We start from the raw sequence: 72,089 nt of genomic DNA on the forward strand, positions 1-72,089 counted from the left end.
CAACCATGACTAAATTTATTTATAGTCATAGCGCCACCTGCTGGTAACAGGAAGTGACATGGGTAACACTGTTAAGGACTCCTAGGAACATATTAAAAAGTGTAAACAAGTGTTAAATTGGCTGGCAACATACTATATATATAAAAATACATGCTAGCAACACTTAGCTAAGTGCTAAATCATGCTACTAATATAGTGTAAAAGGAAGTTGCTGTAACTAAGGCAAGCAATGTCCAATCTTCCGCAAACTTCACATATGAGATAGATGTTCTGTTCCGAACAAATACCCATGACCAAATTCAGTTATAGTCATAGCGCCACCTGCTGGTAACAGGAAGTGACAAGGTTAACACTGTTATGGACTCCTAGGTACAAATTAAAAACTGTCAACAAGTGTTAAATAGGCTGGCAACATGCTAGAAACATAATAAAACATGCTAGCAACATGTAGCTAAGTGTTAAAGCATGCTACTAAGGCAGTGAAAAAGGAAGTTGCTGTAATTAAGGCAAGTCCGACCTGCCCCAAGCTTCATACGTTTGACAACAGTCCTGTCCTATACACATCAACATGCCCGTATTTGGTTATAGTCATAGCGCCACCTGTTGGTAACAGGAAGTGTCATGTGTAACACTGATATGGACTCCTAGCTACATATTAAAAAGTGCCAGCAAGTGACAAATACGCTGGCAGCATGCTAGAAACATACTAAAACATGTTAGCAAATTTAATGAGTCCTCTCCTGAACACATCAACATGCCCATATTCAATGATAGTGCCACCTGCTGGCAACAGGAAGTGGCATGTTTTTAAACTTTTATGGACTCCAAGCAACATATTAAAAAGTGCCAACAAGTGATAAATACACTGGCAACATGCTAGAAACATACTGAAACATGTTGGCAACACTTAGCTAAATGCTAAAGCATCATATTACTGTAGTGAATTAGGAAGTTACTGTAATTCAGGCATACAGTGTCCAATTTGCCCCAAATTGAACAAGTTTGATAAGAGTCCTGTCCTGAACACATCAACACGTGCGTATTCGATTATAGTCATAGCACCACCTAATGGCAACAGGAAGTGGCATGTTTAACACTGTTATGGACTCCTTGCAAAATAATAAAAAGCATCAACAAGTGTTAAATAGGCTGGCAACATTCTAGAAGCATACTAAAGCATGCTAGCAACACTTAGCTAAGTGCTAAAGCATGATACTAAGGCAGTGAAAAGGAAGTTGCTGTAACTCAGACTAGCGTCCGATCTGCCCCAAACTTCACACGTTTGACAAGAGTCCTGTCCTAAATAAATCAACATGCCCATATTCGGTTATAGTCATAGCGCCACCTGCTGGCAACAGGAAGTGTCATGTTTAACACTTTTATGCACTATTTGCAACACAGTAAAATATGCCATTGTGTGCTAATCATGCTAGAATTATTTTCAACATTCTAGCAACACTTACTATGTGCTAAATGATGCTATTATTACTATGAAACAGGAAGTTGTTGTAACTCATGCATATAATTCCCAATCTGACCCAAACTTCACATATTTTATAAGAGTACTGGCCTGAACACAACTAAAGGCCAATATTCAATTATAAGTATAGCGCCGCCTGGTGGCAACCGGAAATTACTTATTTTATACTAACTTAAACATGAGATGTTTGATCTGCCCGAAACTTTGCATGTTTGGTAAGAGTCCTGGCCTGAAGACATTTACATGTCGATATTCAGTTATAATCATAGCGCCACCTGTTGGCAGCAGGAAATGTGGCACAAATATTTACTATTTTATAAGCATATGGCCCAACGTTCACTGTTACTCCTACGGGCACCGGGTGGTGGTGAGCCGGGGTGCGAGGGCCCTTTCATCGCTGCTTGCAGCTTTAATTCTTCTTCTTCTTCTTCTTCTTCTTCTTCTCCGAAATGAATCACATTTTTGAGGAACCAAACATGCTCCATAACTCACGAAACTTTGCACACGCATCAGGACTGGCGATAATTTACATCTGATATAGGTTTCAGAAGTGGGTGTGGCAAAATGGCTCAATAGCGCCACCTGTTATATTTCAACAGAGTGCGCCTCGAGCTACGTTTCACGTAAATGCATGAAAATCGGTACACATTTGTAGCACACCATTATCTACAAAAAAGTCTCTTGATACAAAATCCAAAACCCAACAGGAAGTAAGTTATTTTGAATTTCCTGTACGATTTTTGTGCAGTTTTTGCCATTTCCATGCCTCGTACTTTGACGAACTCCTCCTACAGTTTTAATCGGATTGTCTTCAAATTTAGTGAGGGTCATCATAAGACTTTTATAAAGTTAAATTGCGAAGCTTTTGAGTTTTCGTCAAGGGGTGTGTCCCTGGTGGCCTGAAAAATTTTATGTTTTGCCATGAAACAGGAAGTTGCTGTAACTCAGGCAAGCAATGTCCGATCTTCCCCAAACTTTACACGTGTGATAGGTGTTCTGTCCTGAACAAACACCCATGACCAAATTCAGTTATAGTCATAGCGCCACCTGCTGGTAACAGGAAGTTACATGGTTAACACTCTTATGGACTCCTAGGAACATATTAAAAAGTGTCAACGAGTGTTAAATAAGCTGGCATCATGATAGATACATACATACTAATACATGCTAGCAACACTTAGCTAAGTGTTAAAGCATGCTACTAATGCAGTGAAAAAGGAAGTTGCTGTCACTCAGGCAAGCAATATCCGATCTTCCCCAAACTTCACACGTGTGATAGGTGTTTTGTTCCAAACAAATACCCATGACCAAATTCAGTTATAGTCATAGCGCCACCTGCTGGTAACAGGAAGTGACAAGGTTAACACTGTTATGGACTCCTAGGAACAAATTAAAAAGTGTCAAAAAGTGTTAAATAGGTTGGCAACATGCTAGAAACATAATAAAACTTGCTAGCAATGCTTAGCTAAGTGCTAAAGCATGCAACTATTGCATTGAATAAGGAAGTTGCTGTAACTCAGGCTAGCAACGTCTGATCTGCCCCAAACTTCACAAGTTTGACAAGAGTCCTGTATTGAACACATCAACATGCCCGTTTTCAGTTATAGTCATAGTGCCACCTGTTGGTAACAGGAAGTGTCATGTGTAACACTGTTATGGACTCCTAGCAACATATTACAAAGTGCCATTAAGCGTTAAATATACTGGCAGCATGCTAGAAATATACTAAAACAAGTTAGCAACACTTGGCTAAATGCTAAAGCATCATATTACTGCAGTGAATCAGGAAGTTACTGTAATTCAGGCATACAGTGTCCGATCTGCCCCAAATTTAACAAGTTTGATAAGAGTCCTGTCCTGAACACATCAACATGCCCGTATCCGATTATAGTCATAGCGCCACTTAATGGCAACAGGAAGTGGCATGTTTAACACTGTTATGGACTCCTTGCAAAATAATAAAATCATCAACAAGTGTTAAATAGGCTGGCAACATTCTAGAAGCATACTAAAACATGCTAGCAACACTTAGCTACGTGCTAAAGCATGCTACTAATGCAGTGAAAAAGGAAGTTGCTGTAACTCAGGCAAGCAATGTCTGATCTGCCCCAAACTTCACACGTTTGACAAGGGTCCTGTCCTGAATACATTAACATGCCCATATTCGGTTATAGTCATAGTGCTACCTGCTGGCAACAGAAAGTGTCATGTTTAACACTTTTATGCACTATTTGCAACAAAGTTAAATATGCCATTGTGTGCTAATCATGCTAGAAATATTCTCAAACATGCTAGCAACACTTAGTATGTGCTAAAGGATGCTATTTATACTTTGAAAAAGAAAGTTGTTGTAACTCATGCATACAATTCCCAATCTGACGGAAACTTCACATGTTTTATAAGAGTCACAACACAACAAAATGCAAATATTCAATTATAAGTAAAGCGCCGCATGCTGGCAACAGGAAATTAATTATTTTATACTAACTTAATCATGAGATGTCTGATCTGCCCGAAACTTTGCATGTTTGGTAAGAGTCCTGGCCTAAAGACATTTACATGCCGATATTCCGTTATAATCATAGCGCCACCTGTTGACAGCAGGAAATGTGGCACAAATATTTACTATTTTATAAGCATATGGCCCAACGTTCACTGTTCCTCCTATGGGCACCGGGTAGTGGTGAGCCCGAGTGCGAGGGCCCTTTCATCACTGCTTGTGTAACGAACCTGGTTTGTAGTCTTCTGTTCGATCACCACCAGAGTTTGCCTGTGCTTTGCATTGACTCTTGCACCACACAGACTGTCACAGATCACACTGGACTACAGTTCCCACAATGCATCTCACTGATTACATGCACATCTGAGGCCAATAGTCAAGTCAAGTCAAGTCCCCTTTATTTAAATAGCGCTTTTAACAAAATAGATTGTGTCAAAGCAACTGAACAACATTCATTAGGAAAACAGTGTGTCAATAATGCAAAATGATAGTTAAAGGCAGTTCATCATTGAATTCAGTGATGTCATCTCTGTTCAATTAAATAGTGTCTGTGCATTTATTTGCAATCAAGTCAACGATATCACTGTACAACCCGAATTCCGGAAAAGTTGGGACGTTTTTTACATTTTAATAAAATGAAAACTAAAGGAATTTCAAATCACATGAGCCAATATTTTATTCACAATAGAACATAGATAACGTAGCAAATGTTTAAACTGAGAAATTTTACACTTTTATCCACTTAATTAGCTCATTTAAAATTTAATGCCTGCTACAGGTCTCAAAAAAGTTGGCACGGGGGCAACAAATGGCTAAAAAAGCAAGCAGTTTTGAAAAGATTCAGCTGGGAGAACATCTAGTGATTAATTAAGTTAATTGATATCAGGTCTGTAACATGATTAGCTATAAAAGCTTTGTCTTAGAGAAGCAGAGTCTCTCAGAAGTAAAGATGGGCAGAGGCTCTCCAATCTGTGAAAGACTGCGTAAAAAAATTGTGGAAAACTTTAAAAACAATGTTCCTCAACGTCAAATTGCAAAGGCTTTGCAAATCTCATCATCTACAGTGCATAACATCATCAAAAGATTCAGAGAAACTGGAGAAATCTCTGTGCGTAAGGGACAAGGCCGGAGACCTTTATTGGATGCCCGTGGTCTTCGGGCTCTCAGACGACACTGCATCACTCATCGGCATGATTGTGTCAATGACATTACTAAATGGGCCCAGGAATACTTTCAGAAACCACTGTCGGTAAACACAATCCGCCGTGCCATCAGCAGATGCCAACTAAAGCTCTATCATGCAAAAAGGAAGCCATATGTGAACATGGTCCAGAAGCGCCGTCATGTCCTGTGGGCCAAGGCTCATTTAAAATGGACTATTTCAAAGTGGAATAGTGTTTTATGGTCAGGCGAGTCCAAATTTGACATTCTTGTTGGAAATCACGGACGCCGTGTCCTCCGGGCTAAAGAGGAGGGAGACCTTCCAGCATGTTATCAGCGTTCAGTTCAAAAGCCAGCATCTCTGATGGTATGGGGGTGCATAAGTGCATACGGTATGGGCAGCTTGCATGTTTTGGAAGGCTCTGTGAATGCTGAAAGGTATATAAAGGTTTTAGAGCAACATATGCTTCCCTCCAAACAACGTCTATTTCAGGGAAGGCCTTGTTTATTTCAGCAGGACAATGCAAAACCACATACTGCAGCTATAACAACAGCATGGCTTCGTCGTAGAAGAGTCCGGGTGCTAACCTGGCCTGCCTGCAGTCCAGATCTTTCACCTATAGAGAACATTTGACGCATCATTAAACGAAAAAATACGTCAAAGACGACAACGAACTCTTCAGCAGCTGGAAATCTATATAAGGCAAGAATGGGACCAAATTCCAACAGCAAAACTCCAGCAACTCATAGCCTCAATGCCCAGACGTCTTCAAACTGTTTTGAAAAGAAAAGGAGATGCTACACCATGGTAAACATGCCCCGTCCCAACTATTTTGAGACCTGTAGCAGAAATCAAAATTGAAATGAGCTCATTTTGTGCATAAAATTGTAAACTTTCTCAGTTTAAACATTTGCTATGTTATCTATGTTCTATTGTGAATAAAATATTGGCTCATGTGATTTGAAAGTCTTTTAGTTTTCATTTTATTAAAATCTAAAAAACGTCCCAACTTTTCCGGAATTCGGGTTGTAGATGAAGTGACCCCAACTAAGCAAGCCAGAGGCGACAGCAGCAAGGAACCGAAACTCCATTGGTGACAGAATGGAGAAAAAAACCTTGGGAGAAACCAGGTTCAGTTGGGGGGCCAGTTCTCCTCTGACCAGACAAAACCAGCAGTTCAATTCCAGGCTGCAGCAAAGTCAGATTGTGCAGAAGAATCATCTGTTTCCTGTGGTCTTGTGCTGGTGGTCCTCTGAGACAAGGTCTTTACAGGGGATCTGTATCTGGGGCTCTAGTTGTCCTGGTCTCTGCTGTCTTTCAGGGCAGTAGAGGTCCTTTTTAGGTGCTGATCCACCATCTGGTCTGGATACGTACTGGATCCGGATGACTGCAGTGACCCTCTGATCTGGATACAGACTGGATCTGGTGGCTACGGTGACCTCGGAATAAGAGAGAAACAGACAAATATTAGCGTAGATGCCATTCTTCTAATGATGTAGCAAGTACATAGGGTGTTATGGGAAGTGTTTCCGGTTCCGGTTTACCTAATTAATGCAGCCTAAAAATCCTTTAACGGATTTCGATATTAAAAGCATATTAGTATGTTATGTGTAAGCGAGGTTAAAGAGATAGGTCTTTAATCTAGATTTAAACTGCAAGAGTGTGTCTGTCTCCCGAACAATGTTAGGTAGGTTATTCCAGAGTTTAGGCGCCAAATAGGAAAAGGATCTGCCGCCCGCAGTTGATTTTGAAATTGTAGGTATTATCAAATTGCCTGAGTTTGGAGAACGTAGCGGACGTTGAGAATTATAATGTAAAAGGAGCTCATTCAAATACTGAGGTGCTAAACCATTCAGGGCTTTATAAGTAACAAGCAATATTTTAAAATCTATACAATGTTTGATAGGGAGCCAGTGCAGTGTTGACAGGACCGGGCTAATATGGTCATACTTCCTGGTTCTCGTAAGAACTCTTGCTGCTGCATTTTGGACTAGCTGTAGTTTGTCTACTAAGCGTGCAGAACAACCACCCAATAAAGCATTACAATAATCTAACCTTGAGGTCATAAATGCATGGATTAACATTTCTGCATTTGACATTGAGAGCATAGGCCGTAATTTAGATATATTTTTGAGATGGAAAAATGCAGTTTTAAAAATGCTAGAAACATGGCTTTCTAAGGAAAGATTGCGATCAAGTAGCACACCTAGGTTCCTAACTGATGATGAAGAATTGACAGACATGTGGTCTAATAAAGCGCTGCATTTGGATCCGCACGTTTCCTGTTCTGTTGGCTTCGTAACAGCTTGCAGCTTTAATTAGGGGCCAAGCCCAGAGGGCTGTAGCCCCTATTGTATCTGTACGTTTTCTTTATTATTATTATTATTCCTCTTCTTCTTCTTCTCACTGGGCGTCTATGGCAGCTCTATGAAGGGAACATGGGAAAATGATGAAATTTGGCACACTTGTAGAGATGGTCATTATTAGTGATCTGACCAACTTTGGGGTCTCTAGGCCAAACTCTATAGCGCCACCAGCAGTTCAAAAATTCACCACCTGGACCACCCGTCCGCCATTTTGAATTTTGTCATAAATTGCTATATCTTTTGATCTACTGGACAAATCTTCACAAAAATCGGTAGGCATCATCAACACCATGCCCCGGAGGTACCCCGGAAGTTTGAAGACAGCGCCACCTAGTGTTCAAGAGATATAATGATTCTTGCAAAACCCCTTATAACTACTGTAAATATTGATATTTTTTTGTTTTTTTTATGTCATTTAATTCCGTGGGTTATGCCGAATCGTATGATGTCTCATTTTTAATTTTCCAACATGGCGTCTGTCCGCCATATTGAATTGAATGAAAAACTGTTTTTTCGCTACTCCTCCCTGAAATTTTGTTCAATTTTGTTCAAAATTTTATCACATGAACTTCAGATCAGGCCTGACAGAAATGACTGAACAGATTTTTGATATTGACTCTCGTTCCTGACATGTACAGCTCCGAAGTTGACCGTGCCTGTGCTAGTTGATTTGTGCTAGTTAGCTTAGCATGCTAATTAGCTAAAATGCTAACACGTTTCTATTCACTCTAATAGGTCTCTTGACCTATCTGGTCAAGTTTGAGCAACGTTAGCATTTTGAGCGTAGCATGCTAATCTGGTTAACTTGCTTCTTTGTGCTCATACTTACACTGAAGCTCTCCTCTGCGGTTTGTGATCGTACGTCCTCTGAGTGGCGCAATCTGCAAAACCATGTATCTAGAATCCCGAACCATTCTGGTCGTGGGTTCGCGTCCCATGTGGGAAGACTTTAAAGTTGTGTATAAAGTTGTCATTTAAATTCCCTCTGGCTCTGCACTGCTGTTGGTGCTTAAATGATCGCTGTGCTGCTGTGCTTGATGTACATTTACATGTATATTCAATTTCTGCTCTTTTTGTTCTTCTGGCTCCGCACTGCTGTTGGTGCTTAAATGCTGTAATTGATGTGCTTACAGAACCTGCTGTGCCTGATGTACATTACATTTCTGATGTTTTGCTCTTCTGGCTCCGCACTGCGCTACAGCTTGCTTGCTCTGCCTTGCAGGGCTTGGCCCCGTATTGCTGCTTGCAGCTATATTTATTATTATTATTATACTTCTTCCCGGTGGAAGTCTATGGCAGCCCTATGAACCGTACATAGGAAAATTATTAAATTTGGCACACTTGTAGTGATTGCCATGAATAGTAAATGTAGCAATTTTTGAGTCTCTAGGACCAACTCTATAGCGCCACCAGCAGTTCAAAAATTCAACATTGAAATTGTTATAACTTTTGAACCCTTTGATCTAGAAAAATTAAACTTAGTACACCTGATTCATCTCATCATGCTGATCAGAACCAATATCTTACATTAAGACTCCGCCCATTACAGTAGTGGCCATTTTGAAAAGTACAGTATGCAGTTTTTTCGCTACTCCTCCTTCAAAATTGGTCTAATTTTGTCCAAACATGTGTCAATGTCAATGTCACCTTTATTTATATAGCACTTTAAACAAAATACATTGCGTCAGAGCAACTGAACAACATTCATTAGGAAAACAGTGTCAATAATGCAAAAATGATAGTTAAAGGCAGTTCATCATTGGATTCAGTTATGTCATCTCTGTTCAGTTAAATAGTGTCTGTGCATTTATTTGCAATCAAGTCAACGATATCGCTGTAGATGAAGTGTCCCCAACTAAGCAAGCCAGAGGCGACAGCGGCAAGGAACCGAAACTCCATCGGTGACAGAATGGAGAAAAAAACCTTGTGAGAAACCAGGCTCAGTTGGGGGGCCAGTTCTCCTCTGACCAGACGAAACCAGTAGTTCAATTCCAGGCTGCAGCAAAGTCAGATTGTGCAGAAGAATCATCTGTTTCCTGTGGTCTTGTCCTGGTGCTCCTCTGAGACAAGGTCTTTACAGGGGATCTGTATCTGGGGCTCTAGTTGTCCTGGTCTCCGCTGTCTTTCAGGGATGTAGAGGTCCTTTCTAGGTGCTGATCCAGCATCTGGTCTGGATACGTACTGGATCCGGGTGACTGCAGTGACCCTCTGATCTGGACACAGACTGGATCTGGTGGCCACGGTGACCTCGGAACAAGAGAGAGCTCAAATGTGCTCAAATGATCTTCGGACTGAGCCGCATAAAAGTACTATCCCCGATTCTTTTGCTATACTGGAAAAAAAAAAGTTATGATGTCGCAAACTTAACGAGGTCGACCCAAAATTGGTTTAGAAGCTATAGCTCGGCCAAACTTTGATCAATCGAAACGAAACTTGGTACACTTCATCGGAAGCATGATCTGAGGTTCCCTGCCAAAGTTGGGAACAGCGCCACCTATGGGTCATGAGATAAGGAAAATGCATATTTTGGCCAATAACTTGTGAACGGTTTGTCCGAAAATTATAAACTTGGTGTCTATCGATTCCTTGGGTCATGAGGTCATTTTGCCATGATGGGATGTACCACGTGTCTGCCATTTTGAAATTTGTCATAATTTGCAATATCTTTTAAACTATTTGAAATTTCTTTACCAAATTTGGTATGGATCGTCATTAGCATGGCCCGAAGGTATCTGAGAAATTTGATCACAGTGCCACCTAGTGTTCCAGAGATATCATTGTTTTTTGAAAAAACGCTTATTACTTTTGCTAACATTGCTTAAAATTTGATTTCTTTATGTCAATAAATTCCTTGGCTTATGCCATTTCAACGATATCGCATATGTTATTTTTCAACAATGTGACTGGCCGCCATATTGGAGCGAATGTAAAACAGTTTTGTCGCTACTCCTCCTTCAAAATTGGTCTACTTTTGTCCAAACATGTACTCAAATGATCTTCGGACTGAGCCGCATAAAAGTACTGTCCCCGATTTTTTGCTATACTGGAAAAAAAAAAGTTATGATGTCGCAAAATTAATGAGGTCGACCCTAAATTGGTTCAGAGGCTGTAACTTGTGAACAGTTTATCATAAAATTGGTGTCTATCGATTCCTTGCGTCATGTCGAATCCGAGGATATCTCTTTTGCCAGGATTGGATATACCACGTCATAAGCTACATTAGCATTAAGCTAGCTTAACATGCTAATCTGGTTAACTTGCTTTTGTGTGCTCATACTTACACTGAAGCTCTCCTCTGCAGTTTGTGATTGTACGTCCTCTGAGTGGCGCAATCTGCAAAACCATGTATCTAGAATCCCGAACCATTCTGGTCGTGGGTTCGAGTCCCATGTGGGAAGACTTTAAAATGCATTGGTAACACTTTATAATAACTGCACTCATTAGTAAATAGTCAGTTCATGCTTTATAAAGTCTTGTCCCAACATTAATTGTCATTAGTAAGCTGCTTACAAATACAGCTATAAATAACTTTTTCTAAGTTTATAAACACATGTATTACAAAGGAGAGTAAAGGGTCAGTTATCTTCCTAAGAAAAATAAAAATAAACAAACACAACACAGATTGAAACAGAACTCAGAAATATTTATTTCAATATGCAATTAAAGGAAACCGTACACTTGAATTATATATATATATATATATATATATATATATATATATATATATATATATATATATATATATATATATATATATATATATTTGTTATGCATCTACATCCATCTGCATGGAATCTGTGTTTGGAAAGCCAGTACACACACACACACACACACACACACACACACACATATACATATAGATATCTCAGATCATTATTTAGTTTTGTGCAAACTTCATATAGCCAAAATTGTAAATTCTACTTCTTGTTACAAGTATGGAAAAACAATCACCTCAACCACAAAAGACTGCTTTTTAAGTTATCTTCCTAATGTATTTAAATTCCTTAGCATATCCAAAACCTCAGAACAACTTGATGATGTAACAGAAACTATGGACTCTCTCTTTTCTAGCACTTTAATTACAGTTGCTCCTCTACGCTTAAGGAAGGTTAAGGAAAACAGTTTGACACCATGGAATAATGAGCATACTCGCACCCTAAAGAGAGCAGCTCGAAAAATGGAGCGCAGCGGGAGGAAAAAAAAACTAGAGGTATTTCGTATTGCTTGGCAGGAAAGTAACCTATCCTACAGAAAAGCATTAAAAACTGCTAGATCCGATTACTTTTCCTCTCTTTTAGAAGAAAATAAACATAACCCCAGGTATTTATTCAATACAGTGGCTAAATTCAATACAGTGGCCTCAACACTCAAAACTCTGCTTGTAATAACCTAGAACACTGTCTAAGACTTGATGGCTTCTCTGTCAATTCTTCGTCATCAGTTAGGAACCTAGGTGTGCTATTTGATCGCAATCTTTCCTTAGAAAGCCACGTTTCTAGCATTTATAAAACTGCATTTTTCCATCTCAAAAATATATCTAAATTACTGCCTATGCTCTCAATGTCAAATGCAGAAATGTTAATCCATGCATTTATGACCTCAAGGTTAGATTATTGTAATGCTTTATTGGGTGGTTGTTCTGCATGCTTAGTAAACAAATTACAGCTAGTCCAAAATGTAAGCAGCAAGAGTTCTTACTATAACCAGGAAGTATGACGATATTAGCCCGGTCCTATCAACACTGCACTGGCTCCCTATCAAACATCGTATAGATTTTAAAATATTGCTTATTACTTATAAAGCCCTGAATGGTTTAGCACCTCAGTATTTGAAGAATTGACAGAGCCATCAAGTCTTAGACAGTGTTCTAGGTTATTACAAGCAGAGTTTTTAGGTCCTATAATTGACACCTCTGTTTTTTCAGAATTTAGCAGTAAGAAATTACTCATCATCCAGTTTTTCTCTAAGAAGGAATATAATTGTGAGGATACCACATTTTCCAGTATCTTGGACAGAAAAGGGAGATTGGTCTATAATTAACTAGTTCTTTGGGGTTAAGTTGTGTTTTTTTATGAGAGGCTTAATAACAGCCAGTTTGAAGGTTTTGGGGACATATCTTAATGACAATGAGGAATTTATAATAGTCAGAAGAGGAGATGTTATAGGGTATAACATACATGTTGTTGGTTTAGATGATTTAACAAGTTTATACAATTATTCCTCTCCTATAGTAGAGAATGAGTGGAACTGTTCCTCAGGGGGTCTATAGTGCACTGTCTGATGCGATACTGTAGCTGATGGCTGAATGGTTGCAATTTTATCTCTAATAGTATCGATTTTAGAAGTAAAGTAGTTCATAAAGTCATTACTGCTGTGGTGTTGGGAAATGTCAACACTTGTTGAGGCTTTATTTTTCGTTAATTTAGCCACTGTATTGAATAAATACCTGGGGTTATGTTTGTTTTCTTTTAAAAGAGAAGAAAAGTAATCGGATCTAGCCGTTTTTAATGCTTTTCTGTAGGATAAGTTACTTTCCTGCCTAGCAATATGAAATACCTCTAGTTTTGTTTTCCCCCAGCTGTGCTCCATTTTTCGGGCTGCTCTCTTTAGGGTGCGAGTATGCTCACTATACCATGGTGTCAAACTGTTTTCCTTAACCTGTTAGCCAGCACCCCCCATTATGGGACTCACAGCTGAAAGTGCTCTAACTAACTTATAATTGTAATAGTTTCCTACTTCAGTGTGTTACAAACATAATTGTGGTGTCTTTAGAAAGAAGAGTTATACTTGAAGCCTGTCCTCTGAGAAATCCTGAAAACGTTGTTATAAATTGAAGCAACACCTCCACCTTTGCCTTTTAGACGCGGCTCATGTTTATAACAGTAATCTTGGGGGGTGGACTCATTTAAAATAATGTAATCATCAGGTTTTAGCCAGGTTTCTGTCAAACAGAGTAAATCTATATTATGATCAGTTATCATATTATTTACAAAAAGTGTTTTCGTAGAAAGGGATCTGATATTCAATAAGCCAAGCTTTATCATTTGTTTATCCATATTGCATCTGTTTTTTATTTGTTGAACCTCAATTAAATTGTTAATCTTAACTTGGTTTGGACGTTTTTTGTATTTTCTAGTTCGGGGAACAGACACAGTCTCTATAGTGTGATATCTAGTTGAAAGAGTCTCTATGTGCTGAGAATTAGCTGATGTGAGGCAGCTAGCAGACGGTCGGTTTAGCCAGTCTGTCTGCTTCCTGACCTGTGCCCCAGTTAGTCAAGTATAAACACTAAGACTATTTGCCATATTTCTATAGAGAAGAGTGGCGCCACCCCAGGAGGGATGAAGACCATCTCTTTTCAACAGGTCAGGTCTGCCCCAAAATCTTGTCCAATTGTCTATGAAACCCATGTTATTCTGTGGGCACCACTTAGACATCCAGCCATTGAGTGATGACAATCTGCTATGCATCTCATTTGACTATGGTGGCTGGTGTCTCTATTTTCTACTGCTTCACGTCCTTCATCAGAGGGCGTGTGTTAATAAAGAGCACACTGTGGCCACATGCGCAGACTCGAGCGAAGATGATTATTTTATGAAAAACAATAATTAACCAGCAAATTATTATGAAACCAATGCACTGCATTTTCAAGCACTTTATCTAAATCCAAGCATTTAAAAAACAAATAAAAAATCTTGAAAACACTGCATTAAATTTCAAGCATTTTCAAGGGTTTCAAACACCCGTACGACCCTGTACGATGGTCAACACAACAAGTATAAAGCCTTGACCATTTGGGAAGGTGCACGCACAGTCATCGGAGGCTGGCAAGTGGAGCCAGGTGAAAACATAAATCCCGCTTATGCAACGGCAGGTCTAGCATGATATGATACTGGACACTAAATAAGCCTCAAGCAGTTCCAATACCCTGATAGCTTTAAGCAAAGACCTTCTGAAGTGCATAGAGTGGGGCGGCATCCCCTTACGGAAGATAGAAGTAGTGACAGGTGCTCTTTTATAACAGCTAAAAAGAGCAGCATGCCTCTTTAGCAAAAGCATTAGCTCTTTTCCAGATAACATACGCATAGATACGAACAAAATTTACGATCCGTACATTTAAGTATCAAGCACTTTATCGATACACCAGTTAGCTTGAGCAACAGCATATCACTGATTAAACACAGTGTCTTGGAAATAGTCGGATAAGTTTAATGAAAGCATTCCCAATAGATGAGCCTGAATTAGCAGCCCCTTCCATTTCGACAACGTTGACGACAGATTAACAAGGCTCGTTGGTATATATACCTGGTAGTGTTACCTGTGTGGTAATACGATAGCATGCCTAGCAAACATAACTGAACAATTAGCCTTAGACAATGAGTAATGTCTGAAGCAGGTTCACCAACATAGAAACTTTTGTTTAGCTTCGTGAAGACATCCTGAGATGAAATAAAGGTGAAATGGCCAGTTGTTTGTGGATGCTTTGATTCTTTTTGAATATCTTGCTTTTTCCAGCGGGAAAGCAGCTCTTGTGTAAAGTAGTTGGGTCAGTCGTATTAGTACAACTTTGGCGATGAATCGCGGACAAAGTGTCTATATCAATTGAGATGAGTCGTGCTTTCTCAGATCACTTCCAGTCCATCGATTCACAAACAACGCGGCCAATTCACTTAAATTCACAACTTGAAATCTTGTGATATACTCAGTGGTAATCCTGTCAAAAAGTCTTGATTTAATGCTTCCTATGGAGATGGATTCGCCATCTGATTTGTTCCTGAGGGAGCGATACAGTAGCTCTTGCGAGCAGTTTGAGCATTGTGAGCCATTTGAGCAGACTTGCCGAGCAGTAGTGCCACGTATATATGTCCCTTGTCTAATAGGAGAATGGTAGTGATTGGAGCTATTTGACAGCTGACCCGCATCAGCTGGTCTCAGCCTATGCCTCCGTGGCTGAACTAACGCTGTGCTCGATTTGTCCACATATTTTATCTTCATTACAAATCTTGTTTGGTTTTATTTTGTATAATTGCATATGCAAAATGTGAAACTGCAATCTTATTTGCAGTCTGTAGCATTTTATAATTAAAGGCAAAGCCTTCCTTATTTGGTATCAGCCCATATATGGTATCATTTGAAAGCTTTGAGTGTCTTCTTTACAAAGAATGTTAACCATTACTTTTGGTTTTATGATATATAGAGCAGTAAAATGAAGCTTAGAAATGTATTCATCCCACAAAAAAAGTTCAGCCTAATAATTGTAAATATTTTTTACGAAGAATGTGTATATTTTATATTTTTTACAAAACAGTCAAGTCATGTATCACAAGAAAGCTCTCATTCTCAGGAATTTGACTCTTTAGTCATTTTGACTAATGATCTTCAATAGAATCGCAATGTGAAATTTGATACCTCTGAGGAAACATTTAAATGCATCACATTCCTATTTGTACAATTACTTCAGTCAGCCACAAAATGCCTAAAACTCTATATTATCTTTTAGATTAGGATATTTTCTTTATTTTATTTCTTTATTTTAGATTAGGATATTTTCTTTATTTATTTATTCTCATGTTAATGTTTGCTTGCATTGGTGAGAAATCCACTGTTTTGTCACAGTAGTGCACCTGAGGGAAAAATATGCTCTTTGTCAAACATGCGCTCTAGCAGCTACGTACAATTGTATCAGGAGCTTTTCCCCCCAGACCTGTTGCTTTCTGCGTTTCCACAGCGGTCAAAAGTACAGTGAAGAATTAGACAAATACAGGTGCATCTCAATAAATTAGAAAGTTGTGGAAAAGTTCATTTATTTCAGTAATTCAACTCAAATTTGGCAATTTTCGTATTAAATCAATTCAATGCACACAGACTGAATACGCTTAAGTCTTTGGTTCTTTTAATTGTGATGATTCTGGCTTAGATTTACCAAAAACCCACCAATTCAAAGCAAATGAGCAAATTAGAATATGGTGACATGCCAATCAGCTAATCAACTCGAAACACCTTCAAAGGTTTCCTGAGCCTTCAAAACAGTCCCTCAGTTTGGTTCACTAGGCTAAACAATCATGGGGAAGACTGCTGATCTGACAGTTTTCCAGAAGACAATCATTGACACCCTTCAAAAGGAGTGAAAGCCACAAACATTCAAAAGAAGCTGGCTGTTCACAGAGTGCTGTATCCAAGCATGTTAACAGAAAGTTGAGTGGAAGGAAAAAGTGTGGAAGAAAAAGATGCACAACCAACCGAGAGAATCACGGTCTTATGAGGATTGTCAGAGTGAAAAGAATTTGAGTGAACTTCCCAAGGAATGGACTGAGGCTGGGTTCAAGGCATCGAGAGCCACCACACAGAGACGTGTCAAGAAATTTGAATAATAACTGCATCTGTCTCTATTGTAGAATTGTGAAGATTTATTTTTAATAACCTAAAAGAAATGTGCTCTATTACTATTCATATTCAAGTGTTTGGGAAGAAAATTATTAATTAATACAGGGAGGCACCCTCGTGATTACTTGAATTTCTTCCTGATAATTAAATAGCTTAAAATGGGGGTGCCTCACATAAATGAAAAATACAGTATATCAACAGAAAGAATGAAATGTCTACTTTTAAAAGAACCAATTTAAAAGGAAGGCAAATACTCCCTGATTATGCAATCTGTAAAGATTGCATTTCTCTCGAAAGGTGTGTGCGTTCCATGCGGAGTGAGTTAGCACCATAAATGTCAAATTGCAGCTGAAAAGAAGTCAAGTCAAGTCACCTTTATTTATATAGTGCTTTAAACAAAATACATTGTTTCAATATGCTCTGGATTCTGCATTCTCTAATATGCTCTGGTCCCCTCCCTGCTTACCATGGTGACGAGATGCATAGCAGATTGTCATCACTCAATGGCTGGATGTCTAAGTGGTGCCCACAGAATAACATAGGTTTCATAGACAATTGGACAAGCTTTTGGGGCAGACCTGACCTGTTGAAAAGAGATGGTCTTCATCCCTCCTGTGGTGGCGCCACTCTTCTCTCTAGAAATATGGCAAATAGTCTTAGTGTTTATACTTGACTAACTGGGGCCCAGGTCAGGAAGCAGACAGACTGGCTTAACCGACCGTCTGCTAGCTGCCTCACGTCACAGAGGTCAGCTAATTCTCAGCACATAGAGACTCTTTCACCTAGATATCACACTATAGAGACTGTGTCTGTTCCCCGAACTAGAAAATACAAAAAATGTCCATACCAAGTTAAGATTAACAATTTAATTGAGGTTCAACAAATAAAAAACATATGCAATATGGATTAACAAATGATAAAGCTTGGCTTACTGAATATCAGATCCCTTTCTACGAAAACACTTTTTGTAAATAATATGATCACTGATTAAAATATAGATGTGCTCTGTTTGACAGAAACCTGGCTAAAACCTGATGATTACATTATTTTAAATGAGTCCACCCCCCAAGATTACTGTTATAAACATGAGCCGCGTCTAAAAGGCAAAGGGGGAGGTGTTGCATCAATTTATAACAATGTTTTCAGGATTTCTCAGAGGGCAGGCTTCAAGTATAACTCGTTTGAAGTAATGGTGCTTCATATAACATTATCCAGAGAAACAAATGTTAATGATAAATCCCCTGTTATGTTTGTACTGGCTACTGTATACAGGCCACCAGGGCACCATACAGACTTTATTAAAGAGTTTGGTGATTTTACATCCGAGTTAGTTCTGGCTGCAGATAAAGTTTTAATAGGTGGTGAATTTAACATCCATGTTGATAATGAAAAAGATGCACTGGGATCAGCATTTATAGACATTCTGAACTCTATTGGGGTTAGACAACACATTTCAGGACCTACTCATTGTCGAAATCATACTCTAGATTTAATACTGTCACATGGAATTGATGTTGATAGTGTTGAAATTATGCAGCCAAGTGATGATATCTCAGATCATTATTTAGTTTTGTGCAAACTTCATTTAGGCAAAATTGTAAATTCTACTTCTTGTTACAAGTATGGAAGAACCATCACTTCTACCACAAAAGACTGCTTTTTAAGTTATCTTCCTGATGTATCCAAATTCCTTAGCATATCCAAAACCTCAGAACAACTTGATCATGTAACAGAAACCATGGACTCTCTCTTTTCTACCACTTTAAATACAGTTGCTTCTTTACGCTTAAGGAAGGTTAAGGAAAACAGTTTGACACCATGGTATAATGAGCATACTTGCACCCTAAAGAGAGCAGCCCGAAAAATGGAGCGCAGCTGGAGGAAAACAAAACTAGAGGTATTTCGTATTGCTTGGCGGGAAAGTAATCTATCCTACAGAAAAGCATTAAAAACTGCTAGATCCGATTACTTTTCTTCTCTTTTAGAAGAAAACAAACATAACCCCAGGTATTTATTCAATACAGTGGCTAAATTAACGAAAAATAAAGCCTCAACAAGTGTTGACACTTCCCAACACCACAGCAGTAATGACTTTGTGAACTACTTTACTTCTAAAATCAATACTATTAGAGATAAAATTGCAACCATTCAGCCGTCAGCTACTGTATCACATCAGGCAGTGGACTATAGACCCCCTGAGGAACAGTTCCACTCATTCTCTACTATAGGAGAGGAAGAATTGTATAAACTTGTTAAATCAACTAAACCAACAATATGTATGTTAGACCCTATACCATCTAAGCTCCTAAAAGAGGTGCTTCCAGAAGTCATAGATCTTCTTCTGACTATTATTAATTCCTCATTGTCATTAGGATATGTCCCCAAAACCTTAAAACTGGCTGTTATGAAGCCTCTCATCAAAAAAACACAACTTGACACCAAAGAACTAGTTAATTATAGACCAATCTCGAATCTCCCTTTTCTGTCCAAGATACTAGAAAAGGTGGTCTCCTCACAATTATATTCCTTCTTAGAGAAAAATGGTATATGTAAGGATTTCCATTCAGGATTTAGACCGTATCATAGTACTGAGACTGCTCTCCTTAGAGTTACAAATGATCTGCTCTTATCATCTGATCGTGGGTGTATCTCTCTGTTAGTTTTATTGGATCTTAGTGCTGCGTTTGACACAATTGACCACAACATTCTTTTGCATAGACTTGAACACTTTGTTGGCATTAATGGAAGTGCATTAGCATGGTTTAAATCGTACTTATATGACCGCCATCAGTTCGTAGCAGTGAATGAAGATGTATCATATTGATCACAAGTGCAGTATTGAGTACCACAAGGCTCAGTACTAGGGCTGCTACTCTTCACGCTTTATATGTGACCCTTGGGAGATATCATCAGGAAACATGGTGTTAGATTACACTGTTATGCTGATGATACTCAGCTCTATATACTCCGCGGCCCGGTGAAACACACCAATTTGAAAAACTAATGGAATGCATAGTCGATATAAAAAAATTGAAGACGAGTAATTTCTTACTGCTAAATTCTGAAAAAACAGAGGTGTTAATTATAGGACCTAAAAACTCTGCTTGTAATAATCTAGAACACTGTCTAAGACTTGATGGTTGCTCTGTCAATTCTTCGTCATCAGTTAGGAACCTAGGTGTGCTATTTGATTGCAATCTTTCCTTAGAAAGCCACGTTTCTAGCAATTTTTAAAACTGCATTTTTCCATCTCAAAAATATATCTAAATTACGGCCTATGCTCTCAATGTCAAATGCAGAAATGTTAATCCTTGCATTTATGACCTCAAGGTTAGATTATTGTAATGCTTCATTGGGTGATTGTTCTGCACGCTTAGTAAACAAACTACAGCTAGTCCAAAATGCAGCAGCAAGAGTTCTTACTAGAACCAGGAAGTATGACCATATTAGCCCGGTCCTGTCAACACTGCACTGGCTCCCTATCAAACATTGTATAGATTTTAAAATATTGCTTATTACTTATAAAGCCCTGAATGGTTTAGCACCTCAGTATTTGAATGAGCTCCTTTTACATTATAATCCTCTACTTCCGCTACGTCCTCAAAACTCAGGCAATTTGATAATACCTAGAATATCAAAATCAACTGCGGGCGGCAGATCCTTTTCCTATTTGGCACCTAAACTCAGGAATAACCTACCTAACATTGTTCGGGAGGCAGACACACTTTTGCAGTTTAAATCTAGATTAAATAGTTTCTAATAGTGTCTGTGCATTTATTTGCAATCAAGTCAACGATATCACTGTAGATGAAGTGACCCCAACTAAGCAAGCCAGAGGCGACAGCGGCAAGGAACCTAAACTCCATCGGTGACAGAATGGGGAGAAAAACCTTGGGAGAAACCAGGCTCAGTTGGGGGGCCAGTTCTCCTCTGACCAAATGAAACCAGCAGTACAATTCCAGGCTGCAGCAAAGTCAGATTGTGCAGAAGAATCATCTGTTTTCTGTGGTTTTGTCCAGGTGGTCATCTGAGACAAGGTCTTTACAGGGGATCTGTATCTGGGGCTCTAGTTGTCCTGGTCTCCGTTGTATTTCAGGGATGTAGAGGTTCTTTCTAGGTGCTGATCCACCATCTGGTCTGGATACGTACTGGATTCGGGTGACTGCAGTGACCCTCTGATCTGGATACAGACTGCATCTTGTGGCTACAGTGACCTCAGAATAAGATAAAAACAGACTAATATTAGCATAGATGCAATTGTTCTAATGATGTAGCAAGTGCATCTGTGTTATGGGAAGTGTTCCCGGTTCCGGTATACCTAACTAATGCAGCCTAAAAATCCTTTAATGGATTTGGATATTAAAAGCATATTAGAATGTTATGTGTAAGCCAGGTTAAAGAGATGGGTCTGTTTCTGCCTCCCGAACAATGTTAGGTAGGATATTCCAGAGTTTAGGCGCCAAATATGAAAAGGATCTGCCGCCCGCAGATGATTTTGATATTCTAGGTATTATCAAATTGCCTGAGCTTTGAGAACGTATCGAACGAAGAGGATTATAATGTAAAAGGACCTCACTCAAATACTGAGGTGCTAAACCAATCAGGGCTTTATAAGTAATAAGCAATATTTTAAAATCTATACAATGTTTGATAGGGAGCCAGTGTAGTGTTGACAGGACCGGCTAATATGGTCATACTTCCTGGTTCTAGTAAGAACTGTTGTTGCTGCATTTTGGACTAGCTGTAGTTTGTTTACTAACCGTGCAGAGCAACCACCCAATAAAGCATTACAATAATGTAACCTTGAGGTCATAAATGCATGGATTAACATTTCTGCATTTGACATTGAGAGCATAGGCCGTAATTTAGATATATTTTTGAGATGGAAAAATGCAGTTTTACAAATGATAGAAACGTGGCTTTCCTCTTCATTCACTGCTACGAATTGATGGCGGTCATATAAGTATGATTTAAACCATGCTAATGCACTTCCATTAATGCGAACAAAGTGTTTAAGTCTATGCAAAAGAATGTTGTGGTCAATTGTGTCAAACGCAGCACTAAGATCCAATAGATCTAATAGAGAGATACAACCATGATCAGATGATAAGAGCAGGTCATTTGTAACTCTAAGCAGAGTAGTCTCAGTACTATGATACGGTCTAAATCCTGACTGGAAATCCTCACTTATACCATTTTTCTCTAAGAAGGTATATAATTGTGAGGATACTACCTTTTCTAGTATCTTGGACAGAAAAGGGAGATTCGAGATTGGTCTATAATTAACTAGTTATTTGGGGTCAAGTTGTTTTTTGATGAGAGGCTTAATAACAGCCAGTTTGAAGGTTTTGGGGACATATCCTAATGACAATGAGGAATTAATTATAGTCAGAAGAGGATCTATGACTTCTGGAAGCACCTCTTTTAGGAGCTTAGATGGTATAGGGTCTAACATACATGTTGTTGGTTTAGATGATTTAACAAGTTTATACAATTCTTCCTCTCCTATAGTAGAGAATGAGTGGATCTGTTCCTCAGGGGATCTATAGTCTGATGCGATACTGTAGCTGACGGCTGAATGGTTACAATTTTATCTCTAATAGTATTGATTTTAGAAGTAAAGTAGTTTATAAAGTCATTACTGCTGTGATGTTGGGAAATGTCAACACTTGTTGAGGCTTTATTTTTTGTTAATTTATGAAATACCTCTAGTTTTGTTTTCCTCCAGCTGCACTCCATTTTTTTTCGTGCTGCTCTCTTTAGGGTGCGAGTATGCTCATTATACCATGGTGTCATACTGGTTTCCCTAACCTTCCTTAAGCGTAAAGGAGCAACTGTATTTAAAATGCTAGAAAAGAGAGAGTCCATAGTTTCTGTTACATCATCAAGTTGTTCTGAGGTTTTGGATATGCTAAAGAATTCGGATACATCAGGAAGATAACTTTTAGTCTTTTGTGGTAGAAATTATGGCTCTACCATACTTGTAACAAGAAGTAGAATTTAAAATTTTGGCTATATGAAGTTTGCACTTCATATTTATCCAAAAAGTGGATAAACTAGTGAACTGCAGAATACACACACCTGTATTAATCATTATATTATATTATATTATATTTAAAAAAACACACACAATCTAGGATTTCTGAAATCACTGACTAACTTCCGCCACTGGACTATGTATTAAGGTAATAAACCAAGCTTCCCTTTTCCATTGCGTGTTTGCGCATGCAAGACAGATGCGCTCTTCATTCATCTCACTTCACAATGATGAAAATAACAGTGTCATCAAACAGATAATTATTGTGGTTATTCTAGTGTTCTAATTCAGATTTCACATATATATATATATATATATATATATATATATATATATATATATATATTTTTTTTTTTTTTTAATTAAAAAAAATTCATATGAACTGGACTGCCAGTTAGCACGCTGCTTTTTGATGCTGCTGTTGAAGAATAATTATTAGACTTACAGCACTGAAGTTATTAGCACCGTTTATTTGTCAACCTCACAAGAAGATAATTAATGGAACAAAAACAACTTATAACTTATAATTAATGGAACTTATAAAATAAAGATAACAAACAAGGTGTGCTGTCTGCAGCCTTGGTATGCGGTGATCTTCATTTAGAAGCACATCATTAAAATGAACTGTAACTGGAGAGACATGAGAGATATAGATATAGAAAGCTCGACATGTCTACTTTTAAACTAAACAAGTGCTACCGAAAACAAATATTCTGTGCTAAAGTAATCCATATGAAAACCATGTGATGTCTGTCTTTCACGTCTCCCTTCATTATTTCTAATGCGACCACGCCCATGTGCTGAACACGCTATTGAGATTGTAATGTTTCACTTAATGCTCTCGGCTTGTAAATGCCCACACAGAAAACAAAGCAGTGAGACTGTTGTTCAAGTTTTTTATTTTTTATTTTACTGTTTGCTTCGCAATGAGAGGAATAAGACATACACAGAGAAAAGGAATGAAGTGGATTGAGCAGAGATCATAAACATGAGTAAGTCTCTTTTTATTTATTTATATACTTGTATTAGGTTTCACATAATGTGTAAACATTTTACTAGTTAGACTTTTTCCAAACAATAATTCCTGACTAAATGTATAATCACGTTAAACATTATGAAGTGTCAATAACAATATACACTATACCATTCAAAAGCTTGATGTAAAAATATTAATGTAACAAATAAATGTAAATGTAACAAATATAACAAACAATGCTGTTCTTTCAATTTATCAAAAAAAACCTGAAAAAAATATTCTCAGCTCTTTTCCACATTAATAATAATAATAATAATAATAATATATTTTTTGTAGAACTGGAGCAATGATGCTAAAAATTCAGCTTTGATTGTTCCTAATAAACTGTTTAACTGGGGATAAGGAGCCCTTACTGGGCTGAACTGGGGGTCAGGATCCCTCCCAGGGCTTGACGGTGGATCAGGAGCCCTCTCTTGGCTTAACCGTGAAACTGGAGCACCTTCTGGGCTTAACCGGGAAACTGGAGCCCTTCCTGGGCTGAACTGGGGGTCAGGATCCCTCCCTGGGCTCGACGGGGGAACAGGAGCCCTCCCTGGGCTTGACGGGGGATCAGGGGCCCTCTCTTGGCTTAACCGTGAAACTGGAGCACCTTCTGGGCTTAACCAGGAAACTGGAGCCCCTCCTGGGCTGAACTGGGGATCGGCAGCCCCTCCTGGGCTGAACAGGGAATCTGGAGCCATTCCTAGGCTATCATCGGTAACAGAAGCCCCTCCTGGGATGAGCTGGGGATCGGGAGCCCCTCCTGGGCTAACTGGGGATCGGGAGCCCATCCTGGACTTAACTCGGGAACAGGAGCCTGCCTTAGGCTTAACTCAGGAACAGGAGCATCTCCTGAGTTTAACAGGAGATCGGGAGCCCATCCTGGGTCCAACTCGGGAACATGAGCCCATCCTGGGCTTAACTCGGAAACAGGAGCCAGCCATGGGCTTAACTCGGGAACAGGAGCCCGCCATGGTCTTAACTCTGGGTGCTCAGGAGACGAAGAAAGTTCAGGGAAGTGCCATAGATTGGAATCTGGGGAGAGGAAGGGTGCAGAGAAACCTGAGGGTAATGCCATGTCCATGATATCTGAGCTGCGGGCTGGCAATGGAGGGTGCTCTGGAGGAGTGGACGGTTTAATGTATATTAGGCCTGCCATATCCATCATGTGCGGGCTTGCCACAAGAGTCACTGGCGCTCGTGCCTTTGGTATGGTGAGAACGGCACTGGCTTTGCTGCATGTGGCGACCTTGCCACAGGCTGCCACACTGACGGGCTGAGGAAAACAGTGGAGCTCCGGAAGATACTGGGATGGCTGGGTTTGAACAGTTGGGAGGGACTGTTGTAGTGGTATGTGGAGATTCCCGGTGCGGGTTGAGTGGGCAAAAGACGGCCCGTTCCTTAGGGGACTGGACAAGGAAATTTAGGTTGCACATTGACCTTGTCCACTTCGAAGTCTGAACTCTTTAACCAAAGTACAAGATTAATCAGCTCAAGGGGAAAATCACAGTCGGGAAGATGGCAGCGGGTTGTATCCTTGTATATCGCTCCAACCTGCGACTGCTTTGCCGCAAACACCTCAGTGCGTCCTCAGCCTTCATCTTCTGTAATTGATAAATTCTTCTGTAACTGTACGTATCTAGGGGGAGAGTAACACACGGAATTCCAATTTTATAACAATAACGGAGACAAACCACGTACATACAGTAACTTTAAGGACAGACAAAGAAAAACCAAACAGACAGGGCTTATAAACACATTTAGATGATATCATATTACTGAGACTGCTCTCCTTAGAGTTACAAATGACCTGCTCTTATCTTCTGATAAGAGAAAACATATAGAAAACGTTGCTGGCATTAATGGAAGTGCATTAGCATTGTTTAAATCGTACTTATATGACCACCATCAATTCGTAGCAGTGAATGAAGAGGTATCATATCGATCACAAGTGCAGTATGGAGTACCTCAAGGCTCAGCCCTAGAGTCGTAACTCTTCACGCTTTACATGTTACCCTTGGTAGATATAATGAGGAAACACAGTTTTGTCACGGTTCATGAATGCATTGTTTCCTGCTCGTCTCATGTGACGTTGCTGATTGTTTGATGTGGGCGTTACCTAATAACAACTGCCTATTTAATGCCCTGTCTTTCATCTCTTGTTTGTCAGATCGTTGTTTGAAGTACTCCGTGCTACATGTCTGTTTTCCCCCTGCTCAGCATTCATTCTCGTGGGTTCATTCTGGTTCTGTGTTCTGTGGATTACGTCATCATCACCTGGACCTTTCATCATCCCTCACCAGCGCATGACGAGAAATTTCTTACTGCTAAAGGTGTTAATTATGGGACCTAAAAACTCTGCATGCAATAACCTAAAATGCTGTCTAAGACTTGATGGCTGCTCTGTCAATTATTCGTCATCAGTTAGGAACCTAGGTGTGCTATTTGATAGCAATCTTTCCTAAGAAAGCCACGTTTCTAGCATTTGTAATACCACATTTGTCCATCTCAAAAATATATCTAAATTATGGCCTATGCTCTTAATGTCAAATGTAGAAATGTTAATCCATGCGTTTATGACCTCAAGGTTAGATTATTGTAATGCTTTATTGGGTGGTTGTTCTGCACGCTTAGTAAACAAACTACAGTTAGTCCAAAATGCAGCAGCTAGAGTTCTTACTGTGCAATAAAAAATGTATTGCATTAGTTTTTCTATTTATTTTTATACAGAACAAATCAACCAATAAAGAGTGAGTGTATTAAGTATACAGTCTATTAGAGAAACGTAACAGATAGACACATGTAACTTAATCATAATCATTTATTACAGATGTGACAAAGAGCAGTACCACAGTAGTCCAAATGATGATGCATTGCAGTTGCACATTTTTAAATAGTTACTATAGCTATAGAGGAAGGAGATACATATTGCCAATGAATGCAGTTTCAATTTGGATCTGTTCCTCACACCAAGTATCAAATGGATACAGGATTATTTAATGCTTGTGCATGACAGCATACTAGGGGTGTAACGGTACGTGTATTCGTACCGGACCGTTTCGGTACAGGGCTTTCGGTATGGTGCACGTGTGTACCGAATGACCGAATGCAATATTTTGTTTGCGGAACATATACATTTTCGTGTTTCCAAACGAACATATTAAGTGGCGGAAGTCTTCACGTTCAGTGCAAATCCTGCCCTGCAGCTGATTCTAAGGCCGGTGACACACTGGCTGCGTGGCGTGAGCGTGGCGTTTCTGCTGTTTGTCAGTTGCGTGACACCTGCTTCGCGTTTTCTGTGTCTTTACACACCAGAATCGTGCCTGACGCGGCGCTGAAGCGATGCTGCTACTGTAGGTGACATAATAGAGGGAGACCGCTGAGGCGCCGACAGACCAGGATCTTGTGTTCACAACAACTATATCTATACTTCATGTTGAGCATAAATATAAAGCCTACTGATAAAGGACACCGTCAACAGTATTGACGGCAAAATAGACTATGTTTGACAGGTGCAATATGCCAGTGTGTCACCGGCCTAAAGTTTTCTAAAGGCATCACACAAGTGTGAACATCACTACAACTAGGAAAAAAACGATTGTAATTCAAATGCAGCTCCCGTCGGCATTTAAACAGACCTTTGATCTTAATTCCGATCGGTCCAACGCAATAACGAAATCTGAGCAGGTCTCAAAACTGAAACTGTTGATGCTGCACTTTACACTTTGGAAAAGTTATATATATTTTTTAAATATGAGCAGGCCTACAAGCTGGAATTGGTAATGCTGCACTGTAATCATAGTTATTTATTTATATTTTTCATTATATGATATTGGTTTGAGACTGAGAGTATTTTATTTAGTGGAGAACTTTGCAGCAGTATTTTATTTCTTATTCTTTTTTTATTTTTATATATATTTTATTAAAAAAAATTTTAAAAAAGGTGTAAACAAATTGTAAAAAAAAATGTTTATAGTAATAAACAACCTGCAGTTTAATGTTTGCATTTCTTTCCCTTACTGTACCGAAAATGAACCGAACCGTGACTTTAAAATCGAGGTACGTACCGAACCGTGATTTTTGCGTACCGTTACACCCCTACAGCATACTAATAAAAATTATGTGCCCCCACTCTCTATTATAGATCAGTGTGTGTCCCATACTAAACCAAATAAATATTACATGATAATGGTTAAATACTCTTTCTCTTTCTTTTCATGTAAGGATTCGAAGATTATTTGTACAAAGAATACTAATATAGAATATAATAAAATTATAATGAAGTGCAGTTTAATGCACTTGACTGATTTGCTTAATTTTTAAATGATAATGTTTCATTCTGTTTTGACTTGCCATTTCAACGACTACATTTTATAAATACTACACTGAACATTAAAATGTATGTGATCATTTAACCATTATCATGCAATATTGTATTTATCTTGTTTATCATGGGTCACATAATATGCTGCCAGATCTTAGCCTGATTTGGGCCACATATCACCTGACTGATCTGGGCCACACTCCTCCTAACAACAATCAACAAGGTGACTTGACTTGACACGGAATGTAATCAGGGATAATCAATTAATTAAACATGAAAAGGAACATGACCAAATAAGGAAACTCAGAAAGAACAGGAGTACAGAAGTCCATAACTGTGACACATAACTTCCACAAATTACATTTGTAGCTCTCAACATGTACCTGTAGCTATAATTAATTTATTTTATTGTCTCAACCATTCAGAAATCATACAAAATACAAAATTTACTATGATAAAACCATGGTTTATTATTTTAAGGGTTGTGATGTCCACATATTTTCATCTCATCTATAGCAAAAAAAAAAAAGGTTGCCAAAAATTATAGATTTAGTGAATATTTGAATTAAATGTTTGGTCAGTAGCCTAAACAAGGATTATATATGCAAAAAAAATAAACAAAACCATGGTTAATTTCTGGTTACCATGGCTACAAGAAAAAATATTTTTGGTGTTATTCTTGTTAAAACCATGGATAATTTTCGTAAGGGATGGTTTTTTGTAAAGTCGGAGAGAATATTAGATGCACTGGTGGTGGTGAAATTATTTCCGACAATAAAACTCGTTATTAACGTCAACAGCCCAAAAAGTTTCACAGGAATGTTCCTGAAAGTGATACACTGGCCTCATTTTTACCTAAACGATTTACAATTCATTTTAATACATATAAAAAATGTAAAAGGTGTGCATTGTAGTTGACACCTAATTGAACACATTATTTATTTTTATGTAGCATAAATTACATATGATTTACAGTTCATTTTAATAAATATCAAAAATGTAAAAGGTGTGCATTATAGATGACCCCTTAATTAACAGTTTTCAGTTGTTTTCTGACTGGAAGTCATTATCCTCAAATGCTACTGGAGTGCATACCAGTATCGCATGTAACTTTAGAGAATTTTAAAAATAACATTGTAATAAGTCGTGATGATTTGAGAAGGCTAAATTGATCAAACATGATCAACTCAGCTGTCTGCCGCTGTCTGCTTGGTCATCACTTAAAAAAATAAATAACAACAACAACAAAAACATTATATATATATATATATATATATATATATATATATATATATATATAAATGAATTTAATGAAACAACAACAAAAAAAAAAATGTTCCAAATTTTTTTGTAAATGGAAAGAAATATAACTTTTCAATTAAAAACAAAACTGAACTATTTTAATTGCAAGAGAGAAAAGAGGCACAGGCTCAAGTAAGACTCGGACTGAGGATACTGGTAAGCTGTCCCGTTTGAGGCCCGTGCAGGGCTTTACCTGATTTCTGCGTTTAGAAATTAATGTTGTGAATAAGGGGTTGTTTTCTAATTAAATTACAAAATTCTTAAGTTGTATTGTGTTGACTAATTAGTTTTTATTTAATTAATTTTTTTATTATGTACATTTTATGGATTCCTCCAATCTCCCGCACGACCCAATTATGTATACGAAACCAAATTATTTATTTATTTATCTATTTTAAATGCATTAATTAGTATTTAAACACATTTTAATTAATACAAAGAAACAATAAAAAAATTATAAATTTCTTAATTCATGGACATAATTTTCGGCATTTCATGGACACTGTATATGGGAATAAAATGTGTTAAAAAAATCAGATAACGAATGAATGTGTAACCTGCTGAAATAAGTGAATTATTAAATTTTAGTTTCAAGCCTTTCATCATTTGTGACACTAATGTAACTATAATGCCAAAATATGTGCTAGAACTAGGCCTATCCTATAATGAGCAACAATAAGCCACCTTTTCAATCGTCTTATGTTTTATGGCATAATGCACACATTCTTAAATGTAATCTAAATATTCCAAGTTAATGTCCTACGCTGCGGAGACAGTACACGTGGCAGTAGTAGGCACTTTTGTTGGCCTCCTACTGTTACAGAACAGTTCAAACCAAATATTCAGATGTGTACAGCCTATTTTACAGAGGACGAGAATTGTTTCCTAAACCAGTGGCCTACAATGCCATCTACACACAAAGGCTGTTTCTATAAAGTGGTGCAATTCCAACTTTGCAAGGACATTCTGGTGCTTCTGACTCCTGTAGTATGTTTACATATTTATAGAATTTGTCACTGATGATTCAAACGCGGATTTTAAGCAATGTAAAATATAGTTTGATGTTTGTTGTTTCTCCGATCACAAATGCAGAGATGGTTTTATGCTTACGCAGCGCAAGGCAATGCAATGCATAAAAAGACAGTAAGTCATTACAATCAGTAATTATGGCCCCACTGGATGCTACAAATGCCTAGTTAGTAATGGGTTTTATTGGTTTTGTCTCATTGAGCTGGGCTCTGAATCACTGTATGTTAAGGGGCATAAATTATAATAATAAATAAACAAATGTGACTAACAATTACGAATTAAAAAAAATAAACAGGGAAAAGAAAGTGAAAAAAAAAATAAAAAAATAAAAAAATATATATATACACTAACCTAAAGGCTTATTAGGGACACCTGTCATATTTCTCATTAATGCAATTATCTAGTTGCTTCAGTGCATTTAGGGGTGTGGTCCTGGTCAAGACAATCTCCTGAACTGCAAACTGAATGTCAGAATGGGAAAGAAAGGTGATTTAAGCAATTTTGAGCGTGGAATGGTTGTTGGTGCCAGACGGGTCGGTCTGAGTATTTCACAATCTGCTCAGTTACTGGGATTTTCACGCACAACCATTTCTAGGGTTTACAGAGAATGGTGTGAAAAGGGAAAAACATTCAGTATGCGGCAGTCCTGTAGGCGAAAATGCCTTGTTGATGCTAGAGGTCAGAGGAGAATGGGCCGACTGATTCAAGCTGATAGAAGAGCAACTTTGACTGAAATAACCACTCGTTACAACCGAAGTATGCAGCAAAGCATTTGTGAAGCCACAACATGCACCACCTTGAGGTGGATGGCCTACAACAGCAGAAGACCCCACCGGGTACCACTAATCTCCACTACAAATAGGAAAAAGAGGCTACAATTTGCATGAGCTCACCACAATTTGAACAGTTGAAGACTGTAAAAATGTTGCCTGGTCTGATGAGTCTCGATTTCTGTTGAGACATTCAGATGGTAGAGTCAGAATTTGGCGTAAACAGAATGAGAACATGGATCCATCATCCCTTGTTACCACTGTGCAGGCTGGTGGTGGTGGTGTAATGGTGTGGGGGATGTTTTCTTGGCACACTTTAGGCCCCTTAGTGCCAATTGGGCATTGTTTAAATGCCACGGCCTACCTGAGCATTGTTTCTGACCATGTCCATCCCTTTATGACCACTATGTACTCATCCTCTGATGACTACTTCCAGCAGGATAATGCACCATGTCACAAAACCTGAATCATTTCAAATTGGTTTCTTGAACATGACAATGAGTTCACTGTACTAAAATGGCCCCCACAGTCACCAGATCTCAACCAAAAAGAGCATCTTTGGGATGTGGTGGAACAGGAGCTTCGTGCCGCGGATATGCATCGCACAAATCTCCATCAACTGCAAGATGCTATCCTATCAATATGGGCCAACATTTCTAAAGAATGCTTTCAGCACCTTGTTGAATCAATGCCATGTAGAATTAAGGCAGTTCTGAAGGCGAAAGGGGGTCAAACACAGTATTACTATGGTGTTCCTAATAATCCTTTAGGTGTGTGTATATATATATATATATATATATATATATATATATATATATATATATATATATATATATTTGTAGGTATGTTCTGATTGAATCAGATACCAGACATGGCATATAGCAACCAACAACTATGTTTATAGTGACAAATACTTATTACAACATAGAAATATAGTCTAACAGACAACAAAAAGGCTTACTGTCACGGTGTGGTTTGGGAGAGAAGCACGTAAACAAAGAAGATGATACAAAATCTTGGTCCCACTTTATATTAAGTTGTCTTAACAACTATGCATTTACATGGCAAATTAAGCATTTGATACAATGTACTTATGCTAAACCTACCTGTATTTACATTGTACTTACATTTTAAGCACCTGTTTGATTTATTTGTAGTTACTGTAGTGTACTTACATTTGTAAGTACACTTTTGTAAGTACACACCATAATTGCAATAGTGTAACTACAATTGTAACTACGCTACAGATTTTGTAAATTTTTTTGGGGGGGGAGTTATGTTTTTACACATATTGAGCATCGCGTTAGTTCAGTCAGGCCACATTAGTAACGACAGTCAGCTGTTTCTGATGTGTACCAATCCAGTCTTGACACCTATCACATGCAGTCTATTTAAATTCCCATTCTTTAGAGTCTCTTCCATCGTATCGCTGCTTGCAATTATCACATGCAGTTATGTTTTGTTTTTGTTTGTTTGTTTTTTTTGTGTGTTTTTCTTTTTTTTGTGAACATTTTTAGATAAAGAGGAACAATATAATTTTTTTACTTTTACAACACAACAAAATTTTGCCATTTAATTTTTAGAAAAATTACTTAAAAAAAAAAAAAAAAACTATGCCCAGGTCATGAAAGATTCCACTTATCTTTGAACACTTTTTTTACATAGATTTTATTACAGTAAACTGTTAAATAAATGGCATAAAATATCCTGAACAATGAAACTAAACTAGAAATAAACTATATTTTTAATTGAAACTTGTATTTAATTGGCAGGAGTTTCCCACTCTTTTTTCCTGAGGTAATAGAGGCTTTCATCTCAGTTGTTAAGGCCTCTGAGCACCTCAGTGCAAAATCAAAAAGCTTCTCTTGCTGATGCTGGAACTGGGGGATGGAGCGATAAAATTCAGGGTTGAATAATTTGAAGGGTGTTTCTGTCCACTCCAACTTTCATGAAAGCTCTTGTCATGATTCCTTCCTTTTTGTACTCACGAATAACTTTTTTGTGTTTCTTGAGAACATCATCTGGACACTTGGCTGTTGAATATAAAAAAAAAAAAAAATAAGTAAACTGTATTTATAAACTTTATTTTAAGGTCTCCTTGTTATGGTGTTATTATATATTTTAGTACTAAGTAATACTAAATAACAACAAGCACTTCCAGATAGAGTGTCAGAATTTGGTTTAGGTTCAGTTGCATGTAATTATCCATAATTCATAGTTATCACTATAGTAGCTACATTTAATGTCTAACAAAGACACTAAAATAACATGATACCCAGTTTGTCAATGCATTATAAATTATACAAAATGTCCATAGGTAGAGGTGAACCAACTCTAGGGTAAGGATAGATGCTATTCCTCCTTAAAAACACATTCAAATAGAATGTCATAAAATAGTTATGTGTCTCCTATCAACAACCCCCCACCCCTCCCCAATTCTGCAATTTTTGTATGAATCTCTTATCGCTTCAGAAGTTTGTTCTTTTCAACCATAAGTGCCTTGTGAAGAAAATTTTACCATTGTTCCATTTTAAAGGCATTAAAGTATGTGAGACATGAATTAACATTGTATTTAATTACGAAGGTATTTTATGTCACACTTCACACTTCAATAGTAAGTTTCGTCTGTGTGTGAAGACACTGAATGAATACCATGAATGAATGTTTTCTGAAATGAAAAAAAATTGAATGGATTTCCCATGCTCGGCGAGTAGGGAGAAGTGAACACTGTAGGGATGACGCTGCTAATCAGAACACAGTTCAAAGGGCTCTCTTCTAACGTGCTGATGTTCTGAATCAGGTGTGTTAAACAAGACACATCCATATTGTGCAGAGCAGGGTGGGGGCGCGAGGACTAGGATTGAGAATCACTGGCCTAAACATTGCCTTACCTAATGCTGGTGAAAAAAAAAAAATAATAATAATAATAATAATTCTTCAAATTTTGAGAGGATTATCGCCAAGAAAGTGTACATAAAAGCATATCCTTTATTTTTATTAAGCTGTCACTCATCTTAATTCATTGCAATCCCACACAATTCTGCTAATCAATGGCTGTACAATGAATATCTTATTTAGACTACATTACACTTTTTTTGTAACAAGTTAAATTATAATGAGAGGATTTGAGTGTGCAGATCTCAGCACTGAACAAAAACGGCATTTTAAGTGGCAAGGGTATTCTAACTTAAAGGGGTCACATGATGTGATTGATTTCTTGTTTTCCTTTTTCTTTAGTGTGTAATGTAGCTGTTTCTGCATGCATAAGAGTAGTAATTACCATGCACATTGTGTCAAGATGATTTACGACTTTGACCTTTGACCTTTTGACAGGTTGAACTTCCGGTGACCTTATGATGTCAATGTCAATGTCACCTTTATTTATATAGCGCTTTAAACAAAATACATTGCGTCAAAGCAACTGAACAACATTCATTAGGAAAACAGTGTCAATAATGCAAAAATGATAGTTAAAGGCAGTTCATCATTGGATTCAGTTATGTCATCTCTGTTCAGTTAAATAGTGTCTGTGCATTTATTTGCAATCAAGTCAACGATATCGCTGTAGATGAAGTGTCCCCAACTAAGCAAGCCAGAGGCGACAGCGGCAAGGAACCGAAACTCCATCGGTGACAGAATGGAGAAAAAAACCTTGGGAGAAACCAGGCTCAGTTGGGGGGCCAGTTCTCCTCTGACCAGACGAAACCAGTAGTTCAATTCCAGACTGCAGCAAAGTCAGATTGTGCAGAAGAATCATCTGTTTCCTGTGGTCTTGTCCTGGTGCTCCTCTGAGACAAGGTCTTTACAGGGGATCTGTATCTGGGGCTCTAGTTGTCCTGGTCTCCGCTGTCTTTCAGGGATGTAGAGGTCCTTTCTAGGTGCTGATCCACCATCTGGTCTGGATACGTACTGGATCCGGGTGACTGCAGTGACCCTCTGATCTGGACACAGAGTGGATCTGGTGGCCACGGTGACCTCGGAACAAGAGAGAAACAGACAAATATTAGCGTAGATGCCATTCTTCTAATGATTTAGCAAGTACATAGGTTGTTATGGGACGTGTTTCCGGTTCCGGTTTACCTAATTAATGCAGCCTAAAAATCCTTTAACGGATTTGGATAATAAAAGCATATTAGTATGTTATGTGTATGCCAGGTTAAAGAGATGGGTCTTTAATCTAGATTTAAACTGCAAGAGTGTGTCTGCCTCCCGAACAATGTTAGGTAGGTTATTCCAGAGTTTGGGCGCCAAATAGGAAAAGGATCTGCCGCCTGCAGTTGATTTTGATATTCTAGGTATTATCAAATTGCCTGAGTTTTGAGAACGTAGTGGACGTAGAGGATTATAATGTAAAAGGAGCTCATTCAAATACTGAGGTGCTAAACCATTCAGGGCTTTATAAGTAATAAGCAATATTTTAAAATCTATGCGATGCTTGATAGGGAGCCAGTGCAGTGTTGACAGGACCGGGCTAATATGGTCATACTTCCTGGTTCTAGTAAGAACTCTTGCTGCTGCATTTTGGACTAGCTGTAGTTTGTTTACTAAGCGTGCAGAACAACCACCCAATAAAGCATTACAATAATCTAACCTTGAGGTCATAAATGCATGGATTAACATTTCTGCATTTGACATTGAGAGCATAGGCCGTAATTTAGATATATTTTTGAGATGGAAAAATGCAGTTTTACAAATGCTAGAAACGTGGCTTTCTAAGGAAAGATTGCGATCAAGTAGCACACCTAGGTTCCTAACTGATGATGAAGAATTGACAGAGCAACCATCAAGTCTTAGACAGTGTTCTAGGTTATTACAAGCAGAGTTTTTAGGTCCTATAATTAACACCTATGTTTTTTCAGAATTTAGCAGTAAGAAATTACTCGTCATCCAGTTTTTTATATCGACTATGCAATCCATTAGTTTTTCAAATTGGTGTGTTTCACCGGGCTGCGAAGAAATATAGAGCTGAGTATCATCAGCATAACAGTGAAAGCTAACACCATGTTTCCTGATGATATCTCCCAAGGGTAACATATAAAGCGTGAAGAGTAGCGGCCCTAGTACTGAGCCTTGAGGTACTCCATACTGCACTTGTGATCGATAGGATACATCTTCATTCACTGCTACGAACTGATGGCGGTCATATAAGTACGATTTAAACCATGCTAATGCACTTCCACTGATGCCAACAAAGTATTCAAGTCTATGCAAAAGAATGTTGTGGTCAATTGTGTCAAACGCAGCACGAAGATCCAATAAAACTAATAGAGAGATACACCCACTATCAGATGATAAGAGCAGATCATTTGTAACTCTAAGAAGAGCAGTCTCAGTACTATGATACGGTCTAAATCCTGACTGGAAATCCTTACATATACCATTTTTCTCTAAGAAGGAATATAATTGTGTGGATACCACCTTTTCTAGTATCTTGGACAGAAAAGGGAGATTCGAGATTGGTCTATAATTAACTAGTTCTTTGGGGTCAAGTTGTGGTTTTTTGATGAGAGGCTTAATAACAGCCAGTTTGAAGGTTTTGGGGACATGTCCTAATGACAATGAGGAATTAATAATAGTCAGAAGAGGATCTATGACTTCTGGAAGCACCTCTTTCAGGAGCTTAGATGGTATAGGGTCTAACATACATGTTGTTGGTTTAGATGATTTAACAAGTTTATACAATTCTTCCTCTCCTATGGCAGAGAATGAGTGGAACTGTTCCTCAGGGGGTCTATAGTGCACTGTCTGATGTGATACTGTAGCTGACGGCTGAATGGTTGCAATTTTATCTCTAATAGTATCGATTTTAGAAGTAAAGTAGTTCATAAAGTCATTACTGCTGTGGTGTTGGGAAATGTCAACACTTGTTGAGGCTTTATTTTTCGTTAATTTAGCCACTGTATTGAATAAATACCTGGGGTTATGTTTGTTTTCTTCTAAAAGAGAAGAAAAGTAATCGGATCTAGCAGTTTTTAATGCTTTTCTGTAGGATATGTTACTTTCCCGCCAAGCAATACGAAATACCTCTAGTTTTGTTTTCCTCCAGCTGCGCTCCATTTTTCGGGCTGCTCTCTTTAGGGTGCGAGTATGCTCATTATACCATGGTGTCAAACTGTTTTCCTTAACCTTCCTTTAGCGTAAAGGAGCAACTTTATTTAAAGTGCTAGAAAAGAGAGAGTCCATAGTTTCTGTTACATCATCAAGTTGTTCTGAGGTTTTGGATATGCTAAGGAATTTGGATACATCAGGAAGATAACTTAAAAAGCAGTCTTTTGTGTTAGAAGTGATGGTTCTTCCATACTTGTAACAAGAAGTAGAATTTACAATTTTGGCTATATGAATTTTGCAAAGAACTAAATAATGATCTGAGATATCATCACTTGGCTGAATAATTTCAACACCATCAACATCAATTCCATGTGATAGTATTAAATCTAGAGTATGATTTCGACAATGAGTAGGTCCTGAAACGTGTTGTCTAACACCAATAGAGTTCAGAATGTCTATAAATGCTGATCCCAATGCATCGTTTTCATTATCAACTCGGATGTAAAATCACCAAACTCTTTAATAAAGTCTGTATGGTGCCCTGGTGGCCTGTATACAGTAGCCAGTACAAACATAACAGGGGATTTATCATTAACATTTGTTTATTTGGATAATGTTATATGAAGTACCATTACTTCAAACGAGTTATACTTGTAGCCTGCCCTCTGAGAAATCCTGAAAACGTTGTTATAAATTGAAGCAACACCTCCACCTTTGCCTTTTAGACGTGGCTCATGTTTATAACAGTAATCTTGGGGGGTGGACTCATTTAAAATAATGTAATCATCAGGTTTTAGCCAGGTTTCTGTCAAACAGAGTACATCTATATTATGATCAGTGATCATATTATTTACAAAAAGTGTTTTCGTAGAAAGGGATCTGATATTCAATAAGCCAAGCTTTATCATTTGTTTATCCATATTGCTTTTGTTTTTTATTTGTTGAACCTCAATTAAATTGTTAATCTTAACTTGGTTTGGACGTTTTTTGTATTTTCTAGTTCGGGGGACAGACACAGTCTCTATAGTGTGATATCTAGGTGAAAAAGTCTCTATGTGCTGAGAATTAACTGACCTCTGTGATGGGAGGCAGCTAGCAGACGGTCGGTTTAGCCAGTCTGTCTGCTTCCTGACCTGGGCCCCAGTTAGTCAAGTATAAACACTAAGACTATTTGCCATATTTCTAGAGAGAAGAGTGGCGCCACCCCAGGAGGGATGAAGACCATCTCTTTTAAACAGGTCAGGTCTGCCCCAAAAGCTCGTCCAATTGTCTATGAAACCTATGTTATTCTGTGGGCACCACTTAGACATCCAGCCATTGAGTGATGACAATCTGCTATGCATCTCATCACCACGGTAAGCAGGGAGGGGACCAGAGCATATTACAGTGTCTGACATCGTGCTTGCAAGTGGATGATGGATGGGTTGAACTTTCCGAATGAGTTCATGGGGTTAACCTATTGACCCCTTCCCACGCATCGATCATGTGGTTTTGACAGAAGCTTTTGGCCTATTGACCTAGTTAGCCCTAAATCATAGTTTTGACGGGTAGTTTTGCCCTATATGAACCCTCCCATGTGTAGCAGAAATGACTCGACCCAGACAAATTAAAGAGTCGATCAGGGCTGTGTTTGAAACACGAGCCGAATTCCTCAGGAAGTCATAAAACATTCTGTGCCACAAGTCCCAAGCAAGATGAGCAACCAACTTGTTCACACAACAGCTTTCAACATTAACACCACTGGAACAATTATTTACAATTTCAATTCGAAGGAGAGAAATTTGGTGTCAAATTTGTTGTTCGTAATGGAAATGCAACGCTGGACATCACATGTAAACCCATGAGAGTTAAACACTTCCATTGACTTCCCCCCACTTAGCAGAACCAGACTGAAATTCCTAAGGGGGAAGGGGCTTTGAACCTCTGGTCTCCACAGACATCTTTGCCAAGAGAATGGCAAAGAACCTGTCTTTTTCTACATGTATATGGACCAAAATGAACTCTAAAATGACTTATAAATGAATCAGTCCATCGCTTCACTCCATATTCATTTATGTGTAACCCACACATTTGACTACTGGAGGTTAGGCTGAGGGAACGCTGGCGCGTTTTGGCTGCCGCTCCTCTCTCTCCCGTTTTGTTTGTCTGTTTCTAAATATTAGACAAGGTTTTTGGAGCTTTTGAGCACTTGAAGTTTGAAGAAGTTTGAAGATTGTATGAAGATTGTATAACCTTTCGAACTGCTGAACCACGATGTGCGTTTTAGTTTCACCTGTTGGCCTATTGTTCCTAATTTTAAACGTCTGTTGCTGGAACAAACTTTCCTGGTGCCCTCCTCTGGATCTACACTTCTGCGAGGTTGCTATTGGTGTGGATTCCTCCCGCATGGCGCTAAGGTACACTGTTTGCCAACTGTTGAAATTGAAAAGGAACTTTTATTTAGCACACGATACCTATGCTAACTGTGATGATGTTGGAATACTTCGGCGTAAGCGCTACTTACATCGCTCTTCAAGGCGCAGTGTTATATGTTCCTCATCTGATGCTGTTTCCTATCCTACATTTCTTCGTAAACATCAAAGGTCGCTGTATAAACCTGTTGGGATTAACAATAACAACTTGACTGTGCTAACATACAAAAAGCATCCACGGGAGGTTTCGGAGTCCCCGTGCTTGTTGAAATCTGCTATTTTTAATGCTCGCTCTGTCAACAATAAAGCGGTGGCTTTATCTGACATCATTCTGGAAGAAAATCTTGACTTTTTAAGTATAGTCGAAACATGGCACAAACATTCGGACGGTCTTCTTTTTAATGAACTCACTCCTGCTGGTTATGGGTTATTAGATCTCCCGCGATCTACTGGCAGAGGTGGTGGCATTATTGTTCTGTACAATCAGAAATTCAATTTAAGACCCGTTGCTGTTCCACTGTTCTCTTCATTTGAATGTCTTGTTTTAACTGTTTCTGAGTGTTATTCAACTGCCATAACTACAGTCTACCGGCCTCCTAAAGCAAACAAAGACTTTCTATCTGAGTTTGCGGATCTGTTGTCACATCTGTGCCTTAAATTTGAGAGAACTCTTTTTTGGGGGGATTTTAATATCCAGATGGACAAAAAAGACTCTGCATTAACAAAGGACTTCTTGTCCTTGCTGGAGTGCTTTGGTTTAAATCAATTTGTTGACTGTATTACACATAACAAAGGTCATATTTTAGATCTAGTGATATCAAATGGGTCTTTTGTGTCTGGGATGTCTGCTACTGATTTAGGATTGTCTGATCATCTGGCAATCTTTTTTGATATGCATATACCTGTTGCTAACACTGCCTCCTCTCGTATTTTGACTTATCGGAAGTGGAGATCAGTTGATCCTTCTGATTTCTCTGTTTTTATTGACTCTTCATTAAGTTGTTTTACTCCATCTGACCCTCTGGAGAAAAGGGTTTCTATGTTAAATTCAGCTCTCCTATCTGGCCTGGATTTATTTGCTCCTCAGAAGTCACGCTCTGTTTCATTCGTACGCCCCGCTCCTTGGTATAATGAGGATTTACATATGATGAAAACATCTTGTCGCAGAGTGGAGCGTAGGTGGCGTATCTCAGGTCTGACCGTCCATTATCAAATGTGGAAAGATTGCTTACAAGCATATAGGGCTGGAATTGTGTCTGCCAGATCTGACTATTTTTCTAAAATGATTGATGACAATCAGGGTAATTCTAGACAACTTTTTAATTCAATTAACAAATTGTTGAATCATAAAACTGTCTCTCATGTTACTGCTTCTGATCATCTCTGTAATAAGTTTCTGGATTTTTTTGTCACCAAAGTTGAAAATGTTCGTAGAGATTTCTGTACCTCTACTTTACTGTCTTCTGCTGTTCATATTCCTTCTTATTCTGGTACTAAGTTGTCTAAATTCTGTACAATAGACTCATATTGTCTTTTAGCAGAGGTTTCAAAAATGAAAGCAGCCACTTCTTTACTAGATCCCATACCATTTGGTCTGTTTAAATCATGTTTTGCTTCTTTGTGTCCCTTTGTTCTGAGCATTATAAATGACTCTCTGTGTACTGGGGTTGTACCAACAGCGTTTAAAACCGCTGCAATTACCCCAGTGCCTAAAAAGTCAAATATTGACTATGAGAACTTCACTAATTTCCGTCCCATATCTAATCTCCCTTTTTTTGCTAAAATTTTGGAACGAGTGGTTGCTTCTCAGTTGATTTCTCATTTAACTCAGAACAATCTCTTTGAACCTCTGCAATCAGGCTTTCGTAAATTACATAGTACAGAAACAGCTCTGGTTAGGGTCACCAATGACCTGTTAATCGCCTCAGATTCTGGCTGTCTTTCAGTTTTAATCCTACTTGATATCAGTGCCGCTTTTGACACTGTTGATCACTCAATTTTAATTACTCGTCTTGAAACAGTTTTTGGGGTTTCAAATAGTGCTCTTAATTGGTTTAAGTCCTACCTTTTTGATCGGAAGCAGTTCGTTGCCATGGGTGGATTTAGATCTGAGGTTAATGTTGTGCAGTCTGGTGTCCCACAGGGGTCAATTTTGGGCCCTCTTCTTTTTAATATTTATGTCTATCCTCTTGGCCAGCTTTTGAGATCTCTTGGTCTAAAATTCCACTTCTATGCAGATGATACCCAGATCTATATTCATTTTAGACCTAATGAAATTGTGCCTGTTAATTTTCTTTCTGAGTGTATTTCTAGGATGAAGGAATGGATGACGGATAATTTTCTTTGTCTTAACAGTGAAAAGACTGAGATTATGCTTGTTGGTTCACCCTACCATCTACGCAAATCAGAGCCGGTTGTTCTAACTCTTGATGGCTCAAATGTGGAGTTTCAAACAAAATTGAGGAATCTAGGAGTAATTTTTGATGCCAATCTAACGTTTAAGCCACATGTTCTGAATACTGTTAAAATTTCATTCTTCCATCTTAGAAATATTGCCAGATTGCGTCCAATGCTATCGTTTACTGTTGCTGAGAGATTGATAAACACTTTTGTGTTTTCCCGTATTGATTACTGTAATGCCTTGTTAGCTGGCGTGTCAAAAGCTACCTTAAACAGAATGCAGGTTTTACAAAATTCAGCTGCCAGAATCCTTACTAGAACTAATATACATAATCATATTACTCCCGTTTTGGAGTCTTTGCACTGGCTTCCCATTAGGTTTAGGGTGGACTTCAAAATTTGCTCACTTACAAGGCACTGCATGGTTTAGCACCTCAATACTTGACCGAGCTTTTAACTCCATATACTCCAAAACGTGATCTTCGTTCTTCGGAATCTGGTCTTTTAACTGTTCCTTCAACTCGTTTAAAATCAATGGGAGACAGGGCTTTTTCTTCATTAGCTCCAAAACTTTGGAATTCTCTACCGATTGAGATTAGGCAAGCTAAATCTTTTGGTATTTTCAAATCACAGCTTAAAACTCATTTTTTTTAGGTTTGCTTTTAATTGATCTATTGTCTTTTATGTTTATTTTACAGTGTATTATGTCTATTTGTGTGCCGTATTTTCTTTCTTCTTTGTTGTTTTAATTGTTTCTGTACAGCGCTTTGAGATGTACATTTAAAGGCGCTATAGAAAATAAAGGTTATTATATTATTACTATCATGTTATAATCACTAATTGTGTATGTCTTTTAATAATTAAGGATACATAGTCATGTCTAGTATCTACGTAATTGAATCTGCTTGCTTGAATTAGTCCAGACAATCAAATATTTGTCAAATGTATCATATTCGTGTTATAGGAATCATGTCCAAAATTATACCCTGCAAGAGCGGGAAAATTCGGACCACATGCTTGTTAGAATAAACATATGATTTATGATACCCCCGAGCCAAGACAATATCTGATTGGTCAAGACAACATTTGAGGTGTGGCCAACAGGCCAGTTTAAATACTCAGGACACCATAAAATCTTGCTTTTAGTCTCTAGCTTTGCTTCTGCTATTAGTCATGTCAGCTTTTAGTCTCTAGCTATGCTTCTGCTATTAGTCATGTCTGTTGCTTTTAGTCTCTAGCGTTTAGCTTCTGCTATCAGTCATGCCTGCTTTTAGCTTTGCTTCTTAGCTTTAGCTTTTAGCCATGCTGTTTGTCATCACTGTCCTTTGAGCGCGGTTCCAGCGTGCTTTAGCCTGCACGCCTGCTGCTACTTAGCCACGATGAGAAGGAACACCACATAGTCTCTTCAAACTTTATTTCTTTTCTTTTCCGTTTGAGAGTTTCGTGTTCTGAGTTAAGTTTTGTAACGCAGTCTGACCTCGTCTGCGCATTCAACTTCAACCAGCCCACACAACTCTGCATCTTCAGCCAACGCCCAACCACGGGCCTTCCCAAGACGTCACTTCAGCGACTACTGAACTTCCAGCCAATCAGCGACAACTTTACACAGGCAATGTACCTTCAGACATTTGTGCTGGTGTATCTAATATAATTTTAACCTCATTGAGGAACTCAATGCGAGGGTTAATTAAGTGATTGATGGCTGTTCATGTCTATGCAATTTAACGTATTGCTGTAAACTTGGGATTCCATATTTCCATTCTCTTAAACTCATCTTTCCCTAACTTTCAATCTTCCTGCAACTTGTGTGAATGTGTGAGTGCGTGCGTTTATGTGTTAGATTAGTTTATATGTCTTAGATTTATCTAATAAAGCCTTATTCATATTGAAAAGAGAAGTATCTTGTGTTTTGTGCTTACAAGTTAATGTCTTAAACTGCCGATCTTGTTACTGTGCTAATTGATAGTGTTTTCACTATACTTTGGATATTAATATCCAGCGCAGATTTGATGTTAAACGGCTCGTTCAGTGAATCGCAGGGCGTCTCAGTGATCAGCCGTGAAACAGTGATTCTGGTCAAATTCCCTTTAAAATTTTAAATGATTCCCTTTGAGCTAAATTGACCTGTTTCCCTTACACATGCATCGATCATGTGGTTTTGACAGAAGCTTTTGTCCTATTGACCTAGTTAGCCCTAAATCATAGTTTTGACGGGTAGTTTTGCCCTATATGAAGAGAACAGATGTTTTTGCCGGTTGTTTGAACTTTGTCCCAGTTATATGGGTTTGTGTGTGGTTATGTGTGTGCATGTGTGGTTATATGGCTTGTGTCACAGGCCTGCGCCCCCTCCTGAGCAGTATATAAATGGGGTCGGTTATTTCATATATGCTACATTCAGTTATTTCACATTTATATATAAAACATTCTATAATTTATATACTCTAAAACAATTAAAGGTTGAAAAAACATTTAGTTATTTCACATTCATATGTAAAACATCCTATCCTTTATATAATATAATAATATGATGCTAAAGTTGAAAACATACGTTCTTTATATTCTATCCTTTATATAATTTATATAATATACATAATCTAAAGCAATTTAACTAAGGTTGAAAAACATTCTGTTCTTTAAAAGAATTGGAATAAATGAATGAAATGGTTATAATAAATATACTGAAACCAATTGTTTCAGATAAACAAAATCCATTCTACATTTTTAGAGAGCTGAAGGAGGTGTTTTCACATCACCTTTTCTGACCCGCGTTGGTCCAAAATCAGTCCCTGTGTCTGTGTTTGCACGCCACAGTTCACCCTCGTCTGAATTTACTACAAAATCATAATATCTTTAAAGATGTTGTTAATTAAAACCATCGTATCTCATGCAGGAGTACCATGTTTTTGACAGTTTTCTGACGGTTCCATGTATGAATTACGGTCGGTCCGCGTCTACGCATCTCTTGTGTCCACGAATTTATGGTGACATGGCTGATCCCTGCTCTGTTTCCACAAATTGGACAGATCCATTCATAGAACAAGGATGACACCTAGTGGTCACTCAACACCGATTTCTTTCAAGACGGTCACCTTTATAAATGCAATTTGACGTGTTCAAACCATCACTCGTACCAAAAACTTTCTCGGACGAGTCTCCAAGACAATCGCTTGCCCAAGAACTTTCCGGACGGCTCTCCAAGACATGGATAAAAGTGAGTATTTTCTCATTTCATGCTCTGCTGTTAGTGATTTTTAACTACTCTATTAATTGACCAAAGTATGTTATGCTATTTTTACAGTCTATGATGTTATGGTGTCTTTAAACCATATTACAATTCATTACTGTAATAAAACATGCATTGGTATTTTATCTGCTGTTAGTGACTATATTCATAAACTATGATATGCTGTTTTATTTTATCTGCTGATAGAGATATTTTAACTACTATATTCATAAAGTATGCTATGGTGTTTTATTTTATCTGCTGATAGAGATATTCATAAACTATGATATGCTGTTTTATTTTATCTGCTGATAGAGATATTTTAACTACTCTATTAATTTATCACAAATTATGATTATGTCGAGATGTTTTATTTGACTTAATATCATCGGCAGACTTTTTTCTGAAAAACACTTTTATTTTGAAAAGACGACGACATCCTGTTGACATGTGCTTAGCTTTAGCTTATGGAAATGGCTCCCTCTGGTGAGTCTGGGGTGAAATGACACCGTGTTATAGTGAAAATTGCGCCATCTGCGACGGTTTAATGTTATGACACCCTGTTATAGTGAAAATCATAACAGGGTTTTTTATTTTTTTATATCAGGTTCAAATATTGAGCAGCAACCCTTTGACGCTATTAATACATGTAAGTACGTTTTAACTATTTTTTAATAAATTAAAATGAACGTATTTTAATTTTGTCTTTTTATAAATTTAATTTTTTTTTTTTTTTTTTTTTTTTTTTTTTTTTTAATTCACAGTGGCCGCGATTGATCCAGACAGCGCAGCCGATGGTAAAACAAAATCCATCTCCAACATTTTTTATGAGAAATCAAAATTTTAGTTTTCTTTTATGTTTATGAGAAATCAAATTTTATTTTTAGATTTTAATTTATCACCCAACCCGGCTTCCAGACAGTTATCGATCTCACGCAAGATGGCGATGAAGATGCCACCATCAACGTAACAGACAAACCTCACATCCTACCTGATTCAACTCCGGCGCACGTCGAGAATCCAATAGGATCCAGCGGCGAACCACTTCCTGGACCCAGCGGCGAACCAGCAAGAAAGAAGCCTATAAAAACGAATCGTCCCACCTCGCCGGTCAGTCCTGGACCAGATGGCGAACCACCGAGAAAGACTTATCGTTTTACAGCGGTGGTCCGACCAGAACCGAACGGCGAACTACCGAGAAAGGCTTATCGTTTTACCCTGGCGATCAGTCCTGAGAGCTCTCCAAAGAGGAAAACTCTTTGTCTGACACCACCGAACAGCCCGGCGTCCAGTCCTGAGACCGCGCTGTTTTATGGTAAGACTATCTACATTATTTGCATTTAAACTCCGACGGAGTCACGCCATTAAGATTTTTTATTTTTACACACAGCAGACTCGAGTAGAAGCCATAAGGATGACGTGACTACCTATGGTACGTCTCAAATCGATGCTTGGGACCAGAGTTCTTGGACGACCGAGCGTGACGAGGTGTCAACCACCAACGTGGGTCAAACACCATATCCTTCTCGCTCACCGTCGTCAGACGAAGTAGAAGTGGAAAAAGTGCCGGCGCCTCAGCCGGTTGATGAACCATTCGATGATCTGCCTCCGACTCATAGGCTCATTAATTCGATAGAATCATTTGGTCAAGAGTTTTGCGACACACAGGTTGACACAAACAACAAATACATCGAACTCCGTCACGTACAAGATGATATTAACAAAAAATTGATTGCGTTGCGCAGTGAGTCTCGTGACAGACAAATCGAAACCCATAGCAGATTAGACGTATAACCTCGAGACACGCAGCCGATTCGATGCGCAGGATCGCTTTATTCAGGATCTGGCCAATGAAATATTCCGTCGCATCAATGCTATGAGATCAACGATTGAACAGCAGTTTGATAGAAATTATCGTATGGTGAGCCAATACCAACGGGAATTGGTGCTCATTTTGCATCACCTCATTCTCACCATCAGAGATGAGACGACAGAGTCGAACTGAATATAGATCTATTCCTAGTAATTCTTATATTGCATGTTTTTTGTAATATTTCATCTATACTTTGTTTACATATAATCTGATATTTCAAGTAATTCTTATATTGCAAGTCTGCTATGATTTTGTAATATTTAATTTATGCTTTTTATACTTTGTTTACATATAATCCGATATTTCATTTATACTCTGATTTTGTAACAAGTCATATATGCTTTTTATATTCTGATTTTGTAATAGTTCATTTATGATTTTTTTATACTATATGCAATTTGTAATAGTTCATGTATGCTTTTTTATACTATATGAAATTTGTAATAGTTCATGTATGCTTGTTTTAACTCTATGATTTTGTAATAGTACGTATTTTGGTCTGAAATCTAAAAATAGACAAGGCAGACTTATGTCAATCAGACCAATCCTCCACAGAACTGACCCCGGACGAGATCGAATTTTCACTATAACAGTGTGTCATAACATTAAACCGCCAGCAGATGGCGCAATTTTAAATATAACAGGGTGTCATAACATTAAACCGTCGCAGATGGTGCAATTTTCACTATAACAGGGTGTCATTTCACCCCAGACTCACCAGAGGGAGCCATTTCACAGTAAGCTAAAGCTAAGCACATGTCAACAGGATGTCATCGTCTTTTCAAAATAAAAGTGTTTTTCATAAAAAAAGTCTGGCGATGATATTAAGTCAAATAAAACATCTCGACATAATCATAATTTGTGATAAATTAATAGAGTAGTTAAAATATCTCTATCAGCAGATAAAATAAAACAGCATATCATAGTTTATGAATATCTCTATCAGCAGATAAAATAAAACACCATAGCATACTTTATGAATATAGTAGTTAAAATATCTCTATCAGCAGATAAAATAAAACAGCATATCATAGTTTATGAATATAGTCACTAACAGCAGATAAAATACCAATGCATGTTTTATTACAGTAATGAATTGTAATATGGTTTAAAGACACCATAACATCACAGACTGTAAAAATAGCATAACATACTTTGATCAATTAATAGAGTAGTTAAAAATCACTAACAGCAGAGCATGGAATGAGAAAACACTCACTTTTATCCATTGTCTTGGAGAGCCATCCGGAAAGTTTTTGGGCAAGCGATTGTCTTGGAGACTTGTCCGAGAAAGTTTTTGGTACGAGTGATGGTTTGAACACATCAAATTGCATTTATAAAGGTGACCGTCTTGAAAGAAATCGGTGTTGAGTGACCACTAGGTGTCATCCTTGTTCTATGAATGGATCTGTACAATTCGTGGAAACAGAGCAGGGATCAGCCGTGTCACCATAAATTCGTGGGCACGAGATGCGTAGACGCGGACCGACCGTAATTCATAGATGGAACCGTCAGAAAACTGTCAAAAACATGGTACTCCTGCATGAGATACGATGGTTTTAATTAACAACATCTTTAAAGATATTATGTTTTTGTAGTAAATTCAGACGAGGGTGAACTGTGGCGTGCAAACACAGACACAGGGACTGATTTTGGACCACCGCGTGTCAGAAAAGGTGATGTGAAAACACCTCCTTCAGCTCTCTAAAAATGTAGAATGGATTTTGATTATCTGAAACAATAGGTTTCAGTATATTTTTTATAACCATTTCATTTATATTCTTTTAAAGAACAGAATGTTTTTCAACCTTAGTTAAATTGCTTTAGATTATGTATATTATATAAATTATATAAAGGATAGAATATAAAGAATGTATGTTTTCAACTTTAGCATGATAATTATATTATATAAATTATATAAAGGATAGGGTGTTTTACTTATGAATGTGAAATAACAAAATGTTTTTTCAACCTTTAATTGTTTTAGATTATATAAATTGTAGAATGTTTTATATATAAATGTGAAATAACTGAATGTAACATATATGAAATAACCAACCCCATTTATATACTGCTCAGGAGGGGGCGCAGGCCTGTGACACGAGTCATATAACCACACACGCACACACACACAAACCCATATAATTGGGACAAAGTTCAAACAACCGGCAAAAAACATCTGTTCTCTTCATATAGGGCAAAACTACCCTCGCTGATTCAGAGAGAGTCCGACAGATGGAGCTGTGAGCCTGTTTCACAAGCTGTAGGTTCTCTCTAAAATAAAGTAGGCCAATTGGTTTTAGTAAACTTTTTTATTTTATATTCTTTTAAAGAACATAATGTTTTCCAACCTTAGTTAAATTGCTTTAGATTATGTATATTATATAAATTATATAAAGGATAGAATATAAAAAACGTATGTTTTCAACTTTAGCATGATAATTATTATATTATATAAATTATATAAAGGATAGGATGTTTTACATATGAATGTGAAATAACTAAATGTTTTTCCAACCTTTAATTGTTTTAGATTATATAAATTATAGAATGTTTTATATATAAATGTGAAATAACTGAATGTCGCATATATGAAATAACCGACCCCATTTATATACTGCTCAGGAGGGGGCGCAGGCCTGTGACACAAGCCATATAACCACACACGCACACGCATAACCACACACAAACCCATATAACTAGGACAAAAGCGTTAGCACTCGTTAGCTTGTCATTAGCGTTTTCATTCGAACCTATCGCTGTTTTCATTTCCCCTCTCGCTCCAGTTTTTCACAAGTTCATCAAACAACCGCAGTAAGAATGTTCATCAAGCACGGTGATTTAATACTGTCACATGGAATTGATGTTGATGGTGTTGAAATTATTCAGCCAAGTGATGATCTCTCAGATCATTATATAGTTTTGTGCAAACTTCATATAGCCAAAATTGTAAATCCTACTTCTTGTTACAAGTATAGAAGAACCATCACTTCTAACACAAAAGACTGCTTTTTAAGTTATCTTCCTGATGTATCCAAGTTCCTTAGCATATCCAAAACTTCAGAACTTGATGATGTAACAGAAACTATGGACTCTCTCTTTTCTAGCACTTTAAATACAGTTGCTCCTTTACGCTTAAGGAAGGTTAAGGAAAACAGTTTGACACCATGGTATAATGAGCATACTCGCACCCTAAAGAGAGCAGCCCGAAAAATGGAGCGCAGCTGGAGGAAAACAAAACTAGAGGTATTTCGTATTGCTTGGTGGGAAAGTAACATATTCTACAGAAAAGCATTAAAAACTGCTAGATCCGATTACTTTTCTTCTCTTTTAGAAGAAAACAAACATAACCCCAGGTATTTATTCAATACAGTGGTTAAATTAACGAAAAATAAAGCCTCAACAAGTGTTGACATTTCCCAACATCACAGCAGTAATGACTTTATGAACTACTTTACTTCTAAAATCGATACTATTAGAGATAAAATTGCAACCATTCAGCCGTCAGCTACAGTATCACATCAGACAGTGCACTATAGACCCCCTGAGGAACAGTTCCACTCATTCTCTACTATAGGTGAGGAAGAATTGTATAAACTTGTTAAATCATCTAAACCAACAACATGTATGTTAGACCCTATACCATCTAAGCTCCTAAAAGAGGTGCTTCCAGAAGTCATAGATCCTCTTCTGACTATTATTAATTCCTCATTGTCATTAGGATATGTCCCCAAAACCTTCAAACTGGCTGTTATTAAGCCTCTCATCAAAAAACCACAGCTTGACCCCAAAGAACTAGTTAATTATAGACCAATCTCGAATCTCCCTTTTCTGTCCAAGATACTAGAAAAGGTGGTATCCTCACAATTATATTCCTTCTTAGAGAAAAATGGTATATGTGAGGATTTCCAGTCAGGATTTAGACCGTATCATAGTTCTGAGACTGCTCTCCTTAGAGTTACAAATGATCTGCTCTTATCATCTGATCGTGGGTGTATATCTCTCTATTAGTTTTATTGGATCTTAGTGCTGCGTTTGACACAATTGACCACAACATTCTTTTGCATAGACTTGAACACTTTATTGGCATCAGTGGAAGTGCATTAGCATGGTTTAAATCTTACTTATATGACTGCCATCAGTTCGTAGCAGTGAATGAAGATGTATCCTATCGATCACAAGTGCAGTATGGAGTACCTCAAGGCTCAGTACTAGGGCCGCTACTCTTCACGCTTTATATGTTACCCTTGGGAGATATCATCAGGAAACATGGTGTTAGCTTTCACTGTTATGCTGATGATACTCAGCTCTATATTTCTTCGCAGCCCGGTGAAACACACCAATTTAAAAAACTAATGGATTGCATAGTCGATATAAAAAACTGGATGACGAGTAATTTCTTACTGCTAAATTCTGAAAAAACAGAGGTGTTAATTATAGGACCTAAAAACTCTGCTTGTAATAACCTAGAACACTGTCTAAGACTTGATGGTTGCTCTGTCAATTCTTCGTCATCAGTTAGGAACCTAGGTGTGCTATTTGATCGCAATCTTTCCTTAGAAAGCCACGTTTCTAGCATTTGTAAAACTGCATTTTTCCATCTCAAAAATATATGTAAATTAGGGCCTATGCTCTCAATGTCAAATGCAGAAATGTTAATCCATGCATTTATGACCTCAAGGTTAGATTATTGTAATGCTTTATTGGGTGGTTGTTCTGCACGCTTAGTAAACAAACTACAGCTAGTCCAAAATGCAGCAGAAAGAGTTCTTACTAGAACCAGGAAGTATGACCATATTAGCCCGGTCCTGTCAACACTGCACTGGCTCCCTATCAAGCATCGTAACCTACCTAACATTGTTCGGGAGGCAGACACACTCTTGCAGTTTAAATCTAGATTAAAGACCCATCTCTTTAACCTGGCATACACATAACATACTAATATGCTTTTATTATCCAAATCCGTTAAAGGCTTTTTAGGCTGAATTAATTAGGTAAACCGGAACCGGAAACACTTCCCATAACACCCTATGTACCTGCTACATCATTAGAAGAATGGCATCTACGCTAATATTTGTCTGTTTCTCTCTTGTTCCGAGGTCACCGTGGCCACCAGATCCAGTCTGTGTCCAGATCAGAGGGTCACTGCAGTCACCCGGATCCAGTACGTATCCAGACCAGATGCTGGATCAGCACCTAGAAAGGACCTCTACATCGCTGAAAGCCCGGAGACCAGGACAACTAGAGCCCCAGACACAGATCCCCTGTAAAGACCTTGTCTCAGAGGAGCACCAGGACAAGACCACAGGAAACAGATGATTCTTCTGCACAATCTGACTTTGCTGCAGCCTGGAATTGAACTGCTGGTTTTGTCTGGTCAGAGGAGAACTGGCCCCCCAACTGAGCCTGGTTTCTCCCAAGGTTTTTTTCTCCATTCTGTCACCGGTGGAGTTTCGGTTCCTTGCCGCTGTCGCCTCTGGCTTGCTTAGTTGGGGACACTTCATCTACAGCGATATTGTTGACTTGATTGCAAATAAATGCACAGACACTATTTAACTGAATAAATAGTGTTAAATTCAATCCAATGATGAACTGCCTTTAACTATAATTTTTGCATTATTGACACTGTTTTCCTAATGAATGTTGTTCAGTTGCTTTGACGCAATGTATTTTGTTTAAAGCGCTATATAAATAAAGGTGACTTTGACCTTGACAAAGTTCAAACAACCGGCAAAAAACATCTGTTCTCTTCATATAGGGCAAAACTACCCGTCAAAACTATGATTTAGGGCTAACTAGGTCAATGGGACAAAAGCTTCTGTCAAAACCACATGATCGATGCATGGGAGGGTTCATATAGGGCAAAACTACCCGTCAAAACTATGATTTAGGGCTAACTAGGTCAATAGGCCAAAAGCTTTTGTCAAATCCACATGATCGATGCGTGGGAAGGGGTCAATAGGTTAACCCCATGAACTTATTCGGAAAGTTCAACCCATCCATCATAAGGGTCACCGGAAGTTCAACCTGTCAAAAGGACAAAGGTCAAAGTCGTAAATCATCTTGACACAATGTGCATGGTAATTACTACTCATAAGATCTGCAGAGTTGCAAAGCTCAAAGTCTCTAACTCAAATAGATATTCTTTATAAACATTGAGACTCAGCAACACCTTCCTAAAATGTCTCGTTTTAAACACTCCCCCACAAATCTACTCAGTCTGGGGGGACAGGGTTTCATAACACTCCCCAAATGTATATACAAAGAAAGAACTCTTATTCTCGTTACAGTGTTGTTGCTGCCAGCATTCTGCCTTCCCCAGACTTCCTACACACCCTCTGCCTATGAAAACATCAGGTGAAATAATCTTCATCAAGAATATGTTAAATTAATAAATAATAATTCATATATATATATATTTTTTCAGATTTTGAAAAATCTTCGCGATCGACTTAAAATGCTTCCAAGATCGACTTGTCGACAGTGATCGACGGGTTGATGACTCCGGATTTAAACCATGCTAATGCACTTCCATTAATGCCAACAAAGTGTTCAAGTCTATGCAAAATAATGTTGTGGTCAATAGTTTCAAAGGCAGCACTAAGATCCAATAGAACTAATAGAGAGATACAACCACGATCAGATGATAAGAGCAGGTCATTTGTAACTCTAAGGAGAGCAGTCTCAGTACTATGATACGGTCTAAATCCTGACTGGAAATCCTCACATATACCATTTTTCTCTAAGAAGGAATATAATTGTAAGGGATACTACCTTTCCTAGTTTCTTGAACAGAAAAGGGAGATTCGAGATCGGTCTTTAATTAACTAGTTCTTTGGGGTCAAGTTGTGTTTTTTTTGATGAGAGGCTTAATAACAGCCAGTTTGAAGGTCTTGGGGACCTATCCTAATGACAATGAGGAATTAATAATAGTCAGGAGAGGATCTATGACATCTGGAAGCAACTCTTTTAGGAGCTTAGATGGTATAGGGTCTAACATATATGTTGTTGGTTTAGATGATTTAACAAGTTTATACAATTCTTCCTCTCTTATAGTAGAGAATGAGTGGAACTGTTCCTCAGGGGGTCTATAGTGCACTGTCTGATGCGATACTGTAGCTGATGGCTGAATAGTTACAATTTTATCTCTAATAGTCAATGGAGAAGGAGAACAATGGAGAACACTTGTTGAGGCTTTACTTTTCGTTAATTTAGCCACTGTATTGAATAAATACTTGGGGTTATGTTTGTTTTCCTCTAAAAGAGAAGAAAAGTAATCAGATCTAGCAGTTTTTAATGCTTTTCTGTAGGATGGGTTACTTTCCCGCCAAGCAATATGAAATACCTCTAGTTTTGTTTTCCTCCAGCTGCGCTCCATTTTTTGGGCTGCTCTCTTTCGGGTGAGAGTATGCTCATTATACCATGGTGTCAGACTGGTTTCCTTAACCTTCCTTAAGCATAAAGGAGCAACTGTATTTAAAATGCTAGAAAAAAATCAAAAATTTACAATTTTGGCTATATGAAGTTTGCACAAAACTAAATAATGATCTGAGATATCATCACTTGGTTGCGTAATTTCAACACCATCAACGTCAATTCCATTAAATCTAGAGTATGATTTCGACAATGAGTAGGTCCTGAAACATTTTGTCTAACCCCAATCGAGTTCAGAATGTCCATAAATGCTGATCCCTATGCATCTTTTTTATTATCAACATGGATATTAAAATCACCAACTATTAAAACTTTATCTGCAGCCAGAACTAACTCAGATGCAAAATCACCAAACTCTTTAATAAAGTCTGTATGATGCCCTGGTGGCCTGTATACAGTAGCCAGTAGAAACATCACATGGGATTTATCATTAACATTTTCAATCACCGGCAGGCCGTTGAGCAAAAAGTATGTACGCCACTGCGTGGGCCCCATCTCCCTCCAAACAGGACTCCTTCATCGTGAGGACATCCATCTGCTGGTTCTGGAGGATTCCACCGCTGACGTCATCTTAGGGCGCCCATGGTTGGAGCAGCACAACCCGGTAATCTCCTGGAAGACAGGAGAAATCCTGAAGTGGGGCGAAGCCTGCTTTCAATCATGCATCTCCAGCTGTCCTGTTCCAGTGGAACGTCCCCCCGAACCACTACCAGTCAACTCCACCTCGATTGAAAGCCCAGTCGAGAACCAGTCCATCTCCATACCCCAGTGCTACGTCCCCTTCAGTGATGTCTTTTGCCCGAAGCGGGCCTCCAAGCTGCCTCCACACCGGCCGTGGGATTGTGCTATAGATCTGTTGCCGGGTGAACCAGTACCTAGGGGACGGATCTATCCCCTATCCGTTCCCAAGGAGGAGGCCATGGAGGAGTACATCAGGGAGGCGCTGGCTCAAGGATACATCCGCCCATCTACCTCCCCTGCTGCTTCGAGTTTCTTCTTCGTGGCCAAGAAGGATGGAGGTTTACGGCCTTGTATTGATTATAGAGCCCTTAACAAGATAACACAGAAGTTTCGTTATCCTCTTCCCCTCGTCCCAGCGGCCCTAGAACATCTCCGTGGTGCCACTGTGTTCTCCAAGTTGGACCTCCGCAGCGCGTATAACCTCATCCGGATACGCGATGCAGCGATTCCTTGGCTTCGCTAACTTTTATAGACGATTCATTCAGAATTTTAGTACTATCACCAGTCCTCTAACCAACCTCCTTCGTCAGAAGCCCAAGTCCCTGTCATGGACTCCTGCCGCCACCGAAGCCTTCCAGGCCTTGAAGCTGGCCTTTACGAGAGGTCCTTGCCATCTACCATCTGGCAAACTCCATCCTCTGCCCGTTGTGGATTTCATGACAGACCTTCCACCCTCTGACAACAACACATGTATTCTGATTATTGTGGATAGATTTTCTAAAGCTTGTCGTCTTCTTCCTCTGAAGGGTCTCCCCACTGCCATGGAAACGGCATGTTTAACCATGTCTTCAGGTACTTCGGCATTCCAGAGGACAAAGTGTCGGATCGGGGCCCCCAGTTCATCTCCCGGGTATGGAAAGCATTTCACTCCCTCCTAGGTGTGGCCATCAGCCTGTCCTCCGGCTACCACCCACAGTCCAACGGGCAGACTGAAAGAAAGGTCCAGGAGATCGGACGCTTCCTCCGTACCTTCTGTCACGGCCACCAGAACTCCTGGAACCAATTCCTGGGGTGGGCCGAGTACGCACAGAACTCCCTCCGTCAACCCACCACCGGACTCACACCCTTCCAGTGCGTACTCGGCTACCAGACACCTCTATTCCCCTGGTCAGGAGAGCCCTCTGACCCCCAATTTCCACCAGATGCGTAACGGCTCCGCTGCGTGACAGCTCCGTGTTCCGTCGTCTGTCAATACCCACCAGGTCCGTATTTGTTGCGGAACGGCTGCGGTCATGACTGACAGCTGACGTCACGAGGCCCCATGTAATCTCGCGAATTCTGGTGTGATCGCGCGATATGTAGTTTCTATAAACAGAACTACCAAACCAGGAACAGTTTTCCATCCGGAGGAGTATAGGATAGAACTCTTTTCTGAACTCTTTTGTTTATTTTTTGTTCCTTTTTTAATATACTGGGAAAGTAGCCTGCTGAGTAAATAAAGTTTTAACTATTGTTCTTGTTTGAATTAGAATAAAAAATGTTTTACTGATGAGTGACAATAATAAGTAACAAACTTTTATAGTAAAACTTTACAAAATTAATTTTTAAATATAGTCTACAAAGAAGTTAAGGATGCATGAAACATTCAAAATTTGCTTAACAGTAAAAGATTGCTTAACAGTAAGCATTTGAATGCACATTGAATAGTCACCCCATGTATATTGTGTTCATGGTAAAATTATTTTTTATTTTTAATATACTAATTCAATAAATTATTCTGTGTATTTCAGTTCCCTTTACTAGGAGGAGAACAATTGCTTTTTTACTTCTGCTGGCAAGACTACGGAGGAGGGGTAGGAGAAGGAGCCAATACTGGGTCCATCCACTGAACCAGCGCAGGCCTCAACAAGGAGATTTTTATCATCTTGTGGAAGAACTGCGTTTGGACAGTCAACTGCATCACCAGTATTTCCGGATGAGTGCAGAGAAAATGGATGAGCTTCTCTCAATCATTGGCCCTGAACTCACCAGACAGAATACCAACTACAGGTCCGCCATAGAACCAAAGCAGAGACTGGCTGTTGGATTGAGGTGAGCTTCAGATTACATACACAATATATCACAATAGGTTTGAACTTTTATTTCCAAAATAACAAAAATAAATTAAACGAGATAGGAACATTTACAAACAGAATTTACAAATTGTTACTAATAATCTTATCTAAAACATATACATATCTATAAATAGCAAAAAACACAGCAAAATAACTATTTACAGCATAAAATGGTAATATACAAAATTTGTTTAGGAGTGCTGCCCTACCCCCACTGTGTATCTTGATAAGAGGAAAGCATCTGTGTGAATGTTCCGGTTGGGTTTATTGATGGGGTTTGGGTTAATGGCCTGAAAGTACCTGGCCTAGACAGGGTTGCAGTGGGGGTGTGGAACATAGGGGGAGGGTGTGAATGAAATGGACTTGAATGTGCTGCTGTTTCCTGCCTTAAAGCTGGGCTGCTTTCTATTTGTTGCAGTAAGTTTAAAATGCCAATCTTGGCCTGCTGCCTCCTGTTGTGATCCAGTTTATGGAGCAGTGGAACCAGGCTCAAGGCAAAATGATAACTTTCATCAAGCTCAGATTGTGGTTTGGGAAGCGGCTCCTGTAAGATGGAGAGAAGCCGTTCTTCCACATCTGATGTTTGTGGTCTGTGGCTCCTCCTTGCTTCAGTGGCAGTTGGGACTTGAGGCACCCTATCCCTTGGGCTCCTTGACCTGTGGTGCCTGTCTGTAACCCCAGATGTAGTGTTGCCCGATGGTGTGGTTGTCTCTGGTCCCTGGCTGCCCTGAGGCACTGATGAACTAATAGGACCCGTTTCATCAGATCCACACATAGAGAGTGGTGTTGAAGATCTTTCTTCGGACAAACCACTGTTCAAATTGCTTTTGGAACTTAAAAAAAAAAATAATAATTGGATGACCTTCTGACACAATTATGTCATACACACAAAAAATATCTATCACTTTTTTTAAATGTGGATATTGAATTTAACGATGATGTTGCCAACAATACTGATATTTAATTAAATACAGACCTTCTTGGTAGCAGGTGGGGCAAAATAAAGGACATAATTTCACTATATTTCCATTCCTTTTGTGTTCCTCCTGCTGAACCGCTTGCAAGCACTTTTTTTCGGTGCCTCACAAAACTGTCCCTCAGAGTTCTCCATTTTGCCTTGCAAAGATCAACTAAAAAAAAAAGAGACAGACAGATTAAAATAATATTCACACATATAACTAATCTTTGTTTTGTTTTTCCCATTTACAGATACTTGACTTCTGGTGACTCATTGATCAGCCTTGCATTTAGCTACCACCTTGGCCACACAACTGTAATGAACTCCGTACATATGGTGTGTGCCGCTATTGAAAAAGACATGATGCATTCATTTTTGCCCCGGCCGACTGCAGATTCATGGAAAGAGGTTGCACAACGGTTCTGGGAAAAATGGAACTTCCCAAATTGCCTAGGAGCACTGGATGGAAAGCACATTGTTATTCAAGCACCACCCCTTTCCGGTAGTCAGTATTTCAACTACAAAAAGACATTCTCCATCGTGCTTTTGGCACTTGTGGATGCAGACTACCGGTTCAGGTGCATACAGGTTGGGGACTTTGGCCGAACATCTGATGGTGGGGTGTATGCAGGGTCAGATTTGGGGATGGAAATGGAGGGAAACACACTACACGTTCCTCCTAGTACCGCTCTGCCTGGTGCTGCTCACCTTGGGAACGTACCACATGTCATGGTGGGTGACGCAGCATTCCCTCTGAAGCCCTACCTAATGCGACCTTACCCAGGACAGAACCTCATCCACAGGAAGAGAATTTTCAATTACAGACTCTCAAGGGCAACGATGGTAGTTGAAAATGCCTTTGGCATTCTGGCGTCACGTTGGAGGATTTTCCATCGAAGGATTAACCTTCACCCCAAAAATGTGGACACTCTTGTTGTGGCAGCTTGCATTCTGCACAATTTCCTCCTTGCCCCAACAGAAAATGTTCAACTGCTGGAAGAGGCATCAGAACTGGGGAGACGCATGGCACCAGTGAGGAACATGGGGGGAAACAGGGCTTCAAGAGAAGCCTGTGCTATCAGGGAGAGCTTTGCAACTTTCTTCAACTCGCCCGAGGGCAGTGTGTCATGGCAGGACAGAATGATCTAATAAAAAACATCTTTACTGACTGAAACTGGTATATTTGGATTGTGTGTATGCATTTACTGTGTTTTTTTTTTTTTTTTTTTGGTGTGAAGTATTTTATTGTAATACAGTGTAAGTTTTGTGAATTTAGTTTTTTTTTTTTTTTTTTTTTTTTGAATCATCATCGGTTTGCTAACTATGTGTCAGCCCCATTATTTAGCAGTGTGAACCATCCACACACAATAAAATAAACTTAGACAGTAAACCACACAGTTTAAACTTTTTTCCACTCTTATGTCAAGCACAATATTAAAAAAATGGCTAAATTACACATATATTACAAACATAAACACACAATATATAAATAAATTAATGTCTAAAATCCTTATTCTATTTATAACTTTACTCAAATTTAATATTTCATTAACGTTACATAACATAATATCTGTAAATAAAGTTCTTCATGCTAATCAAACAATCCTGCAATGGCTACTTAATTAAATATTTTAATGTGTTTTTAACCTGTATAGCTATATAACTCTTCATTACGAGTACATAACTAGCTATTTGCTTTCTATCTTTATTTCTTGGACAAAAATAGTGACTTACCGTCCACACCAACCAACTCTGCTATAGTTTTCCACGCCGCATCCTTTTTAATGTTGTCCTTATAAAAAGGATGTGTGGGGTCATAGATGATGGGTTGATTCTGTACCTCAATAATCAGCCTTTCTTCATCCATCGTGTCAACGGGGTTAAAACTTCGACAAGCCTGTCTCCGCCCATTATGACGTTTTCAAGGTGTAGTGTAGGGAAATACGAGCGCGGTGTAATTTATTTTGAAAATTAAACAGATCTTTTATTTTGTTTCTGGCTGTTCTGTTTTGTCACTCGACTTCCTGTCCTGCGTACTCTGCCCTGTAGTGCTGCGTAGCGCTCCGGCATCCGGCAAAAATAGAAGCTCTGCGTATCTGCTACGGAGGGCTGCGGATCGCCGGAGTCGGAACGCAGCTGTAACGCATTCAGTGGAAATACACTCATTGACTTTAATGGAAACCTATTGACTTGACGTAACGCAGCCGTTATGCATCTGGTGGAAAAAATTGGGGGTGATGTTCCCGCGGTCGACTATTGGTTCCGGGAGAGCGAGAGGGTCTGGGACGCGGCCCATCACCAACTGCAACGGGTGCTCCGTAGACACAGGACGGCAGCCGACCTTCGCCGTTCCAAAGCCCCCCAATATCAACCCGGTCAGAAGGTCTGGCTGTCTACCCGGGACATCCGCCTGCGTCTACCCTGCCGTAAGCTCAGTCCCAGGTTCATTGGCCCGTTCACAATCATCCAGCAGATTAATCCGGTCACCTACAAACTTCAACTTCCCCCTGAGTACCGGATTCACCCCACTTTCCACGTCTCACTGTTGAAACCTCACCATCCTTCTGTTCTTCCCTCCACAGAACCTGGCGAGACGGAAGCCCCCCCTCCTCTCCTCCTAGATGACTCGGTTAAGGACATCCTGGACTCCCCGCGGTGTGGTGGGCAGCTGGAGTACTTAGTGGACTGGGAAGGATATGGTCTAGAGGAACGCTCCTGGGTCCCATGCAACGACATCTTGGATCCCGTCTTACTGGAAACCTTCCACTCCAGACAACCCAACCGACCAGCTCCCAGGGGAAGAGGACGCCCACCACGACGTCGGGATCCCCGGCCCTCAGGAGCAGGCCCTGGGGAGGGGGGTACTGTCACAAACACGCCAGGTTCCACCTCCACACAATCACGGCGCACACCCTCACCTGAATTCTTAACCATCACCACCTGATCCTCATCACCTGTCATCCACTACAGCACCATAAAAACCACACACACGCACCCAGTCATTGTCCGGTCACGTTCGCGACAAGATCATTCCTGTGCGCTAACTATTAGGACTAACTCCTCTTTACCTTCTCTCCAAGGATAACCTCCGAAGACTCTTCTTCCATCTTCTCTCCAAGGATTGCCTCCAAGATCCTCCAAACCCCTACGGTGCGTGTGTGTGGTCACTACCTTCCCGGCACGGATCCCAACACCCATCCATTCCTCACTTCCCGCTCCTCTGCTTGTGTCTATTCAATAAATACCATCTTTCATCTGTTACTCCTCTGTCTCCGAGTGATCCGTAACACATTTGTTTCTCTGGAAAATTTTAAATGAAGCACCATTGCTTCAAACGAGTTATACTTGAAGCCTGCCCTCTGAGAAATCCTGAAAACATTGTTATAAATTGAAGCAACACCTCCCCCTTTGCCTTTTGGACGCAGCTCGTGTTTATAACAGTAATTTTGGGGGGGTGGACTCATTTACAATAATGTAATAATTATGTTTTAGCCAGGTTTCTGTCAAACAGAGCACATCTAGATTATGATCAGTGATCATATTATTTACAAAAAGTGTTTTTGTAAAAAGGGATCTGATATTGAATAAGCCAAGCTTTATCATTTGTTTATCCATATTGCATGTTTTTTGTTTGTTGAACCTCAATTAAATTTTTACTCTTAAATTGGTTTGGACTTTTTTTGTATTTTCTAGTTTGGAGAACAGACACAGTCTCTATAGTGTGATATCTATGTGAAATAATCTGTGCTGTAATTTTACTGACCACTGTGACGTGAGGCAGCTAGCAGACGGTTGGTTTAACCAGTTTGTCTTCTTCCTGACCTGGGCCCCAGTTAGTCAAGTATAAACTCTAAGACTATGTGCCATATTTCTAGAGTGATACTAGGTAACTTCCCCTTTAAGACCGAAGTCCGGATCCAATATACTGTTAACACATGCAATTTTTTCCCAGCTGTTGTTCACATTCACTTAAGACCTAAAATATTGTGTTTATGAGGATACTTTCAAAGACAGGCATTTTGATGCATATAAGTGTGTATTTATGGCCAATAAAGCGGCAAAAATGCTCAGGAGCTCAAGGAGCAGTGGATGTGTGGACTGAGTGCTCCTATCACACAGGAATCGAGACAGCGCGTACATGTATCAGTTGTTCCCTTTCAAGGGAACTTTGAACGCGTCCTCCAGGGGTCTCTATGGGGAACACCTCATCGTGACCCGTGTCTGAAACATACATTGAAAAAACACCAATGAATTGGCCGGCAACAGCCCCTGATGTCACTACTACTAACTATGGATAAATAAGCGCTGGGAGAACACATCATTCTCTTCTTCGTCTTCACTGACTGTTTTGTTTGAAACGTACGTCTGAACGCGAAGTCAGCTCGACGAGCGTTATCTTTCTGACCATAGCCCTCCAGCTCAGGTGAGCCTTCCATTTTTACCTTATCTCGATGTAGAGGTCAAAAAGGAATGGAAGAGGCCATTATCTTCCCGCATCTATCGGTTTCAGCATATGAGTTATGCCAACATCGAGACAATGTGCGAAAGTTGATATGAGAGGATGCCCCCTGTAGAAGTGATGCTGGCTAGCTATCTTTCTGTGGGGGGAGACGTCCTCTCTTAAATCTCCCTGCTTGCCATCTAAGCCCCTTCAGGATACATCTTGCATAAATAGCAAGGCATTTTTTTCCAGAGCGCCCATAGTATTATTACCACAGATCGAGTTGATGAGTCTCAAACATTTTGTTTTGGGATGCACCATTCCATCTATGAGCTGCTCTATCAGAATGCCACGAGAGCCCCCTCCTTAGAACAGTATTTAAAATCCATGTTATGGTAAGTGTGCACGTGGAGTCTTTGTGCACTTTCTGAAATCCACACTGTGGTAAGTTTGCATGCTAGTTCTCTGCATTCTTTCTAAAATCCTATATGGTGAGGGCAGCCGTCTAATGTACCAGGGGCAACTCCCATGGAAATGGTAGAGTTGGTAATCCGTGTTCGCCATGATTCTGGCCTGCACTTTTTTTTTACTTAAACGCGAACCAGGCACGGCACGGCGCATCATTCCAGTTTCCAGTTTGGATGGGCCAGACAAATTGTGAACGTTAAATTAATAATGTTATACAATCACTGTTTAACCTAATAAAAATTACTGACTAATCTACTGTTAAATTATCGGTGAGAATACATAATATAAATTTTAATAGCTTGATGCTCTTTAAATATTTTTGTTGCATTGTAAAAACATTTTGGTGTATAGGACGGACATATCCACGATCACTCTCCATGGTTCTGACCAAACCAGGGCTGAGGGCTGGGTTGGAAAATATGTGACATCGTTATGTTTTTTAATTTAATCAATGTTGATTATGAAAGTGAGCATGCAGCATGAGAAAGATATGATACATCATGAGATGCGCAATATGTCTGGAGACATGGGTAAAACATTTTGACCACTTCATTAAGTTTTGTTTTGTAGTCTCTTTTTTAGAAGATTTTCGTTTTGTATTAATTGTATCTTAATTTTGATCAATGTTTTATCAACCAATTGCCTGTATTTAATAAATAAAAAGCAAATATATAGCAGACAATGTAATAAGGCGCCGACACGATCACTTGCATTGCACGTGAACTGGAAGTTGCCGAAACTCAGCTTGTGCCTCACAGATTTGAGAAATATAGGCTATTTATTATAGAAAGCTTGAAATGTCTACTTTTAAACGAAAATATTAAAACCCAAAATAAATGTAAAAATAATCTCTGAATATGTAATCCATATGAAATGTGCATTTCTCACTGGCGTTCGTGGCAAGACCGCATCGTCAACTTAATCTTTGCAGCAACATAGAAAACAGCAGTTTATTAATAAATAATTTAATGTCTCCTTGCTATTTTAGACACATTCAAATTGGATTTTTCCGGCCTCATTAAGGACTTCTCTGCCAGAAAATCAAGAAACAAAAAATTGAGATGAGAGAGACAACAGCAAGTGATGAGAGAGAGAGAGAGAGACAACAGCAAGTGATGAGAGATAGAGAGAACAGCAAGTGATGAGAGAGAGACAACAGCAAGTGATGAGAGAGAAAGACAACAGCAAGTGATGAGAGAGAGAGACAACAGCAAGTGATGAGAGAGAGAGAGAACCTAATTAAATGTTTGATTCTAAGCGCTATTTGTGGTTTGTTTGTAATGTTAAATTTTTCATTTGTCCTACGTGGTTGTGGTGGTAATTGTCTTACTGTTGTGGTCCTCTTGAAGGAATGTAAAGAAAACACTGTAGTGTCTCAATGTGTGTATATACTGATTTTTTTTTTGGGGGGGGGTGCTCACAGAAAGAGCAGCCTAGGGACCCCTGACCACCGTAATCCGCCCCATGTTAACGGATTCTAGCGTTCATACTGCATGCGATTGCGGTCCATCAGTGCGTTCCAGGAGCAGTATCACTGCAGCAGTGCAGTGATCGTTTACGTACTGAGTCTATTTTTGCTGTGCTGCACGCACTGAATTAAAGTGACAGCGGATTGTTCGCGGTAAAAATGAACATGGATTGACACGGAAATGAAGTAATTTCACAGAACATGTATACTTAAAAGCCTACTGTGTTTCACAAGCAACACATGGGATTTTGGCTAGGTTTAAAACAAGAAAAAGGGCACCTTTAGATAAACAAGGCAACATAATATACGCACTTTTATGGAAGCAGAAAAACAAAGTTCATTATGACCGTGGGATTGCTTGTAATAAAGATTTAAATGCAAAAGGCACGAGAGTCCACTGTTTCTATCAGTGGTGTTTTAATTTTAAATATTTGCGATATCCTAACAAGTAGGCTAATTGTTATGTTTAAATGTTTTGCCGCTTGCCTGAGCAGCTTATTATACAAAACTACAAGTCAAATGCATGAACAATATGTTGTTTATATTTATTGCATTTAAACTAATGTCTATGATTATGAAAGATTGTTACTATTCTGTGATAAAAGAGTCACAATGCTGACTTTATTATTATTTTTTTTAATACATGATTTGAAATCTAAATAATGAACAAATGTTGTGTTTGTGGACTAAACAGCCGCGGATCAGTAGCGGACTGCAAACGCGTCCTGTGTGAAAGCACAATGAGTCCGTGCTGCTTCTGCACCACATAAGTCAATGTCAATGTCAATGTCACCTTTATTTATATAGCGCTTTAAACAAAATACATTGCGTCAAAGCAACTGAACAACATTCATTAGGAAAACAGTGTCAATAATGCAAAAATGAGAGTTAAAGGCAGTTCATCATTGGATTCAGTGATGTCATCTCTGTTCAGTTAAATAGTGTCTGTGCATTTATTTGCAATCAAGTCAACGATATTGCTGTAGATGAAGTGTCCCCAACTAAGCAAGCCAGAGGCGACAGCGGCAAGGAACCGAAACTCCATCGGTGACAGAATGGAGAAAAAAACCTTGGGAGAAACCAGGCTCAGTTTGGGGGCCAGTTCTCCTCTGACCAGACGAAACCAGTAGTTCAATTCCAGACTGCAGCAAAGTCAGATTGTGCAGAAGAATCATCTGTTTCCTGTGGTCTTGTCCTGGTGCTCCTCTGAGACAAGGTCTTTACAGGGGATCTGTATCTGGGGCTCTAGTTGTCCTGGTCTCCACTGTCTTCCAGGGATGTAGAGGTCCTTTCTAGGTGCTGATCCACCATCTGGTCTGGATACGTACTGGATCCGGGTGACTGCAGTGACCCTCTGATCTGGACACAAACTGGATCTGGTGGCCACGGTGACCTCGGAACAAGAGAGAAACAGACAAATATTAGCGTAGATGCCATTCTTCTAATGATGTAGCAAGTACATAGGGTGTTATGGGAAGTGTTTCCGGTTCCGGTTTACCTAATTAATGCAGCCTAAAAATCCTTTAACGGATTTGGATAATAAAAGCATATTAGTATGTTATGTGTATGCCAGGTTAAAGAGATGGGTCTTTAATCTAGATTTAAATTGCAAGAGTGTGTCTGCCTCCCGAACAATGTTAGGTAGGTTATTCCAGAGTTTGGGCGCCAAATAGGAAAAGGATCTGCCGCCTGCAGTTGATTTTGATATTCTAGGTATTATCAAATTGCCTGAGTTTTGAGAACGTAGCGGACGTAGAGGATTATAATGTAAAAGGAGCTCATTCAAATACTGAGGTGCTAAACCATTCAGGGCTTTATAAGTAATAAGCAATATTTTAAAATCTATGCGATGCTTGATAGGGAGCCAGTGCAGTGTTGACAGGACCGGGCTAATATGGTCATACTTCCTGGTTCTAGTAAGAACTCTTGCTGCTGCATTTTGGACTAGCTGTAGTTTGTTTACTAAGCGTGCAGAACAACCACCCAATAAAGCATTACAATAATCTAACCTTGAGGTCATAAATGCATGGATTAACATTTCTGCATTTGACATTGAGAGCATAGGCCGTAATTTAGATATTTTTTTTTGAGATGGAAAAATGCAGTTTTACAAATGCTAGAAACGTGGCTTTCTAAGGAAAGACTGCGATCAAATAGCAAACCTAGGTTCCTAACTGATGACGAAGAATTGACAGAGCAACCATCAAATCTTAGACAGTGTTCTAGGTTATTACAAGCAAAGTTTTTAGGTCCTATAATTAACACCTCTGTTTTTTCATTTCAGAATTTAGCAGTAAGAAATTACTCGTCATCAAGTTTTTTATATTGACTATGCAATCCATTAGTTTTTCAAATTGGTGTGTTTCACCGGGCTGCGAAGAAATATAGAGCTGAGTATCATCAACATAACAGTGAAAGCTAACACCATGTTTCCTGATGATATCTCCCAAGGGTAACATATAAAGCGTGAAGAGTAGCGGCCCTAGTACTGAGCCTTGAGGTACTCCATACTGCACTTGTGATCGATAGGATACATCTTCATTCACTGCTACAAACTGATGGCGGTCATATAAGTACGATTTAAACCATGCTAATGCACTTCCACTGATGCCAACAAAGTGTTCAAGTCTATGCAAAAGAATGTTGTGGTCAATTGTGTCAAACGCAGCACTAAGATCCAATAAAACTAATAGAGAGATACACCCACAATCAGATGATAAGAGCAGATCATTTGTAACTCTAAGGAGAGCAGTCTCAGTACTATGATACGGTCTAAATCCTGACTGGAAATCCTCACATATACCATTTTTCTCTAAGAAGGAATATAATTGTGTGGATACCACCTTTTCTAGAATCTTGGACAGAAAAGGGAGATTTGAGATTGGTCTATAATTAACTAGTTCTTTGGGGTCAAGTTGTGGTTTTTTGATGAGAGGCTTAATAACAGCCAGTTTGAAGGTTTTGGGGACATATCCTAATGACAATGAGGAATTAATAATAGTCAGAAGAGGATCTATGACATCTGGAAGCACCTCTTTTAGGAGCTTAGATGGTATAGGGTCTAACATACATGTTGTTGGTTTAGATGATTTAACAAGTTTATACAATTCTTCCTCTCCTATGGTAGAGAATGAGTGGAACTGTTCCTCAGGGGGTCTATAGTGCACTCTCTGATGTGATACTGTAGCTGACGGCTGAATGGTTGCAATTTTATCTCTAATAGTATCGATTTTAGAAGTAAAGTAGTTCATAAAGTCATTACTGCTGTGGTGTTGGGAAATGTCAACACTTGTTGAGGCTTTATTTTTCGTTAATTTAGCCACTGTATTGAATAAATACCTGGGGTTATGTTTGTTTTCTTCTAAAAGTGAAAAAAAGTAATCGGATCTAGCAGTTTTTAATGCTTTTCTGTAGGATATGTTACTTTCCCGCCAAGCAATATGAAATACCTCTAGTTTTGTTTTCCTCCAGCTGCGCTCCATTTTTCGGGCTGCTCTCTTTAGGGTGCGAGTATGCCCATTATACCGTGGTGTCAAACTGTTTTCCTTAACCTTCCTTAAGCGTAAAGGAGCAACTGTTTATAACAGTAATCTTGGGGGGTGGACTCATTTAAAATAATGTAATCATCAGGTTTTAGCCAGGTTTCTGTCAAACAGAGTACATCTATATTATGATCAGTGATCATATTATTTACAAAAAGTGTTTTCGTAGAAAGGGATCTGATATTCAATAAGCCAAGCTTTATCATTTGTTTATCCATATTGCTTCTGTTTTTTTATTTGTTGAACCTCAATTAAATTGTTAATCTTAACTTGGTTTGGACGTTTTTTGTTTTTTCTAGTTCGGGGAACAGACACAGTCTCTATAGTGTGATATCTAGGTGAAAGAGTCTCTATGTGCTGAGAATTAACTGACCTCTGTGACGGGAGGCAGCTAGCAGACGGTCGGTTTAGCCAGTCTGTCTGCTTCCTGACCTGGGCCCCAGTTAGTCAAGTATAAACACTAAGACTATTTGCCATATTTCTAGAGAGAAGAGTGGCGCCACCCCAGGAGGGATGAAGACCATCTCTTTTAAACAGGTCAGGTCTGCCCCAAAAGCTCGTCCAATTGTCTATGAAACCTATGTTATTCTGTGGGCACCACTTAGACATCCAGCCATTGAGTGATGACAATCTGCTATGCACCTCATCACCACGGTAAGCAGGGAGGGGACCAGAGCATATTACAGTGTCTGACATCGTGCTTGCAAGTTCACACACCTCTTTAATGTTATTTTTAGTGATCTCCGACTGGCGAAGTCGAACATCATTAGCGCCGGCATGAATAACAATCTTACTGTATTTACGTTTAGCATTATCCAGTACTTTTAAATTTGCCAAGATGTCAGGCGCTCTGGCTCCCGGTTAACATTTGACTATTGTGGCTGGTGTCTCTATATTCACGTTCCGTACAATAGAATCACCAATAACTAGAGCACTTTCATCAGGTTTCTCAGTGGGTGCATCACTGAGTGGGGAGAACCTGCCTCACCGTCACCCAGTTGCCCTGCTGCTGGGGCTCTGTTTCCGGAACCGAACAATGTACAGGAGTACATAAGTAATGCACACGGACTGCATACGCACTGCAGACAGAGTATGTGTGAAACAGGCGTAATACCCATTATCAGAAGGCACGTGAGAAGAGGATCCACCATTTTCAGTGACTGTTGGAGAACATATGTTCAGACTCTTCCTAGACATGGATACAGGCATTTTACTGTCAACCATTCGAAAAACTTTGTTGATCCAGTCACTGGTTGCCATACACAGCACATAAAGCGTGCATGGCAAAGCATCAAGTTACAGGTTAACAAGCACAGAGGCAACAAAAGCACTCCATTCTTGAAAGAGCATTTAAAATTTATTCTGTTGTATCGCTGGTTAGGCAAACTAAACAGACAAGGAGTAATTGCTCAACTCTTTCATGACATAAGAAAAGATTTCAAAATCCATTAATCTGTAGCCATGCAGAACATATCAACTTATAAATATTATTTCTGTTAAGTACTTTCATGTAGAACAGAATTTAAAATTTGTATTTGTTTTAATATCAAATAGGGTAATTATATGTAGATCCAGATTGCTTGATAAAATAAATGATTGTGCTCACATAGTTTTTAACAGAAAGTATACTTTACTTTCATAGATAAGAGCAGATACGAGCAATTAATTAGTGTTTTATTTTATATTTGCATAGACTTTATTTCTGTTTTGTTCGGATATAAATAAATCAATGGCCAGAGACAAGTTACTTGTCTGTTAAAATCTGTTTACTCATACTGACAAAACAGTGTTTTGATTGTGATTGCTGTATGCTATTAACAGGTCCAGTGATTTGGATCATCGGGAGTAGCTACATTCATTGTGGGGAAGAGAGGGCCAGAGAGACCATCGGGGCCAATCTTGGCCTAGCGGCCAAGGTTTACTGGTTTGGCTGGGGTGGACTTCGATGGAACGGACTCCTTCCTTTCTTCTACCGGTCCCTCAGAGGAAGAGCAGCCCCGGATGTCCTGCTGATTCACTGCAGCGGGAAGAACTTGGGATGCAGGAAGAGCATCGATCTCATCGCAGCGATGAAGCAGGATCTGCAACATCTCTATCTGCATTTCCCTCAGATGACCATTGTGCTGTCTGACATCACCCAGAGACGTCGGTGGAGATCGGGCCTTCCAGGGTACCGTAAAAGGGTGAACAGTGTCATGGCTACCTTTGTCTTGGGAATGCAGGGGGGTATTGTGCATCACCCTCAAATTGTATTTAACAAGCCTCAAATGTTTCTAAGGGACGAAGTTCATTTATCACCTAGGGGTAATGATATTTTTTTTAATAATTTAGGTGAAGGCTTGAGAGTCTTACTCCAGTAGGGGTGATGCTGGATTAAACCTCTCAGCATGTTTTTAACTTGAAACAGTTGAAGATTGTTAAATTGTTTTGGGGTTGTGTATGTGCCTTTTGTCTTTAGTTTAATACATGTTCACATTGGTAGACATAACACTGTTCAATAGTCACTGCTCTTTCTCCCCCCACCCTTCTTTCTCCCCTCCATGCCATTCATGTATCACCCTAGCCATCCACCCCATGGCCTCTCACTTTTCTTCCCCACGACGAATGTAGCTAGAGAGGGGATCAGGATTTTTAAAAAAAAGTATTACTTTTTTAAAATTGTTTTTGTGTTTCAATAAATAAATATTTATTAACGAAATGATTGAATATTTATTATCAAAACACACAGTAGACACTTCAAGTAGACATACTTTGACAGAAATGTCATGTGGTTTTATTACTTATAGTTTAGAACTTCGTAATGATACATATTCAGTCAGTAGCCTTCACAGTGAATATTGATAAGGGAGATGTCAAGACACCTTTAGATTACATTAGATTTATCTTTATTTTCAATGTGTAGAGTACAAGTACAGAGACAATTCAATGCAGTTAGTGTCTAACCAGAAGTGCAAAAAAAGTGTGGTATAGACGTAGTGTATTATAAACAGTAAATTACATTTTTGAGAAAAAAAACAGCACTCTTCTTGTGATATTAACTATATGAAATTATATGTACATTTTCTGCCTCATATCGTGAATTATATGATAATTCTAAATGTATTTTAATAAACTGATTAATGCAGTGAAAGAACACACTCTAAACACGCACCGCATGTGCATTATTCTAACCTGCTAAACTTCATAGAAAGTTACGAAAAGCTGCCCAGAAGGAACATGGAGCAGAGGATAAACGAAATAAGAATTTATTAAACCAACAAAACGGTAAATCCAATGTATAAACAGTAGAAAGAACAGACTAGGACCATTAAAGACAGGATAATTGGGGAAAACACAGGTGGTGGATTGACTAAATTAACAGAGACATGGAACACATGGGGAAGAAACTAGACACACCTGGGAACTAATCAACCAAACACAGGAGATGAGTCCTAAATGAGTCCAGGGGTGTGACACACACACTCTATAGGTGCTTTGTATAGCTTTTCTGTTGAATCTGCTTCTAACTATTACTTTCTGTTGTCTAACGTGATAAAATATAAACTTAATTCCCACCCTAAATCTGATATTATCCATCATACTAATTTGACTAATCTGACCATTTGACATTGCGAGTTACGGCCTATAGTGGGTTAGCGTTGATTAGCCGGTAAGCTTGA

General features: G+C 38.9%; 1 protein-coding gene across 1 annotated transcript; it reads left to right on the forward strand.

Moving 5' to 3' along the window:
* The first annotated feature begins 46,059 nt into the window (after positions 1-46,059).
* Positions 46,060-47,248, forward strand: LOC132155604 (uncharacterized). Its single transcript, XM_059564348.1, has 4 exons — positions 46,060-46,100; positions 46,216-46,248; positions 46,370-46,766; positions 46,842-47,248. Exons 2-4 carry the CDS (start codon positions 46,246-46,248, stop codon positions 47,243-47,245), a joined length of 804 nt encoding a protein of 267 aa, XP_059420331.1. The 5' UTR covers positions 46,060-46,100; positions 46,216-46,245; the 3' UTR covers positions 47,246-47,248.
* Positions 47,249-72,089: the final 24,841 nt, after the last annotated feature.

Source organism: Carassius carassius, chromosome 13 (genome assembly GCF_963082965.1).
Source record: "Carassius carassius chromosome 13, fCarCar2.1, whole genome shotgun sequence".
NCBI classification, from domain to species: domain Eukaryota; kingdom Metazoa; phylum Chordata; class Actinopteri; order Cypriniformes; family Cyprinidae; genus Carassius; species Carassius carassius.

Bases quoted from the DNA above. Each gene is read 5' to 3' on its own strand.
- LOC132155604 (XM_059564348.1), top strand. The intron at 46,767-46,841 runs GTAAGACTATCT...TTTTACACACAG, and splicing joins TGAGACCGCGCTGTTTTATG to CAGACTCGAGTAGAAGCCAT.